Genomic DNA, 72,089 nt, shown 5'->3' on the forward strand with positions numbered 1-72,089 from the left:
AAATCACATCTAGTGATACATGAGAACTCGCACTGAACCCATTGAAGCAACTCACAAATCTTCACTATACGAAGTGGCGACCCGTCAGGTTTCCCACCACTATTACTAGATGATGAAGAAATGACATCGGATGAAGAACTTAGATCACCATTGATGGGCATGAAACTGCCAAAAATCCGAGCTTCAAACATCAAATCACGGATGAGCTGAATCAAATCATATATTCTGCAGGAGTCTACAGAAAAAAGGTGTCCTTAATTCCAAAAACAATGCAAGTCCGATGCAAAAAAATATTACATCACCATGGCGATTAAAGAATATCATATGTGGCCTCAGTTTCCAATGTAACATAGAAGAGATGGAAAAAGTTGCAAAAGAACTAGAGGACAAAATATAAGGGATCTGGTTACTTGGAGACCAATTGAATCCTAGAAGAAATTAAAAACAAGCCAGAAATTCTGATAACATCTAGAATCAAGTATAACATCTGGAATGGAAAAAAAATGTGGATAAGTTCTAGAATAACAAATAAAAAACTAGAACACAGATTGAAAGTATGAAGAAAACTAGAATTGGCAACTTTCCATTCTTTTATATTTTCATATATTTTATTTCTTAATGAATTGGACACACAAAACAAAAGTTGTATTGATTTACTAAAAACAAAACAAATTTTACTTTTTAATTGAATTCTTGTAATGAAAGGGAAGTTTTTTTAGACATTTAAACAATACCATTCTATATGTTGTAAAATCATCTTAAATATTAAAAAAATATTTTTATTTCTTGCAATCTAATGAAAAATCTATTGATTCCATCGTGTTTTATAATAAATGTGAATAAAATTTATGAATTTTAGATTTAAATATCCCATTCTATATTTCATCCTATTATTAATATTTTAGAATAGGTGCTAATGGTTTTATAAAGTTTACATAAAATGAGAACCCATTTATATTGGTCATCATCAATTAGCAGAAACTCAATGTTGGAAAAAATCGATAATTTTTTACAATCTACGCAGCATAGTTTATCATCAATTAACAGAAACTTAATGTTGAAAAAAAATCGGTAAATCTTTACAATCTACACAGCATAGTTTATCATCTAAGGATTCAAAATCTACTTTATTTTTTGTTATTATATTTCAAAAGACTAAAAATATCTGCAACGAAATAATTGATAAAAAATAAATAATTAAAATTTTAGAGTGTGTGATCATTTAACAAGATGAATTTAATGTAAAATGCGCATCCACATCGTGGCCAGTTAGTGATCAACAAGCCATGTAATCGTTCGTAGTTTCTAAATTTTGTGGCATAGGAAAAGAGGAGAGAATGCTTGTGTCACATTTTGTTTTCTTTCTTTTTCGAGGGGGAGTATAGCCGATACGTTTTTAAATAACCATTAAGCAAAAACCGATATAAGTCACTCATTCACCTATTCAACCACACTAATTAAAAACTGTAATCTATTCATTATACGTTAAATTTATATCGAAAAGTGATCCCCAATTTTTAAAATCCTAGCTATTTACATTATTATTATTATTATTATTATTAGTAGTAGTAGTAGTAGTAGTAGTAGTCCAAAAATAGTAATTGTCCCATTGACTGGGATCCTAGCTATTTACTATTAGTATTTATTTGCTTTCCCCCAAACCAAAATGTGACACAAGGTCGTTTTTTTATGTGGGGTAAAACCAGCTCCCCGAAAAAAAGGCAAAATGGGTACTCTGGTTGGGTCCAAAAATGGTAATTGCTCCAGTATAGAAGGTTTCCCCTCCATTGACTGGGACAAATTACCTTAAGTGCAGCATCTGCAGAACAGATACTACAATTTGATCCCGGCCCGAAGGCCAAGAACAACAGGGTAGCTATTTACTATTTAGAATTCCTTTATATTTTTTTAATAATTGTTTAAACGTAATGGTAGAAAAAATTAAGGGGGGGTGATCTACACTGATTTCGATTTTAAGGATTTACAAAATATATTATTTTTATTTTGCATTTTTGTATAACGTTAACATTTCTTGTGTGGCGTGGGAGGCATTTTTACCAAATAATTTTTATTTCGTCTATTTTTATGAGTTTTATCTGTTTATCTTTAACTCATCAGAACATAGAAATTGTTGTTACTACACGTGTTTAAATTATCAGCGAGTTAATATTCAATCGTGATCGGTTAGAACAAAATTGTAATTTACTAATTATGAAATACACTATATACACATAGTAAGGACTTTACAGAGCATGCTTTAAAGAAGGAACGGTTTCTCAACCATGCTAGAAAATTCCTTTGACATGAGAGTACTCTATATGTCTACAAAGCCAAGATTACTATATGCATTGTGTATTGTTGCCAAATATGGCTTCGTGCAACTACCAAGACCATCTTTGTCTTAGACACACTCCAAAAAGAGACTAAAATATAAGATCTACATAAACGTCAAAGATCGACCATGTTGCATCCTAACAAGTTATTTAATGGCATGTTCTCTGATGAACTCATAGCAAGTTGTATCCCCATCAACGTACAGACTCCCGAAAAAATCGGACAAATTCAGCAATTCTCATCTGTTGATGCTTGTAAGGCTTCTACTGTTTGAGGCGGAATCAGTTAGAAAATGATGTTGGAATGTTTTTCTTAAAATATTTGTTCTTTCTTAATTCCTCTAAACGTTAAAATTATTAGGCGTTTAACTTATAAATTTACTTATTTTATTTTTAGAGGGAATTGCCAACCAAAAAGACAGAAATCGATATAGACAAAAGACAAGAATGGAAATAGCATAAGCGAGTTGGAATGTCCAAGCAGGGATGCAAGCGACATAAGTATGGCTCATAAAAGGCAACACAAGCCTCATCTCCATAACAGCGAGGGTCTATTCCCTAGAAACTTTAAAATATTTCGTTTGGAATGTATAAGATAATAATAAAATCTTGATTATATCGTTGGATTGATTTACAGTATAAAAAATCGATGTATAATTTATAATTGTATGAAATGACAACGGTTGATGATACGGTTCACATTTACAATTTACGTTACGATTTACAGTATAAAAATCGATGCATAGAATAAAATACAAAAAAAAACTAGATGCATAAAATACATATAAATTCCTGGATGAAGTAACTGGCATCATTTCATAGACATTGAATCGGTTTTTCATCAATTTGTCGATTGGAGGCAAACATGTCTCATAAAAGGTGACACAGACCTCATCGCCATAACAGTGAGATAATACTGTTACATGATAAGGGCTGTCCCCTTTTCATGTAAGTATAAAAATTTTAATATAACCCCAATATGCAACAATACTTCTTAACAATAACAACCGAATCTTCTCTATTCCTCTAATATAAAAACCCTTTATTCAATGAAATATACTGTCTGGAGTGTAACATAAAAAGCAGAATGCAGGATAAATTGTTTTCGTACCAACAAGTTTCTGATTAGCAAGATCATCACTACGGGTAAAAGGAAACCACATAAAGATGAAATGCAAACACGTGTGGACAGATAGATAGAAGAAATCTTTATCGAGGCACAAAGAAAAGGGGATTGTGGGATTTTCACAATCAAAGGCAGATAATCATAAGATTTGTTATTAGAATTTCAACACGAGTTGTCGAACTTTTAACATTAATATTATATTATTTTCAGTTTTTTTAATTATACTTTCCGCAGGATATTTTTTATTCTTATTGTATTATGAATAAATTCTATTATTTTCTTAATGGATTTATTTCTAATGTCATGAAATAATCTTCTATTGCTTATTTTTGTTTTTGCCAATTTTGTTAAATATTTGTCGGAAAAATTTATTGTTTTCTTTACGGAATTCATTAAACGAATTTCATAATTTAAAACGGAAAAAGTGGAAAATTAAACATTCATAATTCAGGTTTTCATTGTCCGAATTGGAAGATCTGCTTTTTTTCTACATTGCAGAAACAATGAAGAGTTTTAATTTCTTTTTTGCTTTTTGGTAATCGTCAAAGCATTCTCTGTTTAATGGTATACTGTCAACATTGGCGTTCTAAAAGAAAAATCTGTTCATCTTTGTTTCGAGATTTGCCTTTGGTTTTTTTCTATTGTTTTAAGTGTTTCATTGAATGTGCATACATTGCACTCAGACTGTTCCTTTAAAGATAGTAAAAACTATGAGTGACATTCATGAATGTTTATAATTCTTGACTTGTAAAGCATCAACTGTTTCTACTCATCAGCAATACTGGCAGTCACTATTCTCAGTAGTTGTTTTCAATATGGATATCGAAGTTAACTTTAAATGAACATCTACTAATATCAAATACATGTGTATCAAAAGAAGACCCACAAAACATATGTAAATCCTTTGCCATAGTGTATTAGGATATCTTCAGCCATAAATTGGGGGTTTATTGTGTTACTTTGATTAAGCATACAGGTTTCACAAGTTTTGCCAAGTTTCTCAATATCAGCGGTTAAATTTGGCCACCACACATCGCAGCAAGCAAAAGCCGTTATCATCAAAGCCGTGACCAATAAGAACAATCATTTTTTTATTTATTTATATGAAAAAAAAATGAAAACTGATAAATTTGTTATAGGTTTATTCTTTTTATGAAGAACTCACAAATTTGTTATGTGTCTGTCATGAATATTAACGAGTAACAAATTAAAAGGAAAAACACTAAAAATCAGAGTAAAAATAAGGGAATATTTATTTCAACATTAAGAAAATATATATTTACTTAAATAAAATTAAAAGAAAACAAAAATTAATAGAAATTAGTGTTAAAATAAGCAAATATTTATTTAAACAGTAAGAAAATATACAAAAATCTTTGTATTTACTCCAATAAAATTAAATTGACATCTACTGATATCAAATACAAGAAGACCCACAAAACCTGTATAAATTCTTTACCATAGTGTATTAAAATACCTCCAGCCATGGATTGGAGACTTGCTGAGTTATTTTGAAAAAGCATGCACGTTTCGCAAGCTTTGGATATCTTCAGCCAACTTTTTTCAATATCAACTGCTAAATTTGACCACCACACATAGCTGCAAGCCTATATCCGTACGATCGTTGTACGTATTTAATGTAGTTACTTTGTGTCAACTGCATTCGGTTCTTAAAATACAGCTTCATTGTGATGTAGTTGCTCTAGACACTCATGATGTATTGCTGAACTCGACTCCAAGTAATTTCTCTGTTTTCGTTGTTACAACCGCAAAGGTTAGTGAAGCGTGAATAAAATTCAAATGTATTCTGTTAATGGTGTCTGTGGCATCCTCCTCCTGATGATGACTAAAACAATCTGCATTTATATTGAGATCATTTACGATACTCTAACTTATAATTGTCGAATACTAGTAATATTGCATAAAGTTGACCCCTGACTGCAGCAAAAGAAGGAATCGATCAGTGTTCAGCAAACAATGATGACTTCTGGTCTGTAAACTAGGAAAAGTCGTTCTCATATAAATATGTAATTTTGATCGCAAAAAACTGGGCCACACCATTCTGCCCCAGAAAGAGTTCATAACATGTATCATACTGTTTTCTTTATCGAAACCTTCAGTTGTGGAAATTATTTCAATCATCTTCCTTTCTTTCTTCTTTTCCTCTTACTTTTTTGTTTCCTCCCTTCCTTCCTGCCCCTTCCCTAGCTTTTATGCTCTTTTCCCCCTTTTTACGTCACGTGACTGCCTTATGCCCGTCGATTGGAAGGGACGTTTTCTGCATCAAATTGGAGCACGTCCAGGACTTTGAATTAATATCATCAGTTGAAAAAAGGACATCGTCAAGAGAACAAAAAACAACAAACAGGTAGAAAAAGACAAAAAACGTGAATTCAATTATGGAGAAAAATATAATTCAGGATTAAGAAAAAAATTTGTCTCGAGAAGGTTTTCAAAGAAACGTAAAAACTAAAATATTCTGCCTTCATTGAATTTTAACCTTCGTGAAAAAAGGAACACGGAACGAGCCTACAGACTACAGTGACTGATAACTATTAAAATAAGGACGGTTATTATTTTAAAAAGACTCTCATATTGTTTCATTTCGGATAAAACACGTAGAAGCTTCCAATAAGTGCACCCCTTTCTCTCTCTCGCTCTCTCCCTATCTCTCTTCCTCTTTCTTTCCCTTCATACTCTCCTTTCAACAGTTACTACTAAAAGAAACCTTGTAAGCCAGATGGACATTTTTTGGCAGCTCTATCAGGTGACAAACTTTTCTTTCTGTCATTACATTTAATAAAATAGATTTATCATTTCTCCTTTTTTGTTGTTTCTTCCTTAATTGTGTTATGCCTAACTTCTATTTAGCTACGAAGAATTACCTTCCACGGGAAGAAGTGGATAAAAATTTCCTCATCGTTTATAAGATATCACAGCTCCTATTCTATATGGAATATGCGTAGATGGATCAAAATGAGTTAATAACAATGCTGTTTCTTAAATCGCTTCGTTTGTCCAGCAGCCCAGACAAACGGGGCAGCTTTCCTGATTAAACAGTGAAATTATTCTAGTATTGTCGATAAATGACTGTGAGATAAAGTTAGGATTTTAATTCATCTTTAATTTCTATCCATAACAGTCAAAACACTCCTTAGAATAAGATTTCATCCACACACACTTTGCAAAATCGGATGCTTTCAACCTCTTGTCTATTTCCCTTTTAAAATATTCTGGTGGCAATGTGCACACCAAATTGTAGTTTGTTCATCTGATATAATCCATGTTAATCCATTAAGTATAATCCATTACTCCACAGAAACTTTTCAAAGTTCATTACTCAGCATAAACATTTCTACGTTCATTAAACATACACCTTTAAGCATAAACATTTCTACATCATTAAAGATAAACCTTTCTAAGCTCATTACTCAGCAAATTATCTTCTAAGTTCATCATTATAAGCTTGCTTAAAAATGGAAAGCCGGATTACCCTAAAATTCTTACGATTTAAACGTCTCTGAAATGAGGATACTTTTATGAACACAAATAAATCTCCCAAAAACAAACTTAAAAGGGATTTAATTTTAACTCTGAATATTGGACGTCTATTAAGTGAACTCTCTTTTATATATATATATATATATATATATATATATATATATATATATATATATATATATATATATATATATATTCATTTCAAAAATGATAATTTATAAGGATGTTCATTATTATTAGTATTAGACGATACCACTTGTGCGCGTATGTTACGTGAGTTCTTATTAGTAAAGATATGAGTCTTAGCGAGAGTTCTTGTCTTATTACATATGATGTTGTATCTTAGAGAGATGTTGTTGTAAGAGAGATTGTTCGTTTATAACTATTCCTATATTTTAAATGTTCATTACTTAGACGTGTAGATATGAAGAAAGCTCTTAGAATGATGAGATAGTGTTCAGACAGTCTTAGTGTAGATATGATGTAGATTCACATTGTGGATATGAGATGTCGAAACGTGTATGTAATGACATTTTATAACACAGACATATAATAACAATACAATTTACCTTTTTGTAGAAATCACAAACACAAAGATGCGCTTTATCACAAAACACATGATGAATTTATTTCTTTACGACCGGTCGTGATTTCCTCATTAAGAATTCAAAGTTTCACATTTTAGTTTCTGAAGTGACGTCTCGCTTCAGACGTCCGCCTGTCTCTGAGTTTTCTCACTGACCGTCTCCCCTGACTGTCTCCCCGACCAACTAACTCTCACTTCCTATATTGAGAAATCCATGCATCCCGGCCACGTGAGCAAAATTCACGTGTTTCAACATGCGCGACTTTGCACGTTTCCGACATTGATTTCCCAATAACCTATTTTTTCTTGCATTGTTTCCACAAAGGAATTCAACCTACATATCTAATTTATTTAACCCATATTTTATTATCCACATTCTTTTAACAATTGAATAGTTTATTTATTATTTATTTCATCCGAATTAACAATTTACTGGACATTCCATTTAAACCTATTGTTCTTTAAAACTTATGTCCAGGGTTCGATTTCTGCTTTCTCTTATTTTCATTTTAACTAATCTCTCTATTTTTATACTTACATGAACAGGGGACAGCCCTTATCATGTAACATCCCTCCCTTCCATATTTCACAAAAAAATGTATGCATTTTTAACTTTAGTACATTTTTTTTTATTTTTACATCTACACAACCACACGGCTAGAAAGATCAGGCTAAAAAAACACACAAAAAAATCTCTTTCAGTCAGCCCTTCACGGCCGACTTCACAATTATTTATTATTTTATAAGATCAGAACCTTTCTGATCTTTATGGCATTTACTTTTTGGGTGTAAGGTATTTACCTATGATTCACATCAGCTATTTTCAGCCACCCATATGCCGCAGACTAGAGGTTTTCACCTTTCTCGAAATGGACGACTTCCTTCGTCTCAAAAGTGCTCTGATCTCTCTTTCCGCATGGTTAGTCTTATCAAGTATGGCTTTGTTTTTATTCTATAACTATCTTATACGGGACATACCAAAGCTCATATACTTAAATCTTTGTGGTTGGCTTCAGAAGTTTAAGATATACCTTTTTTTCTCTCATACGGATTCACTCGGATTTCCTTGCTTGGATTCTTGAAACTTCGACGAGGATTTAGAAATATCACCCTTTCCTGCGCCCAACAACTTAATTGCGCCTAAATTCTATCTAATTGCCCGATTTTTTTTTGTGATTTTTCTTTTCTCTCACCAGGGCTTCCAAGATCCAGCAGATATATCCCACATTCATGCTTCTCTAAAAAAAGTACAAGGTTATATCTTTCTTACGTAATCTACGGCATATTTTTGTCTGTCTCTTACTTCATTAAGCTATATGTGATTGCCTCGGGACTACCTCTCATCGGTTTACTGGTCCCCTTAAGAATTTTCGTATTCTTTCCAACGCCTGTTTATTAATTAAGCCAAGACTTACTTACTACTTTGCTTGGAGTCGTTACGTGCAACCAGCTTATTTAACCAGGTTCCCAAACTTTTCGTATAGGGGCACTTCTTGTGCTTATCAATCCCTACCAAGTCACTTTTCTTGGAGAAAAATTTTTAGGATCTCTAAAAAAAAAACAACAAAACCAAATGCTAAAACAAAACATCTTTCTTACGGCTTATCACATCTAAAAACTCTCTAAATACCCTTTAACGTAATTTTAATTCTTGTCCCCCTTCTAAAATTCTAACTGAATCTGTAAGCCAACCATACGTCTTAATCTTATTTTCTACTAAATCATTTTAATCTAATTTATATTTACTGCTGACTTTGAATTCTTGCTGTGAAAATCAATACATTTAGATACATAAGACAATTTACAATATTTGTTCAACATCATTAAAAACATTTAAAAAAAATACCTTAATACATTTAAACATTTTGCAACAGTTATAACTTTTTTTCAACAACAAAAAAATCATCTGTAACAAACAACTATTCAACAGTCTGTCCAAAACAATTGTCCCTTTTTTTTCAAAAACAAAATAAATGAACACGCAAAAGCCGAAAAGTTCAACTATGAACAAAATGCATTTCCAAACAATTTACACGCTGTTTCAGAGAGTACATGCGACCTTTGAAAAATTCCTGTTTTGATTGACAGATTAAATTCAAGAATTCGTCCAAACGATTTCATATTGACACACATTTTCTAATAACACTTCTACAAATTTCAAAACAATAATGGGTGACACAATCTCTGCCTTTGCGTGTATGTGTGTGTGTGTTTTTTTAACAGACCAATTAATTTATCAATGAATTACGCATGGTGACTTGTTTACTATTTTTTCCATTACTACGAATTTCTTTTTTACGGCATATCGGCCTTTTCTTCTTTTTCTTTTTAATATTTCTTGTATCTTTTGTTCTGTGTGCGTGTGTTCAATTTTTTTCTTTTTTTTCTTCGCATTTCTGTGATCGTGTAATTTTTTTTCTTTTTCCGTGGTATTATTTATTTAATTTATTTTTTTTTAATTATGTTGGACCCTTTTAAAACGTGTTTTTAATTTTTTTTCGTGGTATCGACCCAGGTTCGGTTTCTTTTTTCTTTAAACCCACCCTTGCTGGGTGGTCTTGTATTTTACGGCACCAAATTACCGATATGTTATATATTCAATTCATTGAGGAGCATCATTTACGTTTTCTATATAACATAAGAAGATTCCGTGTGCGTATGATTGTCTCTAATATAAATGGTTGTGTGTTTGATTATCATAAAGGGAATCATGTGTGTGACATGTAATTTCTGAACCTACCTCTACTTCTTCAAAACGGACCATCTGGAAATTTCTCATCCTGGAGGGAGACTTGATACCTGTTTGACGAAGATTTATCACTCCAAGACGATGAATGTGTTTTATAGTTTTTTTTTATTTCACTTTCCCCAGAGGTCCTGCAGCAGGTGGAAGTGAAATCTGCTTGTGTGGGTTCTTCTTCACACACGTCAGCGTTCGTCTCCCCCCTCCCCAGTTAAGAGGGGGAGACCACGGAAAAACGTCCGTCTTCTTCAAAGATCAAATCAAATCTCCAGATCTAGCCAACCTGCCTGACCACGTCACATATATGTAATCTGGTCAGCTGACCTCCGGTTATGGTAAACGTGTCTACCTCCACGTTTACTCATCTCTCTCTCTCTCTCTCTCTCTGTGTAACATTCCTTCCCCTTTTTTATCAAAATGCATGGCGAAGGCATACATTTTCTACTTCCCACATTTACTAAGAATGGGATATATATGCTCACTCCACTGGCAAAGAAAACTGTCATACCTTTATTCAATATACTAAGTAAAATAATATCAACAAATAATACCATGTGGCGCTAATCCTTGCGCCCTCGAAGGTCAACAACTCCCTGTGACCCCATGGTCTCTTCATAATTTAAATCAGAATTTCAGGAGCATCCTTTACTCCCGTCGACACTACGCGTGATCGATAAATTCTCGGCAATCAACCGAATAATAAAATCGAAGTCCATCTGTCTCTTCAAAACGGAATATCATCGTCCTTGGCTTTACAGATCAGCTTTTCTTCCCATAGGTAGCACACAAAAAAATTTTCCATCCCAAGCCTTATCCTATTCATCATAAGCCTACTCTTATCACTAGTATTTTGTGGGAAACAAAAAACCTCTCAACATTCCATATGGTGGGTAGCCTTCTATTTTCCTAAGTACTTGCATACATATTTCATTCATCTTCTCTTGAGCGATTCGTAACATAATGGCCCCGTCAGCCATTGCACCCCCTCTGCCCCTTACACCATGTCAGAGGGCATTTCATTTGCTCCCTGAAGTTGATTACAACTAGATCCGCTCACGCTGGACAGAATACATTCCGTTTACTGCTATGTCAGAAAAACCTTTTTTTTTCCAAAGTCGGTAAGCGCAACCTGCCTTAAAGACACATAGCTTCACGGAAAACATCGGATTTCCACACATGAAGTACTCAAACTTGCTCCATGTTGATTCTACTCGAAATCAACAGAAATCACGATAAAAAAAATAAAATTCGAATCATTTCCCTAGAATAATAATGTAATTCAACACCTCTCCAAAATTCTAACATGCTTGCCACAGAAATTAAATTCCATTCACGCCCCACTTTTTTCTTTCAATTCTTCATATAGTTTATTTAACCCTATATTTATCCCTTTTTTTCTACCTTACTTATGTGGTCAAAACATCACTCATGTCGAATAGAACATTTATTCTACTTTTCGAAAATTGAAATTAATACCGACTGAACCTTTGACTCTTCCGAAACTTTTTTTTGTTTAATCATTTATTACACTGTATAAATCTTATTTCTTTCTCTTTTTCCCAATTTTATTATTACTATAATGATTATTAATTAATTAATTAACAACACGTTCTTTCTTTTATTAATCATTCTTTCAATAGACCCCACAAGCAAATATTTCACCTCACCATTCTGCGAAAAAAAAAATACATGTCAAAGAACAAGAAAATTCTGCCAATACCGTTTGACAACACATCAATTACATAAAAATAATAAATTAAAAAATACAAAAATATCCTATAAGCAATCACAAAGTCCCATCTCACTAACAACAAAATTCCAAATAACAAAACACAGATTCGTAGATACTCCTTTTGACCACGTCATCAAGTAGGTCGGCTGCATAGTGAATCATCTTTTACCATTCCACAGAATTCAACATTAAAGAAAAATCACAGTCGTTTACAAAAAAATACCTAGACATTTACAATTAAAATACAGTCGTTTCTAAAATAAAATAAAACGACTCACTTATGAAGTCTCAGACAACTCGATGGAACTAAAATTGTCCATGTCAGAAAAAAAAAATTCCTAAGAAATAAAATCGTACAATTAGTGAAAAAAAAATCACATTTCAGAACCTATCCATTGTTTTTCATCAAAAGTACATATTGTTTTTCATTAAAAGTTACATTTAGTTCACAATTTAAAAATGACACAAAATATTCATAACACATATTTTTGATTGACATGTTTATCTTTGTGGTAAGGCTCGTTTCTTTTTGGTTTTCTCACTGGCCGTTGTTAAAAATTTACAAAATAAGGTCATTTTTCGTTTTCCCTTCTAATTTTGACATTAAGTGATATTTTTCTTCGTTCATAACGAGCTAATTCCCAATACGATAAACATTTTTTTTAACTATTTTCTATATATAAAGTTTTACATCTGTGTGTCTGTATGTCTTCCTTTTCTTTCTTCGTGAAAAGGTTGTACGTGCGTATTGCTTTTCTTTTTTTTTTCTTTTAGTTTTCTTAATTATTTTTCTAATTCGCCTAGTGTTTTAATGGACCCTACGTTGTGTGGGTGTTGATTTGTATTTTTTTTTTTTACTGTTCTCTCTTTTTCTTTTTTTTTCTATACATTTTATTGTTTTTCTTGTCCTTTTGTTTTTTTTCTTTTTTTTAGTCTATTTCTTTCTTATTGACACTAAATCTCCATGCTTCCACGTTGTATTTTCTTAAACACAGGTTCGATTATCGCATCGGTGATGCGACTTAGTCACGAGCACAAAAATGAATATGTTATATATTCAATCATCGAATTTATCACTAGGGTTATCATCCTGGGGCGCCATTTTGAATCATTGAGGGGGACCAAATTGAACTTTCGTTACATTTGAATATGTTATATAGAGTTCTTCATTTAGGGGCACTTTTTACGTTTTCTATATAACATAAGAAAGATTCCGTGTGATTGTCTCTAATATAAATGGTTGTGTGTTTGATTATCATAAAGGGAATCGTGTGTGTGACATGTAATTTCTGAACCTACCCCTGTTTCTTCTCGCTGCTGAACTATCTGGAAATTTCTCATCCTGGAGGGAGACTTGATACCTGTTTGACGAAGATTTATCACTCCAAGACGATGAAATGGTTTTATAGTTTTTATTTCACTTTCCCCAGAGGTCCTGCAGCAGGTGTAAAGTGAAATCTGCTTGTGTGGTTCTTCTTCACACACGTCAGCGTTCGTCTCCCCCCTCCCCAGTTAAGAGGAGGAGACCACGGAAAACGTCCTTCTTCTTCAAAGCTCAAATCAAATCTCACAGATCTAGCCAACCACGTCACACATACGTAATTTGGTCAGCTGACCTTTGGTTCTGGTAAACGTGTCTACCTCCACGTTTACTCACCTCTCTCTCTCTCTCTCTCTCTCTCTCTCTCTCCCTCTCTCCCTCTCTATTCTCTTATAGAGACACACAGAGAGAAAATAGAAAGAGTAAGAAAGCCAGAGAGGGGGGGAGAGAGATGCTCGTTAACACAAGAAGGGTGCAAGCAAATTACACTGCGTTTATCATAACTGTTTGGGAATTATGTCCCTTTGATGGCAAAATTACGATATAATGCAAATCATGAGACTCAGCTGTTGTTAAATATCGATTTGTGTTCTGTTATATATATTTTTTCTCATGTTCACATCTGCGAGTCGGGACATTTTACAACATCGCGTTTCTTCTCTATCAAAGGAGGAGGAAATACATGGGAGGACTCAAAACATAAAAAATTAGGCCAGAATGATGATAACGCGACACATGGCTGAAATGCGCAAACAAACTAGAAACAGTTACTACACTTTCATTGTTAATCCTTTGACGCTGATTGCATGTAAAACATCAGATCTGGAATTATAAGTTAAGATTATCATAAAGTTAACGGAATCGAATCTGATAAAAATAAGTCGCAATTTGCATAATGTAATCATGTGATTATTGTTTTGTTTCTTGTTGGTTCAAATCTAGTTTTTGTTATTTGATTGACTTCGCTATTTGTTCAATTCCTTCCTTTTTGAATTGTTTATGAAAAATATTCAGTTTTGCATTTTTTTATATTTGGATTATTTGGATTACTGTTCTCATCTTGGATGTAAACAGTAGTTCGACTAATCCAAATAATAATGAAATGTTCAATCTATTACACAAGGAACAAAATCATGATTACACCGTTTTACGATGAACATAAGTTCTTTGTTCTGAAGCAGTTGATTTTTTCTTCTTATAATAATTTCACGTTTAAATCGTGTTTTTTGTCTTTTAATTTTGATTGTTTTATATTTTCATATATTTAATTGCTTAATGAATTGGACACACAAAACAAAATTTGTATCAATTTACTAAAGATTATATTAAGAAATCCTAACAAACAAATTTTCTGCGTTGGACATAAAAGAAAAACGATTTTTTTTCGTATTATATTCCTGGAATGGAAGGTAAGTTTATTTTTTTCACTTTACAACAATATTATTCAAAACTTTAAAATAATCTTAAATATTAAAACAAGTTTATTTTTTATTGCAATGCAATATGAAAGGTAAGTTATTGTTTTACGCTTAAAAAAATCCTATTCAATAACTTTTAAAATAATCTGAAATATTTTTTTTTTGCAATGTCCCTCAAAAATATTGATTCTTAAAATAATATTAAACATAGAAAAGGTTTAATTTTATTGCAATTCAATAAAGATATTGATTTCGTAAATAAAAATGTGTGTATTTAAGTAAAATTTACGTGATCCTATGAAAATCCTAATGTTTACCATATAAACACAATAATTTGAATCGAACTTGGTTTAATTGTTTGACAACTGAACAAAAACTGTTTTTTCGGCATTTAATATATGTATGTATATATATATATATATATATATATATATATATATATATATATATATATATATGTGTGTGTGTGTGTGTGTGTATATGTGTGTATATACATATATATATTTATGTATATATGTGTGTGTATATATTTGTGTATATACATGTATATATATATATATATATTTATGTATATATGTGGGTGTGTATATATGTGTGTATATACATGTATATATATGTATATATATATATATATTTATGCATATATGTGTGGATATATATGTATATATATGTATGTATGTATATATATATATATATGTATATATATGCATACATATGTATGTATATATATATATATATATATATATATGTTATATACATATACATAATTTTATATAGATATACAGTTCTGGGGAAGAAACAATTAAAGTAGAAGGCTTTGCTACATCTAGTGATTTCTACTATGAAAGGGGTGGGATTTAGCTGCTTATCAGGTTTGTCGGGGGTATTTTCATTAAGGGGGTACAAGAGCTTGTTGTTCGTCAGAACATCCACCATTAAAATACTTGTAAAACAAACGGATGGATGCAATATATTGTGTCGATGGGACAGGGGCTGAAGCTTAGATGACAGTTCAGGATCTATCAAGTTGGTGACTCTCTTTTGAATCCTGCCCAGGAGCGAGAGACTAGTAGCAGATGCACCAACCCAAATGTTAATATGCCATACAGGGGCGAATGGTAGCTTTGTAGAGGTATAGGATATTTTCAAGTGTAAGTAACTTTCTAGCAGGGTAGAGAGAGCCCACCTTCTTTGCAGCAGTCTTGGCAATCATCTCGATGTATCTATTCCAACTTATGTTCCCTTCCTTTGACAGAGTTAAAAGTAGACTTCGTAGCCTAGTGGGTGATGTGATTTTCTCTTCCCTGCAAACTCTTTCTCATAGCCTGTCTCTGTTTTATCATTGTTTTTATAGTACGTGCTCATCTGAGTTTCAGTCTATAGCCCCGCTTGCCAAACTTTCACAAGATACACTCGTCTAGCTGAAAAAATTATCAATAATTTCCCCCACTCTTGATCTGCGCCTGAACATAAGCATATATTCCATGAACAAAGTTTCTTTCTTAGAATACAAACCTGTGGATCTCTTCCATTTGCCTGCTTTCCAGCTGACTATAATATCGTCATTTTCAAGTTCAACCTAAACATGTTCTTAATGATGCCTTAAGTAATAAAATTTACCAACAATTAAGAAAAAAGTGTTACATTGAATACTGTATGCTGATTAAACCATATCCTCGAGTGGCATCTGGGCCTTAATAATGGTGTCTCTTTTGTAAAAAACATCATAAGTCAAACGTAGCTATCTAAAATTTCAAATGTAAAATTTTCACTGACTCTAAAAAATATAATAATTTATTATGATTTCTTAAACTTGAAAAAATATATTAATTATTGTGTAAAAACAACTTTTAAAAAATAACAAATGTTACAAACTATTAAAAACTAAGGTCGCAAATTTAAATCCAACATGTTTCAGCATTTTATAAGAACATATTCTGTGAAGATCATAAAATTCTATAAATTCTACAAACAAAAAGGATAAATCACAAACAAAATGGATAATGCCAGCTCAGAAATGTTAGGTAAGCCTATCTTATCCAATGCTCACCAAACAATGAAGTACAACCGTACAATATATATATTGTCTGATTATTATGTAAAGATGAATTAGTATTGATACAACACACAAACATTTTAAGGGCCAATCGATTTGGCAGGTGAGTTGTTACACATAATACAATTTAATGTCCGGGTAAAGTCTGCTATACAAACAGTAAAGATGGTATTTAATGACAATATGGATACTCAGGCTTCATTGAATTAGCATATCTTTCAATATAGCACTTAAAAACATTGGATGTTAAAGGGAGAAACACTTTAAAGTCGTTAACAAATGATAATCATATTAAATCATATTTAATTCAATAAAAACTCAATAATAATGATGATCATATGAAATAATATTTAATTCAATAAAAAACTAAAAAATCATGAAAATCATAATTCAATACAAACTCAATAATAATGATAATCATATGAAATAATATTTAATTCAATAAAAAACTAAAAAATCATGAAAATCATAATTCAGTACAAACTCAATAATAATGATGATCATATGAAATAATATTTAATTCAATAAAAAACTAAAAAATCATGAAAATCATAATTCAATACAAACTCAATAATAATGATGATCATATGAAATAATATTTAATTCAATAAAAAACTAAAAAATCATGAAAATCATAATTCAATACAAACTCAATAATAATGATGATCATATGAAATAATATTTAATTCAATAAAAAACTAAAAAATCATGAAAATCATAATTCAATACAAACTCAATAATAATGATGATCATATGAAATAATATTTAATTCAATAAAAAACTAAAAAATCATGAAAATCATAATTCAATACAAACTCAATAATAATGATGATCATATGAAATAATATTTAATTCAATAAAAAACTAAAAAATCATGAAAATCATAATTCAATACAAACTCAATAATAATGATGATCATATGAAATAATATTTAATTCAATAAAAAACTAAAAAATCATGAAAATCATAATTCAATACAAACTCAATAATAATGATGATCATATGAAATAATATTTAATTCAATAAAAAACTAAAAAATCATGAAAATCATAATTCAATACAAACTCAATAATAATGATGATCATATGAAATAATATTTAATTCAATAAAAAACTAAAAAATCATGAAAATCATAATTCAATACAAACTCAATAATAATGATGATCATATGAAATAATATTTAATTCAATAAAAAACTAAAAAATCATGAAAATCATAATTCAATACAAACTCAATAATAATGATGATCATATGAAATAATATTTAATTCAATATAAAACTAAAAAATCATGAAAATCATAATTCAATACAAACTCAATAATAATGATAATCATATGAAATAATATTTAATTCAATAAAAAACTAAAAAATCATGAAAATCATAATTCAATACAAACTCAATAATAATGATGATCATATGAAATAATATTTAATTCAATAAAAAACTAAAAAATCATGAAAATCATAATTCAATACAAACTCAATAATAATGATGATCATATGAAATAATATTTAATTCAATAAAAAACTAAAAAATCATGAAAATCATAATTCAATACAAACTCAATAATAATGATGATCATATGAAATAATATTTAATTCAATAAAAAACTAAAAAATCATGAAAATCATAATTCAATACAAACTCAATAATAATGATAATCATATGAAATAATATTTAATTCAATAAAAAACTAAAAAATCATGAAAATCATAATTCAATACAAACTCAATAATAATGATGATCATATGAAATAATATTTAATTCAATAAAAAACTAAAAAATCATGAAAATCATAATTCAATACAAACTCAATAATAATGATAATCATATGAAATAATATTTAATACAATAAAAAACTCAATAATAATGATGATCATATGAAATAATATTAAATTCAATAAAAAACTCAATAATAAAGATGATCATATGAAATAATATTTAATTCAATAAAAAACTCAATAATAATGATAATCATATGAAATCATATATAATTTAATAAAAACTCAATAATAATGATGATCATATGAAATAATATTTAATTAAATAAAAAAAACTCAATAATAATGATAATCATATTAAATCTTATTTTATTCAATAAAAACTCAATAATAATAATAATCATATGAAATCATATATAATTCAATAAAAACTCAATAATAATGATAATCATATAAAATAATATTAAATTCAATAAAAACTCAATAATAATGAAAATTATATGAAATAATATTTAATTCAATAAAACACTCAATAGCAATGATTATCATATTAAATAATACTTTATTCAATAAAAAACTCAAAGATAATGATAATCATATGAAATATGTAATTCAATCAAAAAATCAATAATAATTATAATCATATTAAATACTTAATTCAATAAAAACGCAATAACAATGATAATAATATGAAATAATATATCATTCAATAAAAAACTCAATAATAATCATAATCATATGAAATAATATTAAATTCAATAAAAAACTTAATAATAATGATGATCATATGAAATAATATTAAATTTATAAAAACTCAATAATAATGGTAATCATATTAAATAATATTTTATTCAACAAAAAAATCAATAATAATGACAAGTTTGTGCTGTTTGACTTGTTGATCTAGTGCAAATTAATTCACTGTTCAGGTACCTCATTATTATACATCATCATATTCCAGTATCTTTCACTTCAAAGCTGTAGACGTGGAGCTCTACTCTGTCCGTTTTCATTGCTTATAACAATTCACTATAAAATCTCTTAAAACTATATTCCTTAAAAATAGGAAACATAATTAACTTTTTAAATATAAAACCATTTTTATAGATTTATTATTAAATGTGCTGATCTTACATGTGATTAAGTTTTTAAAAATATGGTAAGCTGAATCAGAGATGAACAGATATTTGTCTTCATTGGTTTGGAATAATAGGATTGACACATTGAGGAATACACGAGAAGAAATAGAAAATGTAATTGTCCCAAGCAAGGAAAATATTAATCTATATGTGGTAGTTGTATTGTTATAAAATGTGGAGTTAAAAATCAAAATGATATAGGTTTAATGTTTGTGTATGTTAATAATAATTTAAATATTTTTATTATATTTATATTTTTTACTAATATTAAATTTAAAACATTAATCTCGCTTATAAGTTAAACGTCTATGATTACAAATAATTTTAACGTTCAGATGAATTAAGAATGAACAAATATTTTAAAATAAAACATTCCAACGCAAATTTTCACTATTTTCGTCTTAAACAGTAGAAGCCTTACAAGCATAAACAAAGGAGAATGGTTAGATTTTGATGTTTGTGTGATTGGTTGGGAGTAAGTATGTTGGTGCAGAGTATATACTTGAAACCTTTTTAGAAGTCGAAGACAAATATGGTCTTGGTAGTTGCACGAAGCCAGGTTTTAGCAGGCTTTGTAATATCCTTACTATGTTAATTGTGTATTAAAAAATTATTAAATAACGATTTTGTTTGAACCAATAGTTAAAGATTAAATATTAACTTGCTGCTGAGTTAAACACATGTAGTAACAACAATTTCTATGTTCAAATGAATTAGCGATAAACGGATTTCCTTAAACAATTTATAAATTTGAATAATATGCTTTAAATTTGAGAAATATGTATGGAAAACAATAAATATATATGGAAAACAAGTAAAACTAATAAAAAATAAATGTACCGATTTTACTGTAGATTTTTTCCAACCGAATTAGTTTCGTTTTTTGCATTAAATAAGTCTCTTTTAAGAAAGTGTTGAGAGTTTTATTGAATTTACATATTCCTATATCAAGTATCCCTATATACAAATATTAATTACACCATTTTTAATATTAATATATATATATATATATATATATATATATATATATATATATATATATATATATATATATATATATACATTATATGCATTTGCTTTAGGAGGGCAAGAAACAGACGTTTTCTGATGAACCTAGATATATTTATCTCATTATAACAATGACAAATATTACATCGATACTGTCACACACACACACACACACACACACACACGCACGCATGTACACATTTTCCTTAAAACAAAATACGTTTATAATGTATATATTCAATAAGCATAATATAAAAAAATTGTATAGATTTTACTGTAGGTTTCCCAACCGAATTAGTTACATTTTTGGCATTAATTAAGTCTCTTTAAATCAATTGTCGATTGTTTTGATAAATTTACATATTCGTACATGTGCTTTAGTAAAGCAAAAAACTCTGATGAACGTCGATATATTTCTCTCATAACAATCGTAAATATTACATGACCATTTTCACGTTGTATATTATGTATATATTCAATAAACATATCTTAAAATTGCAACGGTTTATTTCTCTCATAACAATCGTAAATATTACATGACCATTTTCACGTTGTATATAATGTATATATTCAATAAACATATCTTAAAATTGCAACGGTTTATTAAACTCATAACAATCGTAAATATTACATGACCATTTTCACGTTGTATATAATGTATATATTCAATAAACATATCTTAAAATTGCAACGGTTTATTAAACTCATAACAATGGTAAATATTACATGACAATTTTCACGTTGTATATAATGTATATATTCAATAAACATATCTTAAAATTGCAACGGTTTATTAAACTCATAACAATCGTAAATATTACATGACCATTTTCACGTTGTATATAATGTATATATTCAATAAACATATCTTAAAATTGCAACGGTTTATTTCTCTCATAACAATCGTAAATATTACATGACCATTTTCACGTTGTATATAATGTATATATTCAATAAACATATCTTAAAATTGCAACGATATATTTCTCTTATAACAATCGTAAATATTACATGACGATTTTCACGTTGTATATAATGTATATATTCAATAAACATATCTTAATATTGCAACGGTTTATTAAACTCATAACAATGGTAAATATTACATGACCATTTTCACGTTGTATATAATGTATATATTCAATAAAAATATCTTAAAATTGCAACGGTTTATTAAACTCATAACAATCGTAAATATTACATGACGATTTTCACGTTGTATATAATGTATATATTCAATAAACATATCTTAAAATTGCAACGGTTTATTTCTCTCATAACAATCGTAAATATTACATGACCATTTTCACGTTGTATATAATGTATATATTCAATAAACATATCTTAAAATTGCAACGGTTTATTTCTCTCATAACAATCGTAAATATTACATGACCATTTTCACGTTGTATATAATGTATATATTCAATAAACATATCTTAAAATTGCAACGGTTTATTTCTCTCATAACAATCGTAAATATTACATGACCATTTTCACGTTGTATATAATGTATATATTCAATAAACATATCTTAAAATTGCAACGGTTTATTTCTCTCATAACAATCGTAAATATTACATGACCATTTTCACGTTGTATATAATGTATATATTCAATAAACATATCTTAAAATTGCAACGGTTTATTAAACTCATAACAATCGTAAATATTACATGACCATTTTCACGTTGTATATAATGTATATATTCAATAAACATATCTTAAAATTGCAACGGTTTATTTCTCTCATAACAATCGTAAATATTACATGACGATTTTCACGTTGTATATAATGTATATATTCAATAAACATATCTTAAAATTGCAACGGTTTATTTCTCTCATAACAATCGTAAATATTACATGACCATTTTCACGTTGTATATAATGTATATATTCAATAAACATATCTTAAAATTGCAACGGTTTATTTCTCTCATAACAATCGTAAATATTACATGACGATTTTCACGTTGTATATAATGTATATATTCAATAAACATATCTTAAAATTGCAACGGTTTATTTCTCTCATAACAATCGTAAATATTACATGACCATTTTCACGTTGTATATAATGTATATATTCAATAAACATATCTTAAAATTGCAACGGTTTATTTCTCTCATAACAATCGTAAATATTACATGACCATTTTCACGTTGTATATAATGTATATATTCAATAAACATATCTTAAAATTGCAACGGTTTATTTCTCTCATAACAATCGTAAATATTACATGACCATTTTCACGTTGTATATAATGTATATATTCAATAAACATATCTTAAAATTGCAACGGTTTATTTCTCTCATAACAATCGTAAATATTACATGACCATTTTCACGTTGTATATAATGTATAAAATTCAATAAACATATCTTAAAATTGCAACGGTTTATTTCTCTCATAACAATCGTAAATATTACATGACCATTTTCACGTTGTATATAATGTATAAAATTCAATAAACATATCTTAAAATTGCAACGGTTTATTTCTCTCATAACAATCGTAAATATTACATGACCATTTTCACGTTGTATATAATGTATAAAATTCAATAAACATATCTTAAAATTGCAACGGTTTATTTCTCTCATAACAATCGTAAATATTACATGACCATTTTCACGTTGTATATAATGTATATATTCAATAAACATATCTTAAAATTGCAACGGTTTATTTCTCTCATAACAATCGTAAATATTACATGACGATTTTCACGTTGTATATAATGTATATATTCAATAAACATATCTTAAAATTGCAACGGTTTATTTCTCTCATAACAATCGTAAATATTACATGACCATTTTCACGTTGTATATAATGTATAAAATTCAATAAACATATCTTAAAATTGCAACGGTTTATTTCTCTCATAACAATCGTAAATATAACATGACGATTTTCACGTTGTATATAATGTATATATTCAATAAACATATCTTAAAATTGCAACGGTTTATTTCTCTCATAACAATCGTAAATATTACATGACCATTTTCACGTTGTATATAATGTATAAAATTCAATAAACATATCTTAAAATTGCAACGGTTTATTTCTCTCATAACAATCGTAAATATTACATGACCATTTTCACGTTGTATATAATGTATATATTCAATAAACATATCTTAAAATTGCAACGGTTTATTAAACTCAATAAAAATGATTTACATTTTCAGAGCATATGTAACTTTATTAAACATTAAATTCACATACACATTGTTTAAATTACTGCGTCTTACACGTGTTTCATTGCATAAACCATAAAAATCATCAGACTTTTCATTCATCAAAGAAGAAAATGTTAATTTTTTTCTTGGTTCCAAAAGGAAACGTAATTTTACAGTGAATTAAAAAGGTTTAAAAGATATAAATATCCCAAAGCACGTAAAAAAAGTTAAGGAAAAGTAATTTTAAAACGAATTAAAAAGGTTTAAAAGACAGTAAAATATCTACTGGTTATAGATACAACATTAATATGCAGAAGAAAGAAAGAAGTTGTTCGTAGACCATGGGTTGAATAGGCTAATTTTACAGGTAATATTTAAATTCATATTAAGCATTTTTTAGATCAAAAGGGGAGCCCTACACCACGATCAGGAAAGGGTTATAATGGCTGCTCAAGACCAGGGATTGATGAGCAATGCATTCAAGAAAATGGCAAGTATCAGTAATGACAACAAATCCAGGTTCTGCCATACAGAATTTGAATGTGTGAGTCAGCGTTAATATGCAGGAGAAAGAGAGAAGATTAGTTCGTAGACGATGAGTTGAATAGTTGAATTTCACAGGCCATATTTAAATTCATACTAAGCTTTCAACATTAATACATTTTAATAATTTATACTATTAGAAGGTGAAAATAATTAATATGCAGAAGAAAGAGAGAAGATTAGTTCGTAGACGATGAGTTGAAGAGTTGAATTTCACAGGCCATATTTAAATTCATACTAAGCTTTCAACATTAATACATTTTAATAACTTATACTATTAGAAGGTGAAAATAATTAATATTCAGTATACAAATCATTAAAAAAATAAAAAAATATATACGAATAAATAAAATATGCTAAAAAAAGTTTGATGAAATAATTCGTTGAATGCTAGTAACAATTTCTTTAATTTAAAAAAATTAAGAAATTATTTTTATAAAGTTTAAAATAACTAAGAATATATACAATAATAATAATATAATGTATATGGTATACGAATATGTATTACCAGACGTTGATTAAAAAAATGAAATTCTGATAATCGATTATTACAATTGCTGATATTATTTGTATAATAAAATATGGGAATGATAATAATGCATTCAAAGCGTTGTATGAAATAATTTCATTGTATGTATTGTATGAAATAATTTCATTTCTAAAATAAAAGTTAAAAAAATAACCTAATTCTGTTGCATTAAATTTGCTATTATTAATATTAACAAATATGTAATGTTAGGAAAATATCCAGTTTAATATCAAACATATTATGAATAAGTGGTTATATTTCCACACATATGACTTAAAACGAAAGCTATTTTAAAAGACCGTGTTATTATCCATTGCTAAGTAACTAGATTATATATTCATTTGTATTATTAACTTTAATTTACTAAATATTTAAATTCACTTTTCCTGTATTATAAACTCATTATATTTCTATTATTAGCAATATATTTTTATTATTATCTGTAGCAACTATGGTAGTTTTATGCTTATTGTTTTTACAAATTCTTACTATATTATTGTTTATTTTACTTTATTAATTGCATAATTCGTTTATCTATTACAAAATACGATGAATAGGATTTAACATTTATTAACTTTATTTTACTGAGTATTTACATCCATTTTTATTGTATTATAAACTTATTATATTTCTATCGTTAGCAATATATTTGTATTATTACCAGTAGCAACTATAGTAGTTGTATGTTTATTGTTTCTATAAATTATTACTATTTTTATTATTATCAGTAGCAAATTCTTACTACATTATTGTTTATTTTACTTTATTAATTGCATAATTCCTTTATCTATTACAAAATACTATGAATATTATTTAAAATCTACACAATATGAATGTGAATTAAGTGTTTATTTCTGTGATTTTTAAATGTTTTATAAAGTTGTTTCTGGTTTTGTTGGCATGATTAAAATAAATAATGATATTGAAATATTTAATTTCATTTTTTTTATTTGCAGACGACCTGCTTGACTGTTTTTAATGAATATTAAGGGACCATCCTTCTTAAACAGTATTCTATACACAATTATTTCCTTACATGGATGACAACAAAAACGGTAGCAGACAACTTTATTAGACATATTTGTGTGAAGAGTTTTTTTCTGGATTGTTTAGCAAATAGTGATAAGAACACATATTTAAATTTGTGAAATTTCTGTATATGTTTTTATAAATAATAAGATATCGAATTTAACATTTCAGAAAAAAATGCTCATTTACAAAATAGAATATTATAACTTTTTCACTACGAAATATCTCTTATCAAACGAATGAAAAGTCATAAAATTAAAATTTCTTTAGAATAAGATCTAACTTCAATAAAACAGCTATTTACACTACGAAATATCACTTATCCAATCAATTAAGTTATAGAAATTGAAATTTCATTAGCATAAAATCAAACTTGCATCAACAACTCCAGATTAAAACTGAAAACATCAGGATAAAATCGCATATTGCTTATAACTTGGTTGTGATAATTTGCGCCAGGAGCAATTTATATTAAATATGAATATACACATTACAGAAAAGCCACATTATTGAGAAGTGTGTGGCTATTCTTGTTTTAAAAAATCAAAGTTAGTGATACATATGAGAACACACACTGGGGAACAGCCACATTCTTGTGAAGTGTGTAAATATTCTTGTTCTGAAAAATCAAATTTAGTGAGACATATAAGAATTCACACAGGGGGAAAACCACATTCTTGTGAACTGTGCGGATATTCTTGTTCACACAAGTCATCATTAGTGACACATATGAGAACTCACACTGGAGAAAAGCCACATTCTTGTGAAGTGTGTGAATATTCTTATTCTACAAAATCAGTATTAGTGACACATATGAGAACACACACTGGGGAAAAGCCACATTCTTGTGACGTGTGTGGATATTCTTGTTCTGACAAATCAGCATTAGTGACACATATGACAACTCACACTGGGGAAAAGCCGCATTCTTGTGAAGTGTGTGGATATTCTTGTTCTCGCAAATCACATTTAGTGTCGCATATGAGAACTCACACTGGGGAAAAGCCATATTCTTGTGAAGTGTGTAGATATTCTTGTTCACACAAATCATCATTAGTTACACATATGAGAACTCACACGGGGGGAAATCCACATTCCTGTGACGTGTGTGGATATTCTTGTACTTCAAAATCATCATTAGTTACACATATGAGAACTCACACTGGGGAAAAGCCACATTCTTGTGACGTGTGTGGATATTCTTGTTCTGACAAATCAGCATTAGTGAGACATATGAGAACTCACACTGGGGAAAAGCCGCATTCTTGTGAAATGTGTGGATATTCTTGTTCTCACAAATCATCATTGGTGAAACATATGAGAACTCACACTGGGGAAAAGCCAAATTCTTGTGAAATGTGTGGATATTCCTGTTCTTTAAAATCATCATTAGTGAGACATATGAGAACTCACACTGGGGAAAAGCCACATTCTTGTGAAGTGTGCGGATATTCTTGTTCTGAAAAATCAGCATTAGTGAGACATATGAGAACTCACACTGGGGAAAAGCCACACTCCTGTGAAGTGTGTGGATTTTCTTGTTCTCACAAATCATCATTAGTTACACATATGACAACTCACACTGGGGAAAAGCCACATTCTTGTGAAGTGTGTGGATATTCTTGTTCTCGAAAATCATCATTAGTTACACATATGAGAACTCACACTGGGGAAAAGCCACATTCTTGTGAAGTGTGCGGATATTCTTGTTCTCACAAATCATCATTAGTTACACATATGAGAACTCACACTGGGGAAAATTAAAATCCAAGATCCATATGTAAACAGGAATTAGACGATTACTGGAGACCCTTATTTGAAAAAGAGGAAGTACATAACGAAGAGGCACAGTGGATCGGGGATATTATCAATGCAAATAAAAATAAAAGAGAAATACCAGAGCCAGAAATAACGCCAGATAAAATAAGATCAAAGCTGGCAGGAGCTTCAAATCACAAGAAATCTGGCATCGACAACATATCTAACTTCTGGTTAAAACAGCTAACAGCATTGCATGATCATTATAGCAGATGTTTCACCAGAATGTTGAAAGCTTATGAAGCAACACCATCATGGCTATTAAAAGGCGATACAAGCTTAATAGTTAAAAGCACAGAAACCAAAACCCCAGCAAATATCGCCCAATATGCTTTCTAACCATGACTTACAAGCTATTCACTGGATTAACAGCTGACAGCATATATGAACATCTTTCATACGGTGATTATCTTGAGGCAGAACAAACAGGATGTAGGAAAAACTGCCTGCGCACCAAAGATCAATTGCTCATCAATAAGACCATTTTGGAAGATTGCAGGAAAATAAATCTAAATATGGCATGGATAGATTATCAGAAAGCATTTGATAGTGTACCCCATTCGTGCATACTAAAATGCCTCCAATTATACAAAATCCGCCCGCCTATATGAGAAATTTTAGCTGCCAAAATGAAGGTGTGGCAAACATCCATTACCTTAAAACAAAGCAGGGAAGGATATCCATTCCAAATATAAAAATAAAAAAAGGAATCTTCCAAGGAGACAGTTTATCTTCTGTACTATTTTGCTTGGCAATTGATCCTCTAAGTAAGCTTCTAAAGAACTGCCAAGGTGCTTATAATCTAAGCTACTGCGGCTAAAGAGAATCCTCCAAGGTAATAAACCATTTATTTTTCATGGATGATATTAAGCTGTATGCTAGCTCGGATAAGGATTTAGATGATCTACTGAAAATTATCCACACTTTTTCTAATGACATCAAAATGAAGCTCGGGCTGGATAAGTGTGGTAAGTGTTCTCTGAAAGCTGGCAAGAAGATTTCTACTTACAGCACGATGAAAATAGTGTAAGATATCTACTTAAAATGTACAGCACGTGTGAACAATGTGAATATTCAAATTCTCGTAAACACGACCTAACAAGACATATGAAAACACACACTAAAGTAAAAAAAAATAAAATATACAGCACGATGAAAATAGTGTAATCAGAAAACTGGATGAACAGGAAACATACAAATACCTCGGCATTGATGAAAATGAGTCCATCCAGCATTCCAAGATGAGAGAAAAACTAAGCCAAGAATATCTACACCGGGTAAGAAAAATCTGCAAAACTGAAATCACAAACAAGAACAAAGTTACAGCAATTAACCAACTTGCCATGCCAGTACTAACATATAGTTTTGGCATTATTGACTGGCCTCAGAAAGACAAATTGGCTTGACAACGAAAATGTTAACCTTGTACTGAGTTATCGAAACCAGTGCATGCCTCGTTTATACCTATCCATGCGAAAAGGAGGTATGGGACTCTCGGAAGTCAATCATCAACACAGAGCCACAATCGTCAGCATAGATCAGTACATAATAAATTCCTATAACCCCAAGCTAATGAAAATTAAAGATCATTATCAGAACCGAGCAAATCGTAAAACATCTATAACACAACTTGCCACTCATTTTGGAAAGGATTGCCTTACAAATGATACTGAGAACCCAAACAAGCCTGCCACTGACATATCCCAGAAAAGTCGGAAAAAATACACTAGCCAGTTCCATAGTGCTAAAATAGAAGAATGGACAACCCATTTAATTACGATCGTTCCCAGCCTAGGGGTCCTCGGCTATATAACAGAATGGACAACCTATAAACATGCAAAATACCTACCGACTGAACTATCCCAAGAATATATCGATAGGGATGGTTCCCTGGACTGGCTCAAAAGAGGATGCCTCTATTACGACCAAGAGAGGTTGGTATTGGCTGCACAAGACCAAGGCCTGATGACGAACGCCTTCAAAAAGACGAGTGGTCTAAGCAACAATAATAAATGCAGGTTCTGTAGCACTGAGGTTGAGAGTGTGGGCCACCTGATTTCTAGTTACAAAGTCCTACTTCGAGACGGTTATTATACAGATCGCCATAACGGAGTTTGCAAATACCTTCACTGGAAGATATGTAAGAAACTCAACATTCAGTGTAGTAAAAAATCCTGGGAACATATACCCGAACGAACAGTTGGGAATGACAACTACACCATTCACTATGACTACATAATCCACACTGGTACATATCTTGAAAACGCAGCTACTAAACCAGATATAGTGATTTGGGACAGAGCAAACAAACAAACGACCGTAATAGAGGTCAGTGTACCCAATGATACAGGGCTTAACAAAGCTGAGAGGGAAAAGATAACAAAGTATCAAGGACTTATGTATGATATGAAACGAAATTGGAAATTAAAAGACGTTTCAATTATAGGAGCAACTGGGCTTATGAAAAAGAACTTTAAAAAGTACATAGCAACCATACCCAGTGAACCAAGTGCAAGTGAGATACAAACGATTGCACTGAAAGGGACAGCTAGAATCCTGAAAAGATCTCTTGGTTGGACTCACTAAAATAGGGGTAAATGTCAGACATCTGGTTGGATGTCCCACCTCTAGAAGAAAAAGTTTACGAAAAATGAGTGAAGAAAAAAGGGGAAAAACAACTTGAATGCCCACTAGACACTATCCTCGAGTGTCTAAGGTTTCTCTGTTACAGGGGTTTGTCAGAACAACCTGACATGAGGATACTTTTTCCATAGAATAATATTAAACATTTAAACAATATGAATGTGAATTAAGAGTTTAATTCTCTGATTTTACAGCATCTATTCTTAAAAAAGCACTCGGATATAAATTTGAATCATAACAGAATCCAGTGTTAGCTGCAGGAAGGAGCCCCTTGATATCTTAAAACTTACTGAAGTTAAATAAAAAAAAGAAATCTTCCCTTCAGAGCAGATTTCCAGTATGATTAGAGATATTCGCTTAATGATTTAAGATGACATCTGCCCAATAAGCAACCTCATCCCTCTTTCCAGAACCCACTTCACCTCAACTACCCGACATAGTCCCAGACTTAACATTGACAGAGGAAACACATTATCGAGGGCAACGCCCAATAAACAACGGTAACTCTCCTCAAGGCTCACCCCTGAAAATATCTCAACAAAAATATGGGCAAAAACAACACTGCAATGCCCCACCTGTAAACATGACATTGGATGCAAACAGATGAAGCTGGAAGAAGAACTGGCTAACAAAAGAAATGGCCCGATGCCTCGCTGTTGAAGATCGACCCAGACTGGTGAAAATAAATTGTACCAAAGCCTTCACGATCCTTGTTACGAAAGTGAATGATGCTCTCACAAAACTTGTCCCAACTAATGCGCCATTAACTGAAATAAACCATGCAACTTTTGGGGCAGCATGGTATATGCAGAGGAAACTTTAGCCTCACCATAAAGAGAAAAAGAGAGGGAGAATTTCAGGTCACAACAAAAGAATCAGTCTTGAAAAGTAGGCTACAACAGAAAATCTTAAAACTCAGAAAGGGAACATCCCAGATATCTGCCTTTCTGTTATGTGACAGCCCAGGGGAAACATTAAAAAAGAAGATGAATGAACTTAAAACCGACTATTCACTCCATAAGCAAGTGCGGCTAAGAGCTAAGGTAGCAGAAAATTGAATATTAAAGCCGACAGTGGTATATTTCTTTGATACGATAAAAACAGTCCAGCCAATTTAGTATTTTTCCAAAAATAAAAATAAAAAGAATTCGATGTGTAAAATTCACAGACACGTTTAATTTTACAGACGAAACCCCGTCATATGAAGAAGATGAAATTATATTCCGTCAAATAATTAAAACAAACGAAGACAATAAAAATAACGGAGACAAGAGTGGCCATGATGATGATGATTATAAAGTCGAAACATATCCCAAAAGAAATAGAAGGCGACCCGATTTTTTGTGATCGACAATATAAAAGATTATCAAATCGACTATTGCTATTCAATATGACCTAAACATCCATTAAATGGACGTATTCATATATCTATAATGTTCTCTAGCCATCGGTTCTACGGGACCATTCAAGTCACAATGCACCATTGATAGGATTTTTTGGCCTTTTTGTCTGGTATCTTGCTTTAATAGTTTGTCATTTTCCCTTGCGTACAGACCTCGCAGTTGAAGTTTTTGATGTTTGTATTTTCATTCCATCAACTACAGTCGGCAACCTTTTGATATCAGGAATATTGCAATGTCCAAGAATTTTATGCCATGTCTGTAGCAGGCGGTTTTCGATGGGACTACGCTATTTAAACAATATAGTCTTCCATTTTCTTTAATGTCGAATACAGTTCCATTCGGGTATACCAGTTTTGATTTATTGGGGCTAAAGTTTATATTTGCACCTTGATTTGTGGCAGCCTTTACAGAAAATATATTTTTAAACTAAACATGACTTACACTTCTAGAGATTATGCGCCCAGCGTGCGTCTTTATTTCGATGGATCCGAATCAAAACATTCAATATGACCTAAACATCCATCAAATGGACGTAAAAATGCTTATTTGAATGCCCCAATAGACTGTGAAATTTATATTACCCCTCTAGAGAGATTTATAATGAAAAATAGCATGTGGCGACTTAACAAGTCATTATATGGTCTAAAGCAGAGTGCTCAGTGTTGGAATACAGTATTTCATGATAATATTATTAAACAACAATTTAGACAATGCGCTGTAGACCCCTGTTTATATACCCAACAGAAATACGATAAACTACTGATTTTGGTTTTGTGGGTCGATGACATTATAATCGCATCAAATTGTGACATAATGTTAACTGATGTTAAGAACTAATTAAGTAAAAGATTTTAAATAACCGATCTCGGAAAAATATCCTGGTTTCTGGGGATAGAATTTACTCAAAGCAAAGGACTTGTTACGATAAATCAATCGAGATACATCGACAAAATACTATTAAAATTTGGAATGGGAGAGTGCAAGAAACGCTCTACACCAGTCGAAAATGATATTAATAAAAATATACACACAGAATCTGAAATAATAAATAACAAACAGTACCGCGAAATTATAGGTAGTCTTATATATTTAATGACTGCAACCAGGGCCGACATATGCTATACAGTAACAAAACTCACAAAAATTATCACGACCGACAATGAAGGATTTAAACAGAGCTAAACAAGTCCTGCCTTATTTAAAAAGAACAGAAGTTAGTATTTAGAAAATCAAGAAATCCCCTAAAATTAGGAGGTTTTTCGGATTGAGATTGGGGAAACGATGAAGATCGCAAGAGTATATATGGATATTGTTTCAGACTCTCAGAAAATGGGCCTATTATTTCATGGAAATCTCAAAAGCAACAGATTGTATTTCTCTCGGCGTGTGAAGCAGAATTTATCGCGATCAAACACACGACCCTGGAAGCACTCTACCTTTAAAATATCCTAAAGACTATTTTAGAGCCATAATTAACTAAAAGCCCCGTAGTAACTGATTGTGATAATCAAGTCAGTATAGTCTTAGCACAGAACACGATAATCAACCAAAGATCGAAGCATATAGATATAAAATACCATTTCATAAAAAACGAGGTGAAAACGAAATCCATTAACAAAATATCGCTGATGTATTCACCAAACCCGCAACAAGAATAAAGTTACAGCGTTTTTCTCCAAACTTGTTGGGGGATTCAGCTGAATAATTTTTTTTCACGACTCTGTATGTATATAAATGTCTATATATGAAGAAAAATAGTGCTGGACAAGACATTAAATTGTATCCATTTTATTTGTATTAAAACTTTAACCTACTAATGTGTAACTAATACTTTTGCTGAAATAAAAAAAGAGAAAGTCACTTTAAAAAAGAAAAAAAAACTCGTTGTAATTTTCCTTTCCGACAAAATACTTTTTGCATGCTTATTTTAAGGTGCGCAGAAATTACAGTTGACTTTTATTTTTTGTGCACATTAGTTTTCTTTTTTTTTTTGCATTGTTTTAATTAACAAAAAACTCTTGTATGTCTGCATGTATGTTTATTTTTATGTATATTTATTTATATGTATGCGTTTTTTTCTTTTCTTTTTTTTACAAAACTGCATAATCAAATTTAAGAAATGGCTTTTATTTATTTTTGAGCAGAACGAACACAAGGGACTCCCCCATTATAAAAAATAGGGAGGATGTTGCAATATTGTGAAGCTATAATGGGGTAAATATTTAATTATTGCCCACCTCAGCAATATGTCGCACAAGGCCGAGAAAGTGGGAACCCCGCAGGCTCCTCTAAAGAAGGGGCACTCCTGCAATTTTAAAAATTGCCCGAGTAACCCCGGTTGGAGCGAATCAGGCAGTAATAACCTTCCCCACCGGAAAGCCCAGTGGCAAGGCCTGGGAGAGTGGACCTAGGTATTACCCAGGCAGTGTACTTTAGTTTAACAGGTGCTGGGCAAGTTCCCGGCCCCTCACCTGTTGGGCTGAGTGTCAAGTGACGAATCCTGGACGTGTACTACCCTGTCTCCCTGCAGCCGAAGCCGCTAGGAGATACATCCCATCACAAAAGTGTTATAATGGGGTATGATCTCACACAGTCGGACGATTTTATTTATAAACGATGCTGCTAGGAACTGACGAATCGAATGAATTCACGTTCTGCTACCAACCAATCAGAAACCAGAATTGGTCCATAAATATTAAACCTTTTCTGTAGCAATTTCACATGTTTTTTTTTCGTCTCGACACGGTAAGAATATTTTGCTCCGTGGAACTGTCTACTTCAAACAAGTCACCTCTCAGAACTTGTGTGTAACAATGAACCATCGGAAACTGTTCTGTCTACTGCAAACCAGTCACCCCTCAAGACTTGTTTAGAACAACGAACCATCTGAAACTGTTTTGGAACTAAACATGGCTTACACTTCTAGAATATGCTACCACTAAAAATCACGAAAGATGCTATAAGAAAAAAAATCATCCACTTCAGCAACTTTAAAAGCCCAGGAATTGACCAGATTCCAAATTTCTGGCTTAAAAAAACTCACAGCACTTCATGAACATTATGCGCAGGCATTTACTCGTGTTGTTAGCGGCGAGGAAGATCCACCAGAGTGGTTAACTCTTGGCAAACGACTCTGATACTCAAGACCCAAGAGACTCACTTGCCCAATAAACACGGGCCTATCTGCTGCCTCCCAACCACATACAAGTAGCTTACAGGAATGATTGCAGATACAATCTATCAACACCTGACCGATGGCAAATACCTTGAAAACGAACCAAAGGGATGTACCAGAAATAAACTTGGTACAAAGGACCAACTTCTCCTCAACAAAACCATCCTAGAGGACTGCAAAAAGCGTCAAAGGAACCTGTCAATGGCTTGGATAGACTACAAAAAGTCATTCGATAGTGTGCCTCACTCCTGGATACTGCGATGTTTGGAGATATATAATTTCAATGAGAACATAAGTACATTCCTTAAAAAACAAATGACCATGTGGCAAACATCAATTGCACTACACCACATGGAAGGGACAATAGACACTTCAAATCTCAGTGTCCAGCGAGGTATATTTAAAGGTCGTAGTTTGTCACCACTGCTCGTCTGCCTTACTATTGACCCATTCAACAAACTCCTAAAAATATGATGCTGGGTACAATCTTTGTAAAGGAAGGAAAAAAGAAAAAAAGTAAAAGAGTAAATCATCTACGATCTCAAACTCTATGCAGAGACAGAAAAACAGCTTGTCTCTCTGATAGAAAATGTCAAGACTTTCACAAAGGATGTCTGCATGGAGTTTGGATTAAACAAATGTGCCAAATGCACAATAAAAAAAGGAAAAAAGACGACATCCGAAAATATTCAGTTCAATGATGGCTTTATTGAAGATCTAGGAGAGGATGCCACATATAAGTACCTCGGTATAGAGGAGAATGTAATTGGTTGGCCTCAATGCAATATCAATAGGTTAGATACAACGACCAGGAAACTCCTAACCTTACATAAAATAATATATCGAAACCAATGTATGGACAGGATATACCTATCATGAAAAGAGGGTGGCCTCACTGTAATAAACCATGCATATCGAGCCACCATAGTAAGCATGGGGCAATATGTTAAAAGCTCAACAGATATGTCAATAGAAATAGTGAGGGACCACCATGAACGCCTACCCCAACAAACCTCAGTCACAAAGCTTGCTGAAAACTTTGGAAGTGCCATACTGAAAAATACTGCTGAGGTATATGATGAACAAGCAACACAGATTGCAAGAAAAAAGAGAAAGAAATACAGCAAAATCGAGATAGACACACAAAAAAAAACAAGGATGGGAACAACATAAAAGAGCAGGAAGGTTCCTAGAAGAGCTTAAACAGGAATATATAGACAAAGATGCTTCACTCCAATGGCTCAAGAGAAGGAGACTTCCATTTGATGGGGAAAGACTTATTGTAGCCAGTCAAGATCAGGGCTTACTCACAAATTGATTCCAAAAAATGGCTGGCCTACAAGCAAATGGCCAATGCCGGTTTTGCCACTCAGCAATTGAGAGCCCAAGCCACCTAATGTCTGCATGTCCAATCTTATTGGCAGATGGCCTTTACACTGTCCGTCACAACAAATTATGTAAGTACCTCCATTGAAGATCTGTTGAGAGATGCAACTTGACAGATCGACGAACATCTGAGAACATGAACCACCATCGATAACATTAAACAGAAAAGTGATCGTGTTCTATCACAAAGACATACAGGCGGGCAGATACACAAAAGACAAGGCCATCAAGCCAGATATAGTAATATGGAACTAGCCCGAAAGGACTGCACTCATTATCGATGTAACAGTTCCAAACGACTTTGGCCTTAATAGAGCTGAACGGGAAAAGATAAAATATCAGGACCTAAATAATGATCTAAAAACAACATGGTCTCTGAAAAAAAAATAAACATTATACCGGTTTGATAGGAGCAACTGGCCTTTCAAAGAGCCTTCGGAAATAAATTTAAAACATAACAGAATCAAGTGTTAGCTCCAGGAGGGAGCCCCTTTATATCTTAAAACTTACTGAAGTTAAATAAAAAAAAGAAAAGCCATATTCTTGTGAACTGTGCAGATATTCTTGTTCTCAAAAATCAAAGTTAGTGAGACATATGAGAATTCATACTGTGGAAACCCCCATATTCTTGTGACGTGTGTAAATATAGTGGTTCTCACAAATCAAAGTTAGTGACTCACATGAGAACTCACACTTTTTAATTCCTACTAGACACTATCCTTGAGTGTCTAAGGTTTCTCAGTATAGGGATTTGTCACAACAACCAGGCATGAGGATACTTTTCACTAGTAACCATGACCAAATATTCAAAATCACATAGTGTTTGCAACCCAAATAATATGTCATTAGCTTTTATGCACCTTCTTCAAGTGATGTTAACTATAGTTGTTTTATCAATAGCAGCAATCGTTGTTGCTTTATCAATCCATCGTTACTATAGTTGTTCTATCAATCTATTGCAACGTTTTTTTATCAATGTATAACAACTATAGTTGTTATATCAATCTGTACCAACAATATTTTTTGTTTTATCAATCTATAGCAATTATAGATCTGTTGATTTGTAAGGAACTCACAAAAGCATGGGTGATAAAAGACGAAAAATCTTCACATTTCCATAACAGTTAGGCACTGCGGCCTAGAAAATATAGAATATCTTCACTCACCTACTTACATACAACATCTATGAACAATTATTGACTGGCTTAAAAACTATCAGGCGGAATCTGGTCGCAACAAGAATTAATTATTGATAAGGAAGCTCATCGCTAAGTTTTCCCATTTATTCCTATGAGAACTTCTAGCTAGTGAAAACAAAATGACAACTTTCCAAGTCTTCATCACTCTCAAACAACTATAGTTGTTGTATCTGTTGATTTGGTATGAACTCACAGAAGCATGGTTAATAAATATTTTGTTTAGAAATTCAATTCTCAGTCCATAATCTAAATTATCATTTACAAAAATAACACAATGGCTCGCTTCAAAGATCTGATCGAACTCAAATAAACAGTTAGTAAATACAGTTTTTGTTAACCTTTAACACACAGAGTTTTGAGGTTTCTTAAAAAAACAACTTGATGCCAAGTGGTTTTGCCTTTCTTCCTAACGGGGGGGCATCAACCTACCCACACCCTTACTTTGTTACATGGTTAATAAATATAACAGTCAATCGAACACAGATAAATATAAAAGTTCATCACTCACCTGGTAGCATATAACATCTATGAACATTATTGACTTGAATGTAGATTAAAAAACAATTAGGAGGAACTCTTTTCGCAAAGAAGTAACAATTATAAGAGTCTTAGTGGATCACACATATAACTGAGTCAGGCATGATTGGTTAAAATCAATGTTGTCTCCGAAATTTGTGAAAGCAGATGGACTTACTAGAGTCGATATTGTTCGATCATACTAATAAAACAGAAGATTGATCATTATACATACAGTAACAGACGCATAAAAGATCTCTCGGATATAGATTTATCTCATAGAAGATTAAGTGGTGCAAAGGGTCTCTTAAATACATTGAAAGCACAGAAAACTTGCAAGAAAGTTATGTAATTTTTGTGCTAGAGGCAATTGCCCTAATTAAGAAAACAAAAATTAGACAGAATATTTGCAAACCCAAACTTTATCAACACTTTTTGAAAATAAACTTTACTATAAGTTGTGTGTCTGTGTCTGTTAAGAAGTATTAGTTACCCTCATGATAGGATTTTTCTCATGAAATCTGTTTTTTAGTTATTATTTGATCAGGCGGAGACACACTAGACAGCCGAATTCAAATTTATGTATTAATCTTTGTTTTTGAAATTTGTAAAAACATTATACATACATCAATGGACACATTTTCATAAACATCGTTACATAGACACAATTCAAAATATATGTATTAAGGTTTGTTTCTGAAATTTGTAAAAACATTATATATACATTAATAGACACAGTTGCATGAACATAGTTTCATGGACACAATTCAAAATATATGTATTAGCCTTTGTTTCTGAAATTTGCAAAAACGTTTTATATACATCAATAAACACATTTGCATGAACATAGTTACATAAACACAATTCAAAATATATGTATTTTTTTCTTAAATTTGTAACAACATTATATATACATCAATAGACACAGTTGCATGAACATAGTTACATACTTAATATATATATATATATTAGTTTCATTCTAAGGATTAGAAACTTTAAGTTAAGATTCTTCATCCAAGCTAAAAAAATAATCAGTCCACATGTTCCCGATGAGTCACTTTGGTAGACATGGCTACTCAACCAGCACTCCTGACCTATCGTCTTATAAATCGCAAGTAACGTTACTTAATTCCTTTTTCTAGCCAACGAACTCTTATTCCTTCTATATTCATTTCTTCACAGGTATATTTATGTAAATAAATCTACATCCTTTCACTATCATAAATTGTTATATTTCGTTTTCACTTGTGACCTCTTGCTTCTCAATCACCAATACATTTAACACATCCTCCACAAAATAAACTTGCAAGAAAGTAATATAATGGTTAACTGTCCTAATAAAAAAAATATTAGCAAGACTTTTTAAAGATAAACTTTACTATATGGTGTGTTTTTGTCTGTTAATAACTATCAGTTAACCTCATGGTAAGATCTTTATCATGAAATCTGTTGTCTTTTTATATTTTTAGTTATTGTTTGATCAGCTGGAGACAAACTTAAACGATTTATTAATATTTTCACTTTTTATTTCATTATTTATTCTGTATTCGAGTGGTAACACAGACAGAGAGACACTTAATATATTAAAACAAACAAAACAAACATGAATTGAAAACATGAACGATAATATGAAATGACTTGAGCATGTAGCGTCTGAAATGATAAAAGAAGAAGAATAAGAATGCCTTTTTATCAGCTTAAAATATATACACGTGTATAATAATAAGAATAAGAATGCCTTTTTATCAGCTTAAAATATATACACGTGTTTGGCAAAATCAGTATGGCGGAATCCTTAGTTCCGGCCAAGGGGAATAACTATGATTCATTTCCTGAAGAGTTACAGTAATTTATTATAACATTTTCCCCTTCAACAATAATTAAGTATGGAATTACAGAAGTTAAATTTAGTCTGTTCAGTACTAGGTTAAAAAGTCATATTTACTTGGAAATCGCCGCATTCTGGACGATCTCCGCACTAGCAGTGTCAGAAATTTCGTGAAAATAGTGAATAATTCCACCCCATCTTCCCAAGCTTATAACTCCTCGAAAAATGTAATTCAAGCCCTATTTTTTTTTTTCAATTAAAGGAGCAAGGACCAAGGTTTTATTAAAAAAAAACAAAAAAAAAAGCAATGTGTTTTAAAAAAAAAAAAAAAAGGTTTTAAACTTCGGATTTTACAGGTAAATTTCTAAGAAAGCGATTTTTTTGTTTTAAATTTGAATATATTATTTATTGACCTTTTCTCTTCAATTTGTGATATATAAAACTCCCCGACATAATTAATTATTTACTTTTTAATAGACATTTCAAAATGAGAGGCATGAATTATTCTACCCCCTGTCTTTCCAAGCTTATAATTCCTCGAAAAATGTAATTCAAGCCCTAATTATTTTTTCAATTAAAGGAGCAAGGACCAAGGTTTCATTAAAAAAAAGACAAAAAAAGACAAAAAAAAAAAAACAATGTGTTCTTATAAAATAAGGTTTTAAACTTCGGACTTTACAGGTAAATTTCTAAAAAAGCGATTTTTTTTGTTTTAAATTTGAATATATTATTTATTGACCTTTTCTCTTCAATTTGTGATATATCAAACTCCCCGACAAAAATTAATTATTTACTTTTTAATAGACATTTTAAAATGGGGGCCGTGAATTAAAAAAAAACGTTTGTCTAAAATATTATATTCGGTTTATTGGAAAGAACATAAAATTTCACATTGACCCTGAAAATATCGTAAAAAATAGAATCAATAGAAAAATTTTGATAGATTTTTAAAGTTTACAAATTGAAAAATATTGAGTTCGGAAAATTCATTACTGTTTTAAAAAAACAATATTTCTATTACTTTTAAAACAACTGTAATAGTTTATTTTGGAAGTATAATCCATAAAGAAAATAAATAACACACTTTTAACAGAGAAATTACGAGATTTTTATATTGTATTCGCAGTTTCGTGTAAGGGGTGTCAAAAATTCCTACAAAAATTCTGATACTGCTATCTCCGCACTGACACACAGGGAGTTTTGTTCTCAGCATCCACATCGTGACTAGTATGGATATGTTCAGGATCAGGTAAGGGATTCTTATCCTCCACGTCGATATTGTTTTCGTCAGGTGGCGGTTCTTTACGGGCTTCAGAGCTTGCAGTATTGTTTTCATCGTGTTCGCCTTCTTGGTTTGAGGAGTTAGGGGCCAGGTCTCGCACATTGACAGTAGTTTCCGCATCAAAGCGTAGTCGTACATGAGCATAGTAGGGGTTGATGTCTAATACGGTAGCAGGGGTTACTGGAGGGTCGTGCTTACTAGACTTAGTATGGTTTCTGACATATACTGGGCCTGGTTTCGCCCATGTGGGAACAGAAGTTCCGGGGGAAGATCTACGACTATATTTGAACATTCTCTCATGAGGAGTCGTATTGGTGGCAGTGCATAGTAACGACCTGATTGAATGGAGAGCGTTTGGTAGTATATCTTCCCAATGAGGCAATTTCATGTTGCTAGAGTGTAAGGTCGTTTGGATGGCCTTCCATAAAGTTCCATTTAGCTTCTCAACTTGCCCGTTACCCTCAAGGTGATACCTACTTGTTTTAGAGGTGGCGATACCTTTGCCACGTAAGTAATCTTTGATTTCTCCTGCAAGGAAGTCGGCAGCCCGGTCAGTGTGTATCATATCGGGCATGCCAAAAATAGCAAATAGTTGGTTTAGGCAATGGATCACGGTTTTACTAGTCATATGCTTACAGGGGAAGGCAAAGGGAAAGCGAGTATATTCATCAATTATGGTGAGTAAGTATTTGTTACCACGTACAGAAGTAGGTAAAGAGCCTTTAAAGTCGATGTTTAGTCGCTGGAAAGGTAGTATAGCCTGTATGAGTGTTCCTTTGTTACAACTGGCAAATTTAGGTTTCAAATACTGACAGGAGGGGCACGAGTCTGTTATGTTTTTAATTTGTTCTAAAGAGAAAGGAAGGTTTCTTGTCCGGATGAAATGGCTGAGTCGCGTGACTCCAGGATGGCATAGTGTAGCATGCAAGTCGCGGAGGTCTTGCAAAGTGTGCGTTGATGCAGAGATGCGAGAAAACGTATCAGCAGCTGTATTTTCCGTTCCTGGGCGGTAAGTAATGCTGAATTTGAATTGTGATAGTTCGATCCGCCAACGACATATCTTATCATTTTTAAGTTTTGATTTTCTCTTATTATCGAACATAAAACTGACGCTCTTTTGATCTGTAATAACTTTGAAATGTCTCCCGAGTAAGAAGTGTCGCCACTTTCGAAGAGCTTCGACAATCGCAGCAGCTTCTTTTCCGACCGCGTGATGTCTAATCTCGTTCGGGCTTAGTGTCCGAGAAAAGAATGCAACGGGTCTCCCCTATTGGTTCAGCGTAGCAGCAATGCAGTATTTACTGGCATCAGTTTCCACTACAAATTCTTTGTCCGGGTCAACAGTTATAAGGGTGGCATTACTTAAGTCGGTCTTCAGCGTCTGAAAAGAATTTAGAATAGACGGGGGTAGTGGAAACTCCCTGTTATGGTTCAGCGGCAGTATCTTATCAGAAAAATTTCGAATGAATTTACTATAGTAAGAGAACATACCAATTATTCGTTTTTGCGACTGTAAATTTAGAGGCGGTGGCATTTCAAGGAGTGGTTTTAGCCTCAGGTAATCAGGAGTAATTTGGTTGTTCTGGATTGTGTACCCAAGAAGTGTAATAGAAGTAGTAGAAATGATGCTCTTACTTTGGTTGAGTGTGATGTTGCATTTTTTGCTACATTATAAAACCTTTGAAGGTTGTAATCATGTTCTTGTTGATCCTTTCCGCATATCCTGACATTGTCTACATACAAAAAAGTATCTGTTAATTTTTCTCTTTCTACAATGCCATCGATGCATCTTTGAAAGGCACTCACTCCGTTAGTGACTCCAAAAGGGATACGAGTAAATTTATAAGTTTTCCATTTACTTCGAATGCTGTGTATTTCCGATCGGCGTGACTAATTGGGATTTGATGGTAAGCAGACTTCAGGTCAAGTGTTGTAAAAACGTTGTATCGAGCTATGTCATCAATCATTTTAGTAAAGTTCTGTAAATCTATTTATGATGTCGCTGTAGTCGACCACCATTCTTTTTTTTTATTCTCGTAAGCGGTCACTAAAACTTGGGCTCGCCAAGGAGATATAGAGGGCTCTATTATGCCTTCCCTCAGCATTCTGGCAGTTTCCTCTTTAAGAAAAATGTTGTCAGTGAATGAGTGACGACGAGAGATGTCAACAACAGTTTCGCGATGATTTTAGCATGATGATTCGGGTCCGCCAATGCTACGGTTTTCAGTTTGGGGATAACAAAAAGTTTCAGCTTTCTTGCTGTATTTTTGCTAATGAACGTCCCCACGCTGCCGGAGTCTACCATAGCATTCACTACCTGCCCATTTATTTCGCATTTGGTGTAGGTGATGTCTTTGGCACCTGTTCCTAGCCAGGAGAGATCGGGATGGGGATGCCGGGTCGTACAACACAGCAGCAGGAGAGGAGGATGATCTACATACCTTAACCCAATGGCCATTTTTTTTACATTTTCTACACTCGGCATTACGCGCAGGACACATCGCCCGTGCATGCCGTGTGTTTACACAGAAGAAACAAATTCCTTTTTGTAATGTATTTCCTTTTACAGCGGCTAAGGGAGTTTCTTCTGGTTGAACTCCGGTAGCTGTTACGCTCGGGTGGTAATCGAAGCTGGCTGTATGCTTCTCCGCTTGTTCTAGGGACCTAGTCACTGTAAATGTCTCTTGTAGCATCGAGAAAGGTTTTTCAAGTAGGCGCTGACGGATAGACGAAAACGAGATGCCGCTAATGAACGCGTCCCGTATATATTGTTTTTTTGTTTTCCTCGGCTCTTACCGCTTGAAATTCGCAAGATTTAGCGAATACTTCCAATTGTTGCATGAAATCGTCGATGGTTTGTGTCGGTTTCTGTTTACTTGTCAGGAGTTGATGTCTGTTAAATACAATGTTTGTTGTAGGTATGTGAAAATGCCAAGGCTTTTGCGAGGGTTAAGTGGCATTGGTAACTTGAGTAAGCCGTAATTCTGTGCACTGAGGTATTTGTCATAAATTTGCCCCTACCACCTATATCCGGGGGGTTAACTACACTGCAGGGATACTGATGAGGTAGCACACATGTTTCGCTACATGCTGGTATTTGAACTATTTCCATACGTTCAGTAGAAGTGTAAAAAAGTTTGAAGTGAAGTTTTGTGTCATTTAAATCATTATTAGATCTGAAGGTAAGTTGTAATAGTTTTGAAACTATATATATTCGTTAATATAGATATTAAACCTTATTTGTGCGAAATATGAAGCCTATATGACTTTACCTTCATTGGTTTTGAGTTTACCTAAAATGTGAAGCCGTTACGAAAATTTTCAAAATTTCACTAACGCCATATCGTTAACCTACGCACTTTGTTTACAAATATTTTCCAACAACGGCAATGACGCCAAACTACGGCTGGCTAAAAAAATTCTTTTAAATTATTAAAATTTATTTCAGCATAATGAACTTTTAGGATTTAAATTATTTTACTTTCTTTAAACCAAAATATTTCTCCCCGGCAAAATGTATTTTTTTCTATTTTATCATTTTATCGAGCTGCTTTTTTTTTCTTCCATTTTGTTACTTTGTTTTTTTTTCTATGATAAACTAATAAACAAATTTACAATTAAAAAAATACAAGAGTTATTTTTAAAATTAAAAAATAAAACTTTCATGAATATATTTTTTTATGCACATTTTGCAAACTTTAAATTCTAAAAGTTTTAATAATTTAAAATAAATTTTGGGTTTGTATTACTGTACACATTCGAAAAAGTTGTCAAAAAACAAATATATAACAAATAAATATTATCAAAGGCAAGATAAGTTACTTTTCTACCAAACTGGATACATTTTTTGTTTTTATTCAATGTAACATGTTTATTCAGCTCGAAAAACATGAAGTGCTTACCGTTGTATTGGAAAATTCAAAATGGTGGCCACTCTCTCTTAAACACGGTAAGTTTGGGAAAAGGTGTTATAAATAATAAACTAGACAAAATACTATTAAAAAACACCGAATACATGCCAACTTATGTCACGGTAACATATAATGAGCGAATTTCTAACAGTATGTTGTCTAGTTTATTATTTCTAACATCTTTTCTTGAACTTACTGTGTTAAAGAGAGTGTCGGGCGCCATTTTGAATTTTCCAATACATCGATAAACACTGTATTCGAGCTGAATAAAAACACGAAAAATATATCCAGTTAGGTAGAAAAGTAACTTATCTTGCCTTTGATAACATTTATTTGTTATATATTTGTTTTTTTGACAACTTTTTCGAATCTATGTGTACAGTAATACAAACCCGAAATTTTAATTTATATGCTAAAAGAAATTTTAATTTATATGCTAAAAGAAATTTTAATAATTTATATGCTAAAAGTTCATGAGAAATGTAAAAAAAATTATATTTATTGGTGTTTGTATGATGAGAAATAAAAAAACGGTGCTTCTGCAGTTTATTTTGACATAAAAAATCAGCATTAGCAGCAGACTTCATATGTAATATTGCCTTAGTAATTGACTGCATCTTCCGCCCCAGCATCCCCTTTCACCTCTTAATCTTGTAAATAATTCATTAATAAACTTTTAAAATATATTTTTCTTGTTCTCCATTCAATAAGCTCTCCAGTGATATTTGTCTTTTTGAAATCGGACAAGAAATAAGAAAGTTATGACAAAATAACTGTGAAAAATCTTGATATCGGTCACAACTTTGTTAAGGAAATCCATTGATTCTATTGTCAAAAATTAGCCTCAAATTTCAGCTTTAGAATTGTTGTAACTTTCTTATTCTTTGTCCTACAGAGGTGGTTCAAGTATCATTAGAATGGTCTCTGAATACTCTTTCTGCCGAGCTGTTCCATTTTGAGATATGTTAACTTTGAATTCTTCTTTCACGTACCTATTTGTTGGTTTCATATAAATAGCGTTGTAATCTGTGGCGTCGCTTATAATTTCGAAAATTGTCGCCGAGACAGAATTGATCAAAGCGAAACGATTTTGCGCATTGTTTTCGATTTGGCCGTTATTTAACGTGCGTAGATAGTATTCGAATGTTAACTTCCAATGTTTGTATATTTTTTTCCGAATTCGGAGCAGTTGGTTTTGTCTTAAATCTGTCTGGCCGCAGTAATTTGTCCATTTTTTAATTTTTTTTTTAATTTTCAGCTGATAAAATTGAAATGATAAACGAAGAATGAATAAGAATGCCTTTCGTAAAGGTTTTATCAGCTTAAAATATATACACGTGTGTGGCAAAATCAATATGGCGGAATCCTTAGTTCCGGCCAAGGGGAATAACTATGATTCATTTCCTGAAGAGTTACAGTAATTTATTATAGCATATATATATAATATATGTATATATATATATATATACATTATATATACATATATATATACATCATATATATATATATATATATACATTATATATATATATATATATATATATATACATTATATATATATATACTTTATATATATATATATATATATATACATTATATATATATATATATATATATATATACATTATATATATATATATATATATATATACATTATATATATATATATATATACTTTATATATATATATATACATTATATATATATATATATATATATATATACATTATATATATATATATATACATTATATATATATATATATATATATATACATTATATATATATATATATATATAATGTATATATATATATATACATTATATATATATATATATATATATATACATTATATATATATATATATACAGTATATATATATATATATATATATATAGTATATATATATATATATATATATATATAGTATATATATATATATATATATATATATATATATATATATATATATGTATAGTAGGATTCAAGCGGGTTTGTATTACTGTACACATAGATTCGAAAAAGTTGTCAAAAAACAAATATATAACAAATAAATGTTATCAAAGTCAAGATAAGTTCCTTTTCTACATAACTGGATATGTTTTCAGTGTTTTTATTTAATGTAGCATGTTTATTCAGCTCGAAAAACATACTGCGTTTACCGATGTGATGTATTGGAAAATTCAAAATGGTGCCCGACTCTCTCTTTAACACGGTAAGTTTGGGAAAAGTGCTATAAATATAAAACTAGATAAAACACTGTTAGAAACTCGCTCAATATATATTACCGTGACATAGGTTGACATATATTCAGTGGTTTTTTAATAGCATTTTGTCTAGTTTATTATTTATACCACCTTTTACCCGAAATTACCGTGTTAAAGAGAGAGAGAGAGAGAGAGAGAGAGAGAGAGAGAGAGAGAGAGAGAGAGTCGGGCGGGGCGCCATTTTGAATTTTCCAATACATCGGTAAACAATGTATGTTTTTCGAGCTGAATTACATTGAATAAAAACACGAAAAATATATCCAGTTTGGTAGAAAAGTAACTTATCTTGTTTTTGATAAGATTTATTTGTTATATATTTGTTTTTTTGAGAACTTTTTCGAATCTATGTGTAAACCCGTGCAAGCAAATTACAAGGCGATCTGAATGTTGTTCAGTATCGATTTGTGTTCTGTTATATTTTTCCCCATATTCCCATCTGCGAGTGGGGACATTTTACAACATTGCGTTACTTCTCTGTGAAAGGATACCTCTGTTACAACATTGCACTACTTTTTTATCAAAGGAGGAGGTAATACATGGGATGGCGCAAAACATGACAAGGAAAGCCAGGATAGCGACAACGCGACAGCGCGACACATGGCTGAAATGCGCAAACAAGCTAGAAACAGGTACTACACTTTCATCGTTAGTCGTTGATTGCATGTAAAACATCAGGTTTAAGTCTGGAATTATAAGTTAAGGTTATCGTAAAGTTAACGGAATCGAATCTGATAAAAATAAGTCGCAATTTTCATAATGTAATCATGTGATTATTGTTTTGTTTCTTGTTGGTTCAAATCTAGTTTTTGTTATTTGATTGACTTCGCTATTTGTTCAATTCCTTCCTTTTTGAATTGTTTATGTGAAATATTCAGTTTTGCATTTTTTTTATAGTTGGGTTATTTGGATTACTGTTCTCATCTTGGATGTAAACAGTAGTTCGACTAATCCAAATCATAATGAAATGTTCAATCTTTTACACGAGGAACAAAATAAGGATTACACCGTTTTACGATGAACAGAAGTTCTTTGTTCTGAAGCAGTTGATTTTTTTCTTCTTATAATAATTTCACGTTTAAATCATGTTTTTCATCTTTTAATTTTGATTCTTTTATATTTTCATATATTTGATTGCTTAATGAATTGGACACACAAAACAAAATTTATATCAATTTACTAAAGATTATATCAAGAAATTCTAACAAACAAACAAACAAATTTTCTGCGTTCCGTTGGACACAAGAGAAAAACGATTTTTTTTTCGTATTAAATTCGTGGAATAGAAGGTAAGTTTGTTTTTTCACTTTACACAACTTTGAAATAATCTTAAATATGAAAATAGGTTTATTTTTTTTATTGCAATCCAATAAACATATTGGTTTCGTGAATAAAATATATATGAAATGTGACCATGCGGGTCAATGTCAAGTTTCTTTCCAACTCCTCAAAAAACTTTAAAATGACGATTTTTCTAGGTTTTCAATGATGCTGAAAACATTTACCGCATGTAAATTTGGGGTAGCTAAGTAGTTTTCATGATATGAAGAAATTACTTTTTTTAAAAGTGTGGGATCATTGTCTTATATAAATTTCACGTAAAAAAAAGCACCCGCTTTATAATAATTTCGTCATATAAAACAAATGTGAAAATGAAAAAAGTGAACAAATCTCTTAGTAAAAAAACAGCGCCGGTGTTTGAGGGTTCTGAAAACGAATATGACGCTGAAAGTTAAGTAGCAAAATTAACTGAAAGTTAAATAGCTAAATTCTTCTTAATAATTGCTTTATGATATGAAGAAATTACTAAGTGACCAAAAAGTGGGTGCTCATTTTACGTTACTTTTATATAGGAAAGTGATCCCCACTTATTGAAAAAGTAATTTCTTCATATCATGAAAACTACTTATCTGCCCCAAATTTAAATGTGATATTCGTTTTCAGCATCACCGAAAACCTATTCAAGTTGTCATTTTAAAGTTTTTTGAGGAGTTGGAAAGAAACTTGACATTAACCGAAATGTGTTTATTTAAGTAAACTTTAAATATTAAAATAAGTTTACAATATGTAAGGTAAGTTATTGTTTTAAACTTTAAAAAAATCCCATTTAATACCTTTTAAAGTAAAAATAAATCTTTTATTACGTTTACATAAAATGATACTTTTATTTCGTTTACATAAAATGATACTTTTATTACGTTTACATAAAATGATACTTTTATTTCGTTTACATAAAATGATACTTTTATTACGTTTACATAAAATGATCCTTTTATTTCGTTTACATAAAATGATTCTTTTATTACGTTTACATAAAATGATTCTTTTATTTCGTTTACATAAAATGATTCTTTTATTACGTTTACGTAAAATGATTCTTTTATTTCGTTTACATAAAATGATTCTTTTATTACGTTTACATAAAATGATTTTTTATTACGTTAACATAAAATGATTTTTTATTACGTTTACATAAAATGACTCTTTTATTACGTTTGCATAAAATGATTCTTTTATTTCGTTTACATAAAATGATTCTTTTATTTCATTTACATAAAATGATTCTTTTATTTCGTTTACATAAAATGATTCTTTTATTACGTTTACATAAAATGATTCTTTTATTTCGTTTACATAAAATGATTATTTTATTACGTTTATATAAAATGATTCTTTTATTTCGTTTACATAAAATGATTTTTTTATTACGTTTATATAAAATGATTCTTTTATTTCGTTTACATAAAATGATTCTTTTATTTCGTTTACATAAAATGATTCTTTTATTTCGTTTACATAAAATGATTCTTTTATTTCGTTTATATAAAATGATTCTTTTATTTCGTTTACATAAAATGATTTTTTTATTACGTTTATATAAAATGATTCTTTTATTACGTTTACATAAAATGATTCTTTTATTTCGTTTACATAAAATGATTCTTTTATTACGTTTACATAAAATGATTCTTTTATTTCGTTTACATAAAATGATTCTTTTATTACGTTTACATAAAATGATTCTTTTGTTTGTTTAGCTTACTAAGCACATAAGATAAGCATATAATAGAAACTTAATAAAAAAAATAATTGGTAAATGTTTACAATCGAATTCAGCTTAGTTTTACTAATAAAAAATAAATTAAATTAAATAATTTTTTTGTTTGCCATTACGTCTGAAAAGCCATAAAAAATATTCCGAAAAATAGAATAAAAAAAAAATTAATATTGACGCCTTTGTTTCATAAATTAAACTGAAAATGAGCACCCACACCTTCCTAATCTTTCTAATAATAGACGATTCAATCTGATATTTGGATTTTTTTAAATAAAAAATGAGTTTATTTATTTTCGTTATTTCTGAGAAAATAATAATGTTTATTTTTACAAATACTTTTCTGTCAACATTTATCTAATATGTCGCTAGAGAATTGTTTGAATTTTGATATTTTATTCAATATTTGGGGTTTTCGAATAAGGATAATTTTATTTAATAAAGTTTACATAAAATGATCCTTCATTTATTGGGCATCACTAATTAACAGAAACTTTATATAGAACAAAATAATTTGTAAATATTAACAATCACAACCAGCATAGTTTTTCGGGTTTTTTTAGAGATTTTTTTTGTTTCTTTTAGATGTAGTTTTATGTCCACAATTATTTATTATGTAGCTAAATCATAATGTTTATCATAAACACAATAATTTGATTCGATTTGCATTTCTAAGAGTACTAGGAGTCGGAGTCGGAATTTTTTTTATCAGACTCCGACTCCTTAAGTCCAATAAATTTACTTTTTTACATGGGTCTCCTGTTTGGTTTTACCAGTTTTTTTAATTACACAAAACACGGCACATTGGCACTTTGATGTAGGGGCTACTATCAGGGACCTAAGTTGCAGGGATACTATGTAGGGAGTTTAGCAGCAAAATGTTTGTTTACATTAAACTGTAACTTCTGCATGTCAGTACAGATGGGGAAGCAGGAATTTTTAAGTCTAGCAGTAGGTTATCAGGATTTTTGTAGGACTTTTTGACACCCCTAACACGAAACTTCGAATAAAATATTTAAAAAAACTCGTAATTTCTCTTTTAAAAGTGGGTTGTTCATTTTCTTCATGGATTATACTATCAAAATAAACTATTAAAGTTGTATGAAAAGTAATAGAAATATTATTCTTTATTTAAAAAAAAAACGTAATGAAATTAATTGAGTTTTACGAGTTCAGTACTTTTCAATTTATAAACTTCAAAAATCTATCAAAATTTTTCTATTGATTCTATTTTTACGATATTTTCAGGATCAATGTGAAATTTTATGCTCTTTCCAATAAACCGAATGTAATATTTTAGACAAACATTTTTTTTAATTCATGCTCCTCCCATTTTGAAATGTCTATTACAAAGTAAATAATTTATTTACTCACCAAAGTTTATATATATATATCACAAATTGGAATAAAGATCAATAAATAATATATTCTAATTTAAAACAAAAAAGTAGTGTTTTTTAGAAATTTACCTGTAAAGTTCGAAGTTTAAAACCCCTTTTTAAAACCACGTTGTTGTTTTTTTTTTAATGAAACGTTGGTCCTTGCTCCTTTGATTAAAAAAAATAGGGGATGAATTACATTTTTAGAGTAGTTATAAGCTTGGAAAGACAGGGGGTCGAATTAATTCATGCCCCCTATTTTGAAATGTCTATTAAAAAGTAAATAATTAATTTACTCATCAAAGTGTTATATATCACAAATTGAAGATGAAAGATCAATAAATAATATATTCAAATTTAAAACAAAAAAATAGTGTTTTTTAGAAATTTACCTGTTAAGTCCGAAGTTTAAACCCTTAAAAAACACACACACACACACACGTTGTTTTTTTTGTTTTTTTTTTAATTGAAACCTCGGTCTTTGCTCCTTTAATTGAAAAAAAATAAGAGTTTAATTACATTTTTCGAGTAGTTATAAGCTTGGAAAGACAGGGGGTGGAGTTATTCAATATATTTCACAAAGTTTCTGACACACCTAGTCTAGCAGTTCTAGGGAAGAAACTATTAGAATAGAAGGATTTCATACATCTAGGGATCCCTACTGTGTTGGGCTGGAACTTTGCTGCCTGTCGGGTTTGTCGGGGTTATTTTCATTAAGGGGTACATGAGCTTATAGTTCGTCAGAGCATTCACCATTATAATACTTGTAAAACAAGCAGGGGATGCAATATTTTGTTGATGGGAAAGTGGCTGAAGCTTAGATGACAATTCGGGATCCATCAAGTTGACGACTTTCTTTTGAATCCTGCCCAGGAGCGAGAGATTAGTAGCAGATGCACCAACCCAAATGTCACAACAATACGGCATACGTGGGCGAATGGTAGCTTTGTAGAGGTATAGGATATTTTCAAGTGTAAGTACCTTTCTAGCAGGGTAGAAAGAGCCCACCTTCTTTGCCGCAGTCTTGGCAATGATCTTGATGTATCTATTCCAACTCATGTTTCCTGCCTTGACAGAGTTAAAAGTAGACTTTGTAACTTAGTCAGGGATGCAATTTTCTTTTCCCTGCAAACTCTTTCTCACAGCCTGTCTCTGCTTTATCATTATTTTCATGGTGTGTGGTGCTCGTCTGAACTTTAGTCTATTGCCCCCACTCTCCAAACTTTCACGAGAAACACTCGTCTAGCTGAAAAAAAAACTATCAATAATTTCCCCCACTCTTTATCTGTGCCTAAATATAAACATAGATTCCATGAACAAAGTTTCTTTCTTAGAATGCACACCTGTGAGACTCTTCCATTTGCCTGCTTTCCAGCTGACTATAATTTCGTCATTTTCAAGTCCAACCTAAGCAAGTTCTTAATGAGCCGTTTCCCTTAAGTAATCCAATTTATCAAATTTCCATCAACAATTAAGACTACAGTGTTCCATTGACCACTGTATGCTTATTAACCTTTATTCTCGAGTGGCATCTGGGCCTTGATAAATGCGGACTCTTTTGTAAAATAACATAAGTCAAACATAGGTATATAAAATTTCAAACATACACTTTTCACTGACTCCAAAAAATATAATTTAAAATATTTCTTAAACTTGAAAAAATATATTAATTATTATGTAAAAACAACTTTTAAAAAATATAATAATTTAAAACTTTTCTTAAACTTGGAGAAATATATTAATCATTATGTAGTAATAACTTTTAAAAAATATAATAATTTAAAACTTTTCTTAAACTTGAAGAAATATATTAATTATTGTGTAAATAAAACTTAAAATATATGATAATTTAAAACTTTTCTTAAACTTAAAAAATATATCAATTATTGTGTAAAAACAACTTTTGAAAAATAACAACTGTTACAAACTATTAAAAACTGGGGTCACAAATTTAAATCCAAAAAGTTTCAGCATTTTGTAAGAACATATTCTGTGGAGATCATAAAATTCTATAAAGTCTCTCCCATGAACAACTTTTGCTCTATTTCTAATTAAATAACTTCATACTTATTAAGTCTGCACCTTATAAACCAGCTCAGAAATGTTAGGTAAGCTTATCTAATCCAATGCTCACCTAACAATGAAGTACAACCGCACAATATATTTATTGTCTGATTATTATGTAAAGATGAATTAGTATTGATACAACACACAAACATTTTAAGGCGAATCGATTTGGCAGGTGAGTTGTTACACACTCCTTACACATAATACAATTTAATTTCCGGGTAAAGTTTGCTATACAAACAGTAAAGATGATATTTAATGACAATATGGATACTCAATACTAATGATAATCATATGAAATCCTATTTAATTCAATACATCAAACTCATCAATATAACAAACTCAATAATAATAATAATCATAGGAAAACACAAACCATGGCTGACAATTAATTTTATGATTGTTTGACATGTTTATCTAGTGTTACTCTTCATCAATTCTCTGTTTAGGTAACTCATTATAATACATCATCATATTCCAGTACCTTTCTATTCAAAGCTGTAAACTTATATGAGTTTTTTTTGTTTTTCTCTTTCAATTGTGACTTAACGATTAAAGAAAGAAGTTCATGAAAACATTTGTAATTATCTCCCTGTTCCCTGTTTTCCTGACTATATATGCAAAACAAATCACAGGGAATGCCTCTGCTGATATGGCCCGTAATCCATAGTATCTTATTATGTTTCAGTTGCAATGTGTGTTGTTTTTGAAACGCCAATAAGGATACTTTTTCAGTATATTTTGTTTATTAAATTTTTACATGAATTTGTAGAATAGTTAACGACACTTGGCTCTTAATCTCCATCAACAAACGTAAGAAAACTGAAACCGATACAACTTCCTCTCTGCCACAATAAATTGTAACCATATTGTTTATCATGTTAAATGCATAAAATATAAATTACATGTAAACTTTGTCTTACTAATATTTAAATATAAAACATTAAATTCGCTTAATATAAAGGTCTATGATTAGAAATAATTTTAATGTTTGGATGAATAAGAAATGAACAAATATTTTAAGATAAAACATTTCAATCAAATTAAAAAATTTTTCGTCTCAAACAATAGAAGCCTTACAAGCAACAACAAAGGAGAATGGCTGGATTTTGATGTTTGTCCGATTGGTCGAGAGTAGGTATGTTTGTGCAGAGCGTATATTTGAGACTCTTTTAGAAGTCTAAGACAAAGATGGTGTTGGTAGTTGGCCGAAAGCATATTTGTCAACAATACACAATACATGTTTGTCAACAATACACAACACATATTTGTCAACAATACACTATACATATTTGTCAACAATACACAACACATATTTGTCAACAATACACAATGCATATTTGTCAACAATACACTATACATATTTGTATACAATACACAATACATATTTGTCAACAATGCACAATACATATTTGTCAACAATGCACAATACATATTTGTCAACAATACACAATGCATATTTGTCAACAATGCACAATACATATTTGTCAACAATACACAACACATATTTGTCAACAATACACAACACATATTTGTCAACAATACACAACACATATTTGTCAACAATGCACAATACATATTTGTCAACAATACACAATGCATATTTGTCAACAATGCACAATACATATTTGTCCACAATACACAATGCATATTTGTCAACAATACACAATACATATGGTAATCTTAGCTTTGTAGACCTATACTCTCATGTGCTGACTATGTTGATAGTGGATACAAAAATTTTAACAATTTTGTTTTAATCATAGTTAAAGATTAAATATTAACTCGCTCACGAGTTAAACACATGTAGTAACAACAATTTCTATGTTCGAATGAATTAGCGATAAACGGATATCATTAAACAATCTATAAATTTGAATAATATGCTTTAAATTTGATAAATATAAACGGAAAACAAAAAATAAGTAATAAAAAATAAATGTACAGATTTTAATGTAGGTTTTCGAACCGAATTGGTTACGTTTTCGGCATTAAATAAATCCATTATAAGAAATTGTCGATAGTTTTGATAAATTTACATATTTTATATACAGTATATGCATGTTCTTAAGGAAGGCAGAAACAAACGTTTTCTGATGAACCTAGATATATTTCTCTCATTATTACAATGGAAAATATTACATCAAGATTGTCACACACACACGCATGCATGTACACATTTTCCTTAAAACAAAATACGTTTATAATGTATATATTCAATAAACATATCTAAAAAAACAACGGTTTATTAAACTTAATGTAACTTTATTAAACATTTAATTCACATATTGTTTAAATTACTGCGTCTTACACGTGTTTCATTGCATAAACCAAAAAATCATCAGACTTTTCATCAGTTCATCAAAGAAGAAAATGTTCACTTTTTTCTTAGTTCAAAAAGAAAATGTAATTTAAAAGCTGATTACAAAGGTTTTAAAGAAATAAAAATCCAAAATCGATTAAAGGAAATGTAATTTTAAAGCGAATTAAAAACAAAGTTTAAAAAACAATAAAATATCTACTGGTTATCGATACAACATTAATATGCAGAAGAAAGAAGTTTAGTTCGTATATCATGAGTTAAATAGGCTCATTTTACAGGCGATATTTAAATTCATACAAAGCTTTCAACATCAATATATTTTAATAATTTATACTATTAGAAGGTGAAAATAATTAGGATAAAAAATCATAAAGAAAATAAAAATATATATGAATAATAAAATACGCAAAAATGGTGGATGAAATAATTTCTTAAATTTCCAAAATAAAAAAATTATTTTACTCAAAATTAAAATAACTACTAAGAATATCAATTCTGTAATATTTGGTAAGGTAATCAATTCACAGTTTTTGCTATACAAATATCGTAATTTAAAAAATAAAATTGCAATAATCGATTGTTAAAACTGTTTATATCATTTCGATAATAAAATATGTGAATGCTTATAATGCATTCAAAAACGTTGGATTAAATAATTTGTTGAATGAAAAAGCTGTTAATGTCTAAAAATAAAAGCAAAACAAATAAAATCTTATTGTGTTTCATTAAATTCGCTATTAACAGATGTGTAATGTAAGGAAAATATCCAATAAAATATCAAACACATAAATAAGCAGCTATATTTCAACACAGAAATACAAACAATATCTATTTTAAAAGACCATATTAGTATGCATTGCTAAGTAACTAGATTATATATTGATTTGTATTATTTACTTTAATTTACTGAGTATTTAAATTAAATTTTCATGTATTATAAAATTATTATATTTCTATTGTTAGCAATATATTTTTTATTAATTTCAGCAACTACGGTAATTGTATGTATATTAGTAGCAGTATATTCTATTAATTATAGTATTAATATTCCTACAAATTCTTAATCTATTATTTATTTCACTTTATTAATTGCATAATTCCTTTATCTATTACAAAATACTATGAATATTATTAAACATTAAAACAATATGAATGTGAATTAAGTGTTTATTTCTGTGATTTTTAAATGTTTTATAATTTATGTTTCTTGTTTTGTTGGCACGATTAATATAAACAATGATATAAAAATATTAAATTAAATCTTCTTGGCACATCTCCAAATTCATCCTCGAGCACTCAACGCGTTCTCTCTTCTGGAATGGTGTGAGTAATGAATGAAAAAAAAACTGTTGATTTCTAAACATACAATTTAAAAAATAAAAACCTAATTCTGTTGCATTAAATTAACTAATTAATTTAATTAATGTTATGAAAATATCCAGTTTAATATCAAACACATTATAAATAAGCGACTATATTTCCACACATATGACTTAAAACGAAAGATATTTAAAAAGACCATATTAGTATCCATTGCTAAGAAACTAGATTATATATTGATTTGTATTATCAACTTTCATGATTATTTATATTAATTTTCCTGTATTATAAACTTATTATATTTCTATTGTTAGCAATATATTTTTTTATTAATTATAGTAGCAACTATGGTAGTTGTATGTTTATTATTCCTACAAATTATTAATATATTATTGTTATTTTACTTTATTATTTAGTATTAATGTTCCTTAAAATTCTTACTATATTATTGTTTATTTTACTTTATTAATTGCATAATTCCTTTATCTATTACTAAATACTATGAATAATATTAAACATTTAAACCATATGAATGTGAATTAAGTGTTTATTTCTGTGATTTTTAAATGTTTTATAAAGTTATGTTTCTTGTTTTGTTTGCATGATTAAAATAAATGATATTAAATTTCATTTAATTTTATTTGCAGATGTTCTTGCTTGAATGTTTTTAATGAATATTAAGGGACCATCCTTCTCCTTAAACAGTATTCTATACACAATTATTGCTTTACGTGGCAGACAACAAAAACGGCAGCACACAACTTTATTAGACATATATGTGTGAAGAGTTATTTTATATGGATTGTTTAGTAAAAAGTGATTTAAATTTGTGAAATATTTCTTTAATGTTTTTATAAATCGTAAGATATCGAATTTAACATTTCAGAAAAATCCTCTAAGTTCCAAAATAGAATATTTTAACTTTTACACTACGAAATATCTCTTATCTAACAAATGAAAAGTTATACAAAATTAAAAATTTCTTTAGCATAACATCTAACTTCCATAAAAAACTACAGATTAAAACTGAAAAAGTCAGGATAAAATCTCATATTGCTTATAACTTGGTAGTGATAACTTTCGCCAGGAGCAATTTAATTTAAATATGAATATACACATTACGGAAAAGCCACATTATTGTGAAGTGTGTGGATATTCTTGTTTTAAAAAATCAAAATTAGTGATACATATGAGAACTCACACTGGGGAAAAGCGACATTCTTGTGAAGTGTGTGGATATTCTTTTATTGAAAAATCAAAGTTAGTGATACATATGAGAACTCACACTGGGGAAAAGCCACATTCTTGTAAAGTGTGCGGATATTCTTGTTCTCAAAAATCAGCATTAGTGACGCATATGAGAACTCACACTGGAGAAAAGCCACATACTTGTGAAGTATGCGGCCATTCTTTTTCCGAAAAATCAAAGTTAGTGATACATATGAGAACTCACAGTGGGGAAAAGCCACATTCTTGTAAAGTGTGTGGATATTCTAGTTCTGAAAAATCAAAGTTAGTGAGACATATGAGAATTCACACTGGGGAAAAACCACATTCTTGTGAAGTGTGTGGATATTCTTGTTCTGTAAAATCATCATTAGTGACACATATGAGAACTCACACTGGGGAAAAGCCACATTATTGTGACGTGTGTGGATATTCTTGCTCTCAAAAATCAGCATTAGTGAGACATATGAAAACTCACACCGGGGAAAAGCCACATTCTTGTGACGTGTGTGGATATTCTTGTTCTCAAAAATCCGTATTAGTGAGACATATGAGAACTCACACTGGGGAAAAGCCACATTCTTGTAAAGTGTGTGGATGTTCTTATTCTCACAAGTCATCATTAGTTACACATATGAGAACTCACACTGGGGAAAAGCCACATTCTTGTGAAGTGTGTGGATATTCTTGTTTTAAAAAATCAGCATTAGCGATACATATCAGAACTCACACTGGGGAAAAGCCACATTCTTGTAAACTGTGTGGATATTCTTGTTCTGTAAAATCAGCATTAGTGAGACATATGAGAGCTCACACTGGGGAAAAGCCACATACTTGTGAAGTGTGTGGATATTCTTGTTCTCGAAAATCAACATTAGTTACACATATGAGAACGCACACTGGGGAGAAGCCACATTCTTGTGAAGTGTGTGGATATTCTTTTTCTCAAAAATCAACATTAGTGACACATATGAGAACTCACACTGGGGAAAAGCCACATTCTTGTGAAGTGTGTGAATATTCTTTTTCTCGAAAATCATTATTAGTTACACATATGAGAACTCACACTGTGGAGAACTGAATGCATACTGGACACTAACCTCGTGTTTCTTCGGTCTCACTGTACAGGGGTTTAGCAGGGACTCTGGTATGAGGATATTTTCAGTTTTCAATATAAAGTAAACCCTGATCAAATATTCGAATTTAAATTAAAATGAAAAATAAAACTAAATCAACAAACTGGCAGGATGTCGCCCGGAATAAAAAGATTCCCTCAGCATAGCTAATCACTAAGTCATAGAAAAATAATGGTGCATCTTCTCCTGGGTATGTTGCTACAAATAACAACACTAAGCTGGACACTCTACCACATTATTCAAATTTTAGTCCTGTAATCCGTCTACACCAAACAAAGACTACAAGGAAAAGACAATATAACAACAAAAAAAAGAAAATTATTTTTTATTGTTTCGTATACTCAAGGTATGAGAAATGGGGGAGGAAAAAGCTACAGTATTTGAGTATCTAGTTAAATCTTCAACCTATGCAAAAGAGAAAACATCACTAACTACAACTAAAAACTTACTTTCAATTGTATCCCAAGTATATAAATATCTCCCAAAAGATGTTAGAGAGTCAATCAAGAAGAAAACTTTTAGTGAAGCTGCGATTGATTTGACCAAATCTAACACTGCTGAATTTGCACAAACCCAGTGGAGTAGAGAGGAAAAATGGACAATGATTTGATCAATGGAATATGTAAAAATAAAATATAAAAAACTAACAGAAAGTTGTAAGCAATGGAAATATATTTTTAAACATCACTTCCCAAACAAGAAAGAGATTGAGAAGGAAAAGTTAACATGTCAGAAATCTTATTTTCTGAGGAACGTCTTTCTGTGAAGCAAATATCCCAGCTAAAAAAATATCCAGGAAATGGCTAAAAACAATATTTGCCCAATCATTAATCCTCTCCCTATAGCCAAGATCTGCCAAACCCAACAGGGAAACACTACAACACATTCTCACCTGACACAGCTCCCTGAGACAATGCCACCAAGTCCCAGTCTACTAAAAACAAACCAGAAATATACCCTACGTGTCACTCTATCTTATAATGCAACATCTCCCCAGGAATCACTCCCAACAGACCCAACACAATTTAAACTTGGGCAGACATAGCAACAATATGTCACACTTGAACATGTTACACTGGATGCGGACTAGTTGGAACTAGAGCAAGAAGGTCTGACTGTTGAAGATCGGCAAAGACTGTTAAGAATTAAAATGAATAAAGCCTACAAGATGTGTGTTTCAAAAGTCAATTATACCCTCACAAGAATCGCCCTAATTAATGCAACATTGTGTGAAATAAATCATACAACATACGGAACAGCATGGTTTATTCAGTTCAAACTCTTACCCCAACACATACAAATAAAAACAAAACTCAACTCAAGCGCAAGTTGAAAACTTCTGGAGGCCACTCTATGAGGACATTAAAGTACATAAAGAAAACAATTGCATAAATACCATAAAAGAGTCGAACAAGGATAACGAAAAGATGCCAGCTCTAAAAAATACATAGGAAGTTGTCTGCAGGAACGTAGCTTGATACAGTAATTTCAAAACCCCAGGAATAGACAACATAGCAAATTTCTGGCTGAAATAACTGATCGCACTTCATCATCACTATGGCAAGACATTCAGTAGAATCATCAGTGGTGATGAAGAACCGCCTAATTCGCTTACTTTCGGCTGTATATCACTTATTCCCAAAAAATGAGGACACCCACATGACTAACAAATATCGACTAATCGGCTGCTACATGGACAAATGCGCTAAGTGCACTATAAAGAAAAGAAGAAAGGCAACATCAACACACTCCCTGACAATGTTAAACATATGAGAACTCACACTGGAAAAAAGAAAAGAAAGAAAGACAGCATCAGAACATCTTAATCTTGACAATGGTCATATTGAAAACCTTTGAGAAGATGGTGTCTATAAATGCCTGGGAGTAGAGGAGAATGCGACACTTGAACATGACAAAATGAGAGAAAAAGCGCAGGGAGAATACTTCAAGCGACTTAAACAATCCTCTCATCAGAATTATCACCAAAAACAAAATTACTGCATCAATCAATTGGCAAAACCTGTTGTCTTTTATGGATTTGTCATAATCAGTTGTCCACATAACTGTATCAATAGCGTTGACGTACAAACTCGGAGAATGCTGGCCCCTCATAGAGTCATTTACAAACATCAGTGCATGGACAAGCTGTACTTACCACTGAGAAAAGGTGGCTTAGGGCTCACTGAAATTAACCATGCATACCGAGCTTCAATGGTAAGCAAAGCTCAATATATCAAATGTTCTTCTGATCCCAAAATAAAAATGGTGAATGAACATCACACCAAACGTTTGCCTCAGCAGACGTCAACTACAAAGCGGAATGTTAGAGTTGCATCGAATCTTGTATTGTTTCACTATATTGGTTATTGATAAAGTTGTCACAGAAGCATGGCTAGTAACATGTAATATAAATTTCATAGCCACAACGAGTGAGAGACTATTAAAGAATACAGGTAAATATATACTGTCTCACTACCAAATATTGTTGCATTTTGTGACTCCTTGGTAGCGGTTGATAAAGCGGGAGGACACTGCGATTGTTATATGTTATTCAATATGAAATATTTCCATAAAGGAAAATGTTACAAAATAAATTATAACAGTTGGAATTTGATTCAGAAAGATAAAGATAATAAAATTCGTACAAATAGTTTTTTTAACTTGGAAATAAAAATACTATATGCAATAAACAATACGATGACCTTATTGATGACGTAAGAGAATGAACAAAGAAACGTGTTAGAATTGGCCTAACCAGTGTCTGGGTTGGCCAGTAGACTTGGATACAGATGTTGTGTCTGCAATTCATGTAAGCAGATAGACTAATTAGAGACTAATCTTCATAACAAATTAATCTGTGTTTAGACTAATTAGTAAGGATGTAGAACACAGAGAGAATTGTCTGCAACTGAGACAGAAGTATCATCCATGGAATAAATTCATATGAAAATATTACTTCAGAGGAAATGTATTCGTCCTGCATGACAAACCACCAAGACAGCAAGGGTATGTTATTTGTTCCAGTTGTAAACAGGTTTAATATGTATATATACCCGCACAGAGAATACCGTAAATGCTGTATACTAAAAAACAGAAAGGAGAACACTATACATACGTCCAGAGACATATTTACATGAGCACGGTTATGTAAATGCTATACAATTTGACACGTATATATGCATGTTATGTTTATATATATATATATATATATATATATGTGTGTGTGTATGTGTGGTTTTCAGAATGTGAGAGATTGTATATAATAAATTTCACAGCGAAACAACGTCGCAGCCCACAAGAGCCATGACAGTCAAAGAACCGGAAGTCCAAGACTCGAGTTTCGCCCTCATGTTGGCTCATCAGTTAGACACATCCGAACGCAAGGGGCTTGGGTTTCAAATCCTGAGTTCGGATGTGTCTAACTGATGGGCCCAAATGAGGGCGAAGCTCGAGTCTTGGACTTCCGGTTCTTTGACTGTCATTGCTCTTGTGGGCTGCGACGTTGTTTGGATGTGGAATTTATTTTATATATATATATATATATATATATATATATATATATATATATATATATATATATCAGTATACTACAACACATACTCTTTTGGGATGAAGAAGCAGTTGATTAACAAGATCATTATTGATGTTTGTAGAAGACAACAGACAAATCTAAGCATGGATTGGATTAATTACCAATACACGCTTTTAGATTGAACAATAGTAATCCCCGATGTCAACATCCTAAAATTAATCTTTAAAATCGATACCTTACTGCCCGGAGATAAATTAGCCATTAAATAAATGCTCGAGTGCTTAAAATTTGAACCAATGAATTTGCTATTCAAAATATTGAATAAATGTTCGAGTGCTTGAAATTTGAACCAATGAATCTGCTATTCAAAAATATTGAATAAATGCTCGAGTGCTGGAAATTTTAACCAATGAATTTGCTATTCAAAAATATTGAATAAATGTTCGAGTGCTTGAAATTTGAACCAATGAATCTGCTATTCAAAAATATTGAATAAATGCTCGAGTGCTTAAAACTTACCGCTATAGGAACACACCCTATCAAATCTAACAGGCATTCATCAAACTGCATACACATCTATATATGCACCTTCTATATGCACCGGTTACCGCCCTTGCGGTAATCTTAGCCTTGCCAACAGGTGGCATTCTATGTTACCTCTTCCATTTTTTCTCTCTTCTTCATCTTTGCATTCGAGACGTCGAGATGACAACATGTCTCATTGTTCCCTCGCTTGCCTACGGCATGACATCATGTTTCTTATTGTTCAGGTAAGGGACACACCCCCTTAAACACGACTTGATAGAATTGTTTCCCTTCCACAAGGTAGAATTAAACATTTATGTATAATTAAAACTCCTAAACATACAATGGACTTCCAACATATAATATGAACTCTTGCATAAATTCATTCACACAAGCATGCAACGGATATTTTATCTACGTTCATGTTAGTTCACATGCATACAAACACTCTGTAACGTTCGTAATCTTCTGTGTAAATAAATATTCCTTGTATATATGTAATGTTTGTAATATTCTGTGTAAATAAATATTCCTTGTATATATGTAATGTTTGTAATATTCTGTGTAAATAAATATTCCTTGTATATATGTAATGTTCGTAATATTCTGTGTAAATAAATATTCCTTGTATATATGTAATGTTTGTAATCTTCTGTGTAAATAAATATTCCTTGTATATATGTAATGTTTGTAATCTTCTGTGTAAATAAATATTCCTTGTATATATGTAATGTTCGTAATGTTCTGTGTATATAAATATTCCTTGTATATATGTAATGTTCGTAATCTTTTGTGTAAATAAATATTCCTTGTATATATGTAATGTTTGTAATCTGTGTAAATAAATATTCCTTGTATATATGTAATGTTTGTACTCTTCTGTGTAAATAAATATTCCTTGTATATATGTAATGTTCGCTTTCGTCTGTGTAAATAAATATTCCATGTGTATATGTAATGTTCGCAATCTCCTGTGTAAATAAATATTCCTTGTATATATGTAATGTTTGTAACCTGCTTTTTGGCGTGCTTCATTTTAATGTCTTAAATGTGCTCATAAAACATGCCCTTATCATTGATCGTTTTTATTAAGCTGTACGATCTGCAGATGACGCTCTTCTAGACGTTACCTACCACAATAATCAGTCAGACAATCAACAGCCCTCTGATAAAGAGAATCCATCTACAAGCAGGGAACCCCCACACCAACAATAGAACCAAAACAAAAGAGTCAGACCTGCTCTCACATCTTATTGTTTACAATTTGTCTTAATAAGAAAACAGGTAGGTAACGTATTCTTTTGCTATAGATGGCAAATGATACATAGTCATAAAAACTTCCTCCGTCTTAAGAATAGCAGGTATGTTCAAAATTTTTCTCATTGTCTTATACGATCCCAATCTACTCCGGGTATCCTTGCTAGTATTGAATATGTGACGAGCATGCGCAAAAGCGCACAAAAAGTATGAGTTTTGGACCGAAAGCCATAATAGCCGAGATAGCTTTCTCCTCCCTCGTGCTGCGACAAGCTAAGTAATTTGTGTTAAGTGATATAAACGCCAGAAATTATTTTCAAAGTTGAACGAATCAGTTCTTTCTTCTCGCAAACGTCGCACTCTTCACAAGCAAGTTCTTTTCAACCGTCGTATTTAGTAAAATAGAGTTACTTCCCTTAGAGGAATTGCCTCTTCTTTTAAAACTCATCTGCATTGCCTTTTTTTAAAATTACCGTTTGATATCACTTTGAGACTGATACCGCTCAAACCTAAGAGACATTCCCTCTGCTTGCAGAGAGAAGGCTTCCTCAAGCGAACGTGAATAGTCTCCAAGATCTTCAGGTGATAGGTCCAATGAGTATGACTCAGAATTGTGAATAAGTCAGTGCTAAAATTCGTGGCATATGCCGGTTTTTTAAGCAAATGCTCAGCTATAGAACCGGTAGGTGTGTCAAAAGTTTCGTGAAAAATAGTGAATAATTCCACCCCGTATTTCCAAGCTTATAACTCCTCGAAAAATGTAATTCAAGCCCTAATTTTTTTTTTCACTTAAAGGAGCAAGGACCAAGGTTTCATAATAAAAACACGTGTTTTTTTTATTTTAAAGGTTTTAAACTTCAGACGTCACAGGTAAATTTCTAAAAAAAGAACACTACTTTTTTGTTTATAATTTGAATATATTATTTATTGAGCTTTTCTCTTCAATTTGTGATATATGAAACTTTGGTTAATATATTAATTATTTACTTTTTAATAGACACTTGAAAATGGGGGGGCGTGAATTAAAAAAACGTTTGTTTAAAATATATTCAGTTTATTGGAAAGAGCATAATATTTCACATTGACCCTGAAAATATCGTAAAAATAAAATCAATAGAAAAATTTTGATAGATTCGTAAAGTTTAAAAATTGAAAAATATTCGTAAAATGTATTTAAAAAATATTTTTATTACTTTTAAAACAACTGTAATAGTTTATTTTGGAAGTATAATCCATAAAGAAAATAAAAACCCACTTTTAAAAGAGAAATTACGAGTTTGTTTATAGTTTATTCGCAGTTTCGTGTTAGGGGTGTCAAAAATTCCTACAAAAATTCTGATACACCTAAAGACCTGGTTGTGTTTATAAAAAATGTATGTTGGTAGAGAAGTTCTATTCCTGATTTTGCTACGTACGTACGGTTGGACTCTACTATAAAGGCATAACGACATCCGACCCACGTAGTCTATACTGCAACTACAATGAAATTTATAAATTACATTATTATTATGGTGGGGGTAGATTATGATCAATAAAAGAACAAAGTTATACAATGATAAATTTCTTTATTTTCAAAATATTCAAAATGGTTGAAATAAAATCTAAATCAAATGGCATTAAATAATTGAATAAGAATGTTATTAAAATATTGATGATATTTATAAGAAAATTCAATATGTGTTTGTTAAAATAAAATCAAAATCAAATAGAATTAAATAATTGAATAAAAATTTTATCAGAATATTGATGATATTAATAAAACAATTCAATATGTGTTTGTTAAAATAAAATGCAAATTACAATGCTTTAACGCTTTATCAAATAGTGATAAAAATATTTAATTTCAAAAATATGTGCAACTAAGGTCACATATTAAATTATTGAAGAAAATATAAAATACTTAGTTTTGATAAGTTTTATAATATACCAAATTTCCAGGTTGAAAACTTAATGTCATGCCTAAACTAAATGTTCAAGTTAATATTAAATGAGGTTAATTCATTTGTTATCAGTTGATCTAAGGTTTAAAATTAATAATGCTTTGGTGGGGATATTGTGTTAGAATAAATGATTCTTGAAGGGGGAATGCGTTATTAATTAAAGCGTTAGTGAGGATATCCTAAATAAATTACAATGCTAAAGTCAATTTTTGGGAAGTTGCGTTATTCAAGCATACCTTTGAAAATACCATGAATCCCATGATTGGCTTCAATGGTATCGTGCAATTTCAATGTAGAAATTTCATCTATAAGAAAGGCATTTCAGAAAATCTAACTTTTGATATTTAAATTTCATATTAAGTAATTTCTGATAATATCCTTGTTTGAGCCTGTTTTTGTTTTATCGTTATTTCTATGGCAAGTGCCCGTCTGAGCTCCAATCTCTGGTCCCCCCTCGCCAATCTTTCACGAAAAGCACCCGTCTTACTGAAACCACTGTCAATAATTTTCCCCATTCTTCATCTGTGCTTAAATCAAAACGAAGATTCCATGAACAAATCTTTTTTAGAAGTACATGCTTGTGCAACTCTTTTCCGTTTGCCTGTTTCCCATCTGACTACAACTTGGACGTCTTCAAGTCAAACATAAACAAATTCCTGATAGATATCCCCCTTAAGTAAGACACATTATCAAATCTCCATTACTAACAATTACTACGATACATCCCAGTGATTACTGTACACGCAATAACCCTTATCTCCGAGTGGCTTCTGGGCCTTGATAAGTGGTGACTACCTTGTAAAAATATCGATTTGGTAATCGAGAAAACATTGCCTTTTTTATATTAAGATGCGAAAAAAAACTGTAACACAATATTTCATTAAGCAACGATAACAATCTTAGATGTCAATATATTAAAAGAAATTTTCCAAGTAAAAATCTTTTTTCCTTTAAAGCTTTATGCCACCTGAAATACAAAAATAGTCAAATTACTACGAAACAAATCTCAAATCTATAACCTGGCAAGGTGCCGACTAAAATTTAAATGTGTCTTCAGGATTTTGTTTATGTTGGACTTGAAGACATCCAGGTTGTAGTCAGGTGGGAAACGGACAAACGGAATAGAGTACCACAGGCGTGCACTTTTAAGAAAGTAGCTTTGTTCATGGAATCTACATTTGGTTTTGGCACAGATAAAGAGTGGGGAAAATTTTTGACAGTGGTTTCAGCTAGACAGGTGTTTATCGTGAAAGATTGGCGATAGGGGACCAGAAACTGGAGCACAGACGAACATTTACCATGGAAGTAACTATAAAACTAAAACAGGCTCGCCACGTCTCTCCTTTGGGAAAGAGGTTACAAGGAAGAGAAAAGGACACCCCCACTAAGCCTATTTTGTACTGTCAAGGCAGGATAAGCTGTTTTAGCAACTCCAGTCCAGATGTGGCCACAGGACTCCATCCTTGAACGTACTTAGCTTTTATATAGATAGAGAATCGCAGCAGCAGTGAGATATCTTATGGAGCGGTAGACGGATCCTACCATTTTCCAACGACCGTCGCAACTGATTTGATGTACGTGTTCCATTTCAGGTCTAGAGTAAAGGTCAGGCCGAGGAGGTTATCGAATTTCAATTGATGCCAGATGGGGATCATAGCGTTAATGATAAAAGTTTGTCTTTGCAGAGATTTTTCCAATTTCTGGCATTTTAGCCGTGTTTTACTTACATTGAGATATAGTCATTACTCTGTTTTGTTTAAAATTGTTCAATTATTTTGTTCTAGCTGAGGATGGTGCATGCTACTGGATGATTTAAATTTACCTGCTTTCTCATACATTCCAACCGATATACGTAAAGGTTCTGTTCATTCTTTTAATTGCAATTGTTCGAATTTCTCTATAAATTCACCAATTTTTGATTTTCCTCAGTGTAAATTCTAAACTTTATTACAAGAATAAAGAGTCGTCTATTTTTATATATTTTCAATAACAACACTTTATACCTGCTATTTTCTATAACAGCTTCTTCTGATGTACTATATTCTCTTCTTCTACTTAGAACGATCAATTGACATGGTTTGAAGGAAAATGTTTTTATTAATAGAGTATATTTCTTATAGGAATCACTAAAATTAAGGTTTTAGAATATGACTAATCATATATATGCATAACATTTTCGTCTTTGATTGTGACTAATTATTTCTCAATGCTTTATGAGTCCATTTGGTAAAATGTTTATATCTTTTGAAGACTTTATAGTTTTAAACCAATTTTTTGCTTATTCTTATGTACTATATTCTCTTTTCCTACTTACTTGACTTGAATTACTTGGTTTGAATGAAAATGAATTTTTATTAATTTTAGAATAAGAATATTCACATGTTTTACATTAATATGGTTAACAACAATTTATACCTGCCGTTTTGTATAACAGTTTCTTCTTCTGATGTACTATATTCTCTTCTGCTTTGAACGATCAATTGACATGGGTTGAATGAAAATGTTTTTATTAATAGAGTATATTTCTAATATATATCACGAAAATAAAGGTTTTAGAATAAGAATAATCACATATTGTACATTATTATGGCTTTATCAGTGATTTTTCCTGGGTTTGACTAAACTTGATTTGTCATGCACTTGACAAGATTATGGCCTTTCCTTTTTTTATTTTACTTTTGTTAGTTTGAAGAGATCAAGGGGCTCCTTTCTGGGGCTTAAACTTGATTCTATTAGAGTTTAAATTTAAATCTGAGGGCTCTTTTAAGAATGGAGAGTGTTCCCTTTATGGCTGTTATCTGTATTTCCTTACAGCTTAGTTTTCCAGGGATTGTTTCCAAGTATTTTTGAAGGTTCTTTTTTATTAGGCCAGTTACTGCCGTCACAACTGGTATAATGTTTATTTCTTTCAGAGACCATTTTGTTTTAGATCATTTTTTAGGTCCTGATATTTTGTTTCCTTTTCCGGTTCTGCTCTATTAAGACCAAATTCGTTTGGAACTGTGACGTCGATAATGAGTGCAGTTCTTTCGGGCTTGTCCCATATTATTATATCTGGCCTTTTATGTATTGTGTCTCTTTTCCATTTCGATGTTTATTTGACTTGAATTACTTGGTTTGAATGAAAATAAACTATATTTCTCATAGCACAAAAATTAAGGTTTTAGAATAAGAATATTCACATGTTTTACATTAATATGGGTTTCCCAATGATTTCTCATGGGTTTGACTAAACTTGATTTGTCATGCAGTTAACAAGATTGTGGCTTTTCTTTTTTGTTTTATTTTACTTCAGTCGAAGTTCTCAGAAATCAAGGGGCCCACAACCAGGGGCTAACACTTGAACTCTATATGAGATACATAGATATTCGAATGTTTCATTTAAGTTCTTTATTTCTCAAACACTGAGTTAGTAAAGAAGTTGAGAACATAATTTTCATCTCCCCAATTAATAATTTCCATACGTTGTAGTATATCTTTAATTTTGGTCTCTTGGTCTTACTGGATTCCAGAACAAGAATATATCTAGTCTAGTGGAGTATCCAGCTTCGTGCACTTACTCGAGGTAACATGCATGGGGAAGTGCACCATTCCTTGTCAAAGCTAATGTGAGTTAGCCATAGTGAGGAGATCTTATTTGGGCAGTGAATACTATGTGATTTTTAATATTTGGTCAGGGTTTACTTCTATTGAACAAGTATCTTCATACCAGGTTGTTCTAATAAACCTTTTACAGAGAGACCTGAGACACTCGAGGACATATGTGTAATTAAATCTGATTTTGAAGGGGAAGAAATTCCACACATTTCACAAGAATATGGCCGTTCCCTCATTTTTTTTTTATTTAACTTCAGTAAGTTTTAAGATATAAAGGGGCTCCTTTCTGGAGCTAACACTTGATTCTGTTATGATTCAAATTTATATCCGAGGGCTCTTTTAAAAATAGATGCTGTTCCATTTATGACTGCTATTTGGATCTCATTACAGCTTGGTCTTCCAGGGATTGCTTCTAAGTATTTCTGAATGTTCTTTTTTATTAAACCAGTTACTCCTATCACAACCGGTATAATGTTTATTTCTTTCAGAGACCATGTCGTTTTGAGATGATTTTTTAGGTCCTGATATTTTGTTATCTTTTCCCGTTCAGCTCTAGTAAGGCCAAAATCATTTGGGACTGTTACATCGATAATGAGCGCAGTTCTTTCGGGCTTATTCCATATTACAGTATCTGGTTTGATAGCTTTGTCTTTATGTATCTGCCCGTCTGTATGTCTTTGTCATAGAACAGGATCACTTTTCCATTTAATGTTATCGGTGGTGGTTCATGTTCCCAGATGTCCATTGCTCTGTCAAGTTGCATCTCTCCACAGATCTTCCAATATAGGTACTTACATACTTTGTTGTGACGGGCAGTGTAAAGGCCATCTGCCAATGAGATTGGGCATGCAGACATTAGGTGGCTTGGGCTCTCAATTGCTGAGTGGCAAAACCGGCATTGGCCGTTCCTCAGTGTGAGTTTTCATATGTCTCACTAAACTTGATTTGTGAGAAAAAGAATATTCACATAGTCCACAAAAATATGGCTTTTCTCCAGTGTGAGTTCTCATATGTCTCACTAATGTTGATTTTTCAGAACACGAATATCCACACACTTCACAAGAATATGGCTTTTCCCCAGTGTGAGTTCTCACATGCATTATTAACTTTAATTTTTCAGAACACGAATACCCACACACTTCACAAGAATGTGGCTTTTCCCCAGTGTGAGTTCTAACATGTCTAACTAAATTTTTTCTTTCAGAACAAGAATACCTACACACTTCACAAGAATATGGCTTTTCCCCGGTGTGAGTTCTCATATGTATTACTAAGCTGGATTTTTCAGAACAAGAATATCCACACACTTTGCAAGAATGTGGCT

Source organism: Euprymna scolopes, chromosome 46, assembly GCF_053919585.1.
Source record: "Euprymna scolopes isolate OS-2025 chromosome 46, ASM5391958v1, whole genome shotgun sequence".
NCBI classification, from domain to species: Eukaryota; Metazoa; Mollusca; class Cephalopoda; order Sepiida; family Sepiolidae; genus Euprymna; species Euprymna scolopes.